The 60948-nt window shown below is 43.9% G+C and overlaps 1 protein-coding gene across 1 annotated transcript; it reads left to right on the top strand.

Annotated features, from left to right (window-relative positions):
• Positions 1 to 12233: 12233 nt before the first annotated feature.
• Positions 12234 to 32370, top strand: PCYOX1L (prenylcysteine oxidase 1 like). Its single transcript, XM_077265766.1, has 6 exons — positions 12234 to 12663; positions 17903 to 18109; positions 21016 to 21190; positions 23792 to 24003; positions 25169 to 25309; positions 31081 to 32370. Exons 1-6 carry the CDS (start codon positions 12390 to 12392, stop codon positions 31746 to 31748), a joined length of 1677 nt encoding a protein of 558 aa, XP_077121881.1. The 5' UTR covers positions 12234 to 12389; the 3' UTR covers positions 31749 to 32370.
• Positions 32371 to 60948: the final 28578 nt, after the last annotated feature.

Genomic DNA, 60948 nt, shown 5'->3' with positions numbered 1-60948 from the left:
GAGTAATCTCGCGGCAAAAGTTCAAAATATACAGGATTTTGTTGTTCACACTCCCATGTCTGAACCTAGAATTCTTATTCCAGAGTTCTTTTCTGGAGATAGATCTACCTTCCTGAATTTCAGGAACAATTGTAAATTGTTTCTTTCTTTAAAAACTCGCTCCTCTGGAGACCCTGCTCAACAGGTCAGGATTGTAATATCTTTCCTGCGGGGCGACCCTCAGAATTGGGCATTTGCATTGGCACCAGGGGATCCTGCATTGCTCAGTGTGGATGCGTTTTTTCTGGCATTGGGATTGCTCTATGAGGAACCTAACCTGGAGATTCAGGCTGAAAAGGCTTTGTTAGCCCTCTCTCAGGGGCATGATGAAGCGGAAATATATTGTCAAAAATTTCAGAAATGGTCGGTGCTTACTCAGTGGAATGAGTGTGCCCTGGCTGCAAACTTCAGAAATGGTCTTTCTGAGGCCATTAAGGATATTATGGTGGGGTTCCCTACGCCTACAGGTCTGAATGAGTCTATGGCTATGGCCATTCAGATTGATCGGCGTTTACGGGAGCGCAAACCCGTGCACCAGTTGGCGGTGTCTTCTGAACAGGCACCTGAGACTATGCAATGTGATAGAATTCAGTCCAGAAGTGAACGGCAAAATTATAGGCGGAAAAATGGATTGTGTTTTTATTGTGGTGATTCAGCTCATGTTATAAACGCACAAAAAGGGTTGATAAATCTTTTGCCATTGGTACTCTGCAGCCTAAGTTCATTTTGTCTGTGACTCTGATTTTTTCACTGTCTTCCATTTCCGTCGATGCCTATGTGGATTCGGGCGCTGCCCTGAGTCTTATGGATTGGTCATTTGCTAAACGCTGCGGTTTTAGTCTGGAGCCTCTGGAAGTTCCTATTCCTCTGAAGGGAATTGACTCTACACCATTGGCTATGAATAAACCGCAGTATTGGACACAAGTGACCATGCGCATGACTCCCGTTCATCAGGAGGTGATTCGCTTCCTTGTACTGTATAATTTACATGATGTAGTAGTGCTTGGTCTGCCATGGTTACAAACTCATAATCCTGTCCTGGATTGGAAAACAATGTCTGTGTTAAGCTGGGGATGTCAGGGGGTTCATGATCATGCACCTCCGATTTCAATCGCTTCATCTACTCCTTCTGAGATCCCTGCGTTTTTGTCTGACTATAGGGATGTTTTTGAGGAGCCTAAGCTCAATTCGCTCCCTCCTCATAGAGTGTGTGACTGTGCTATAGAATTGATTCCTGGCAGTAAGTTCCCTAAGGGTCGTTTATTTAATCTGTCACTGCCAGAGCATACTGCTATGCGGAATTATATTAAGGAGTCCTTGGAAAAGGGACATATTCGTCCATATTCGTCCCCTCTGGGAGCAGGTTTTTTTTTCGTGGCAAAAAAGGACGGTTCCCTGAGGCCTTGTATAGATTATCGCCTTCTGAATAAGATTACAGTTAAATATCAGTATCCATTGCCATTATTGACTGATTTGTTTGCTCGCATTAAGGGGGCTAGGTGGTTCACTAAGATAGATCTTCGCGGTGCGTATAATCTGGTGCGGATAAAACAGGGTGATGAGTGGAAAACCGCATTTAATACGCCTGAGGGCCATTTTGAGTATTTGGTAATGCCTTTTGGGCTCTCCAATGCTCCGTCAGTCTTTCAGTCCTTTATGCACAATATTTTCCGTGAATATCTGGATAAGTTTATGATTGTGTATTTGGATGATATTTTGGTGTTTTCTGATGACTGGGAGTCTCATGTTCTACAGGTCAGGAAGGTGTTTCAGGTTCTGCGGGCCAATTCTCTGTTTGTGAAGGGCTCAAAGTGTCTCTTCGGAGTCCAGAAGATTTCTTTTTTGGGGTACATTTTTTCTCCTTCTACTATTGAGATGGATCCCGTCAAGGTTCAGGCGATTTGTGACTGGACACAACCTACATCTGTTAAGAGCCTTCAGAAGTTCTTGGGGTTTGCTAATTTTTATCATCGGTTCATTGCTAATTTTTCCAGTATTGTTAAACCTTTGACTGATTTGACTAAAAGGGGTGCTGATGTTGCTAACTGGTCTCCTGCGGCCGTGGAGGCCTTTCAGGAACTTAAGCGCCGGTTTTCTTCTGCTCCTGTGTTGTGTCAACCAGATGTTTCACTTCCTTTTCAGGTTGAGGTTGATGCTTCCGAGATTGGAGCGGGGGCGGTTTTGTCACAGAGAAGTTCTAATGGCTCGGTGATGAAGCCATGTGCATTCTTCTCTAGAAAATTCTCGCCCGCCGAGCGCAATTATGATGTGGGTAATCGGGAGCTTTTGGCCATGAAGTGGGCATTTGAGGAGTGGCGTCATTGGCTTGAGGGTGCTCAACATCGTGTGGTGGTCTTGACTGATCACAAGAATCTCATTTACCTTGAGTCTGCCAGGCGTTTGAATCCTAGACAGGCTCGTTGGTCGTTGTTTTTTTCTCGTTTCAATTTCGTGGTTTCATACCTGCCAGGTTCAAAGAATGTGAAGGCAGATGCTCTTTCCAGGAGTTTTGTGCCTGACTCTCCTGGAGACTCTGGGCCTACTGGTATCCTTAGGGATGGGGTAATATTGTCCGCCGTATCCCCAGACTTGCGACGTGCATTGCAGGAGTTTCAGGTGGATAAACCGGATCGTTGTCCACCAGAAAGACTGTTTGTTCCGGATGATTGGACCAATAGAGTCATCTCCGAGGTCCATTCTTCTGTGTTGGCTGGTCATCCTGGAATATTTGGTACTAGAGACCTGGTGGCCAGGTCTTTTTGGTGGCCTTCCTTGTCTAGGGATGTGCGTACCTTTGTGCAGTCTTGTGAAGTGTGTGCTCGAGCTAAGCCTTGCTGTTCTCGGGCCAGTGGGTTGTTGTTATCCTTGCCCATCCCGAAGAGGCCTTGGACGCACATTTCCATGGATTTTATTTCTGATCTCCCGGTTTCACAGAAAATGTCCGTTATCTGGGTTGTGTGTGACCGCTTTTCTAAGATGGTTCATTTGGTGCCCTTGCCTAAGTTGCCTTCCTCCTCTGAGTTGGTCCATTTATTTTTTCAGAACGTAGTTCGTTTGCATGGGATTCCGGAGAATATCGTTTCTGACAGGGGATCCCAGTTTGTGTCTAGATTTTGGCGGACGTTTTGTGCCAAGATGGGCATTGATTTGTCTTTCTCGTCTGCATTCCATCCTCAGACGAATGGCCAGACGGAGCGAACTAATCAGACCTTGGAAACTTATTTGAGGTGTTTTGTTTCTGCTGATCAAGATGACTGGGTTGCTTTTTTGCCACTGGCCGAATTTGCTCTTAATAATCGGGCTAGTTCGGCCACGTTGGTCTCTCCTTTTTTTTGTAATTCGGGGTTTCATCCTCGTTTTTCCTCTGGTCAGGTGGAGCCTTCGGATTGTCCTGGAGTGGACGTGGTGGTGGACAGGCTACATCAGATTTGGAATCAGGTGGTGGACAATTTGAAGTTATCTCAGGAGAAGACTCAGCAGTTTGCTAATCGCCGTCGCCGCGTGGGTCCCCGACTTCTTGTTGGGGATTTGGTGTGGTTGTCTTCTCGTTTTGTCCCTATGAAGGTCTCTTCTCCTAAGTTCAAGCCTCGGTTCATCGGTCCTTATAGGATCTCGGAGATTCTTAACCCTGTATCTTTTCGTTTGGATCTCCCAGCATCGTTTGCTATTCATAATGTGTTCCATCGGTCGTTGTTGCGGAGGTATGAGGTGCCCGTTGTTCCTTCTGTTGAGCCTCCTGCTCCGGTGCTGGTGGAGGGAGAATTGGAGTATGTTGTTGAGAAGATCTTGGATTCTCGTGTTTCCAGACGCAAACTCCAGTATTTGGTTAAGTGGAAGGGTTATGGTCAGGAGGATAATTCTTGGGTGGTCGCCTCCGATGTTCATGCGACTGATTTGGTCCGCGCCTTCCATAGAGCTCACCCTGATCGCCCTGGGGGTTCTCGTGAGGGTTCGGTGACCCCTCCTCAAGGGGGGGGTACTGTTGTGGATTCTGTTTGTGGGCTCCCTCTGGTGGTTACTGCTGGTACTGGGTGACTTTGGTGGGTTGCGGCCTTTGGTTTCCACCTGTCCATCAGAGGCTGGGTGTTTCCTATTTTACCTGGCCTTTCTGTCATTCCCTTGCCGGCTATCAATGTATTCAGATGTGCTCTGTTTAGTTCCTGCATACCTGCTCCCAGATCTTTCAGGATAAGCTAAGTGCTGATTTTCAGTTGTTTGGTTTTTTAGTCCAGCTTGCTTATTATGTCTCTATGCTAGCTGGTAGCTCTAGTGGACTGAGGTTCTCCCCATGTGCCATGAGTTGGCACATGGGTTCTTGTAATCTCAGGATGGTTTTTGATTAGGGTTTTTTGCTGACCGCTCAGACCCCTTTTGTATCGTTCTGCTTTCTAGTTTACAGCGGGCCTCAATTTGCTAAACCTATATATATCATCTCTATGTGTGTGCCTTCCTCTCATTTCACCGTCAATACATGTGGGGGGCAACTATACCTTTTGGGGTTCATTCCTCTGGAGGCAAGTGAGGTCTTTATTTTCTCTGCAGTACTAGTTAGCTCTTAGGCTGGTGCGTGGCATCTAGAACCAACGTAGGCACGCTCCCTGGCTATCTCTAGTTGCGTTTGTCAGGCGTAGGGCAGCGGTCAGCCCAGGTTCCATCACCCTAGAGCTCGTCCGTTATTTATTTGTACCTTGCTTGTCCTGTGCTATCCCCTAGCCATTGGGATTCATGACAGTATAGCCGGCCCACAAAGTGTTAATTGTTTGGGCTGAAGCAGGAGAAAAAGAAGTGTTTAAGGGAAATTTTTTATTTTTTTTTTCCCTTCAGAGTTTTGCTGCCTAGCCCTTAATTGCTGTCTAGCTGCTTCTTACCTCCTCTTAACCCTTGAATGGCTCTGATCTTAGCTGTTTAACATGGATGTCCAGAGTTTGGCTTCCAGCCTGAGTAATCTCGCGGCAAAAGTTCAAAATATACAGGATTTTGTTGTTCACACTCCCATGTCTGAACCTAGAATTCTTATTCCAGAGTTCTTTTCTGGAGATAGATCTACCTTCCTGAATTTCAGGAACAATTGTAAATTGTTTCTTTCTTTAAAAGATTTCCATCACCCTAGAGCTCGTCCGTAATTTATTTGTACCTTGCTTGTCCTGTGCTATCCCCTAGCCATTGGGATTCATGACACTGTGCGCAGAAACAAGAGGGGTCTCCCTTTGTCACTAATTGAGCAGGCTCTCCCAAAGGGTGAGAGCCGAGCCCAATGTAGCGGCAACATGCTTGTGGTCAAGTTCAAAGACAAAAGGGACGTCTTTTTCTTGACCACAATCCATGGTCCCGGCACCACGGCCACCACCGTTCGAGGTACCACAGCACAGGTCCACAAACTGGACTGTGCGCTGGGGTACAACAAACACATGGGGGGAGTTGATCTTTCTGATCAAGTCCTCCAGACCTATAGTGCCATGCGGAAAACGAAGGTGTGGTATAAAAAACTGGCTGTGCACATCGTACAAATGGCACTGTATAACGCATACGTGCTATCACGATGTGCAGGTCAGAACAACAACACCTTCCTTCAGTTCCAGGAGGCGGTGATAAAGGCCCTGATGTTTGGAGACGAGGAAGGAGCGGGCCCCAGCACTGCTGGAACTCAAGGTTCCCGTATTGTACCAGGGCAACATTTTCCCGGTGAGGGGCGAAAAAGAAAAAGGTGCCGGGTATGTTATAAAAGGGGGATAAGAAAGGAAACTCGTTTCCAATGTGAAACGTGTCCCGACAAACCTGGACTGTGTTTGGATGAATGCTTCAGAATTCATCACACGTCCGTGGACTAGCCACATCCTGATATTCCACTACAGAACTCACCCACACCAGGCTGATATACACAACACCACACACACACACCAACCTGACGTACACTACACCACATACCAACCTGACGTACACTACACCACACACCCCAACCTGACCCTACGTCAGGTTGGTGTGTGTGGTGTAGTGTATGTCAGGTTGGTGTGTGGTGTAGTATACACCACACACACACACACACGTACCAACCTGATGTACACTACACCACATACCAACCTGACATACACTACACCACACACACCAGCCTGACCCTACGTCAGGTTGGTGTGTGTGGTGTGTTGTAGTGTATGTCAGGTTGGTGTGTGGTGTACGTCAGGTTGTTGTATGTGGTGTAGTATACACCACACACACACACACACGCACCAACCTGACGTACACTACACCACATGTACACTACACACCAACCTGATGTACACTACGCCACACTCACCAACCTGACACTACATCAGGTTGGTGTGTGGTGTAGTGTATGTCAGGTTGGTGTGTGGTGTGGTGTACGTCAGGTTGGTGTGTGGTGTAGTATACGCCACACACACCAACCTGACGTACACTACAACACACACACACCAACCTGATGTACACTATGTATGTCAAAAAGTCAAATGGCGCTCCTTCCCTTCCGAGCTCTGCCGTACGCCCAAACAGTGGTTTACCCCCACATATGAGGTATCAGTGTACTCAGGAGAAATTGCCCAACACATTTTAGGATCCATTTTATCCTGTTGCCCATGTGAAAATGAAAAAAATTGAGGCTAAATGAAAATTTTTGTGAAAAAAAATTACTTTTTCATTTTTACGGATCAATTTGTGAAGCACCTTGGGGTTCAAAGTGCTCACTATGCATCTAGATAAGTTCCTTGGGGGGGCTAGTTTCCAAAATGGGGTCACTTGTGGGGGTGCTCCAATGTATAGGCACACGGAGGCTCTCCAAACACGACATGGTGTCCACTAAAGATTGGAGCAAATTTTTCATTCAAAAAGTCAAATGGCGCTCCTTCCCTTCCGAGCCCTGCCATGCGCCAAAACAGTGGTTCCCTCCCACATGTGGGGTATCAGCGTACTCAGGACAAATTGGACAACAACTTTCATGGTACAGTTTCTCTTTTTACCCTTGGGAAAATAAAATAATTGGTGCTAAAAGATCATTTTTGTGACTAAAAAGTTAAATGTTCATTTTTTCCTTCTATGTTGCTTCTGCTGCTGTAAAGCACCTGAAGGGTTAATAAACTTCTTGAATGTGGTTTTGAGCACCTTGAGGGGTGCAGTTTTTAGAATGGTGTCACTTTTGGGTATTTTCAGCCATGTAGACCCCTCAATCTGACTTCAAATGTGAGGTGGTCCCTAAAAAAAATGGTTTTGTAAATTTTGTTTTAAAAATGAGAAATCGCTGGTCAACTTTTAACCCTTATAACTTCCTAGCAAAAAAAAATTTGTTTCCAAAATTGTGCTGATGTAAAATAGACATGTGGGAAATGTTATTTATTAACTATTTTGTGTCACATAACTCTCTGATTTAACAGAATAAAAATTCAAAATTTGAAAATTGCGAAATTTTCAAAATTTTTGCCAAATTTCCAATTTTTTCACAAATAAACGCAAAAATTATCGACCTAAATTTACCACTAACATGAAGCCCAATATGTCACGAGAAAACAATCTCAGAATCGCTAGGATCCGTTGAAGCGTTCCTAAGTTATTACCTCATAAAGGGACACTGGTCAGAATTGCAAAAAATGGCCAGGTCATTAAGGTCAAAATAGGCTGGGTCATGAAGGGGTTAACTAGTTAAATGCCGCTGTCAAACGCAGACAGCGGCATTTAACTACCGCATCCGGCCGGGCGGCCGGAAATCAGCGCATCGCCGACCCCCGTCACATGATCGGAGGTCGGCGATGCTTGTCCATTGTAACCATAGAGGTCCTTGAGACCTCTATGGTTACAGATCCCCGGCAGCTGTGAGCGCCACCCTGTGGTCGGCGCTCACAGCACACCTGATTTTCTGCTACATAACAGCGAACAGCAGATCGCTGCTATGTAGCAGAAGCGATCGTGCTGTGCCTGCTTCTAGCCTCCCATGGAGGCTATTGAAGCATGGCAAAAGTAAAAAAAAAAAAAATTTTTTAAAAATGTGAAAAAAATAAGAAAAACATAAAAGTTTAAATCACCCCCCTTTCGCCCCAATCAAAATAAATCAATAAAAAAAAAAATCAAACCTACACATATTTGGTATCGCCGTGTTCAGAATCGCCCGATCTATCAAAAAAAAAAAGCATTAACCTGATCGCTAAACGGCGTAGTGAGAAAAAAATTTGAAACGCCAGAATTACGGTTTTTTGGTCGCCGCGACATTGCATTAAAATGCAATAACGGGCAATCAAAAGAATGTATCTGCACCAAAATGCTATCATTAAAAACGTCAGCTCGGCACGCAAAAAATAAGCCCTCACCCGACCCCAGATCATGAAAAATGGAGACGCTACGAGTATCGGAAAATGGCGCAATTGTTTTTTTTAGCAAAGTTTGGAAATTTTTTTCACCACTTAGGTAAAAAATAACCTAGTCATGTTAGGTGTCTATGAACTCATAATGACCTGGAGAATCATAAAGGCAGGTCAGTTTTAGCATTTAGTGAAGCTACCAAAAAATCCAAACAAAAAACAAGTGTGGGACTGCACTTTTTTTGCAATTTCACCGCACTTGGAATTTTTTTCCCGCTTTCTAGTACACGACATGCTAAAACCAATGATGTCGTTCAAAAGTACAACTCGTCCCGCAAAAAATAAGCCCTCACATGGCCAAATTGACGGAAAAATAAAAAAGTTATGGCTCTGGGAAGGAGGGGAGTGAAAAACGAACACGGAAAAACGAAAAATCCCAAGGTCATGAAGGGGTTAATCACTCTCACACAGGGCACTGCGGGTTTGTATTTCTTTTTCCCTTAATAATAAAGACCTTTATTTAAAAACTGAATTTTGTGTTTACTTTTGTTATATTTGTCTAAGGCCAGCGTCACATTAGCATATGGCATCTGATGCGAGAGCATCGGATGTGATACGCTAATTATTATTATTATTTATTTATATAGCACCATTAATTCCATGGTGCTGTACATGAGAAAGGGGCTACATACAGGGTTATCGTTTACAGTACACAAATGTACAATGACAGACTGGTACAGAGGGGAGAGGACTCTGTCCTTGCGGACTTACTTTCCATGGGATAATGGGGGAAGAGACAGAAGGTCGGGGGTGCGGCAGCTCTGGTGGTGAGGCGGCAGCTTGGGTGGTGGTGAGGCGGCAGCTTGGGTGGTGGTGAGGCGGCAGCTCTGGAGGTGGTGAGGCGGCAGCTCGGTGGTTGTGAGGCGGCAGCTCGTGTGGTGGTGAGGCGGCAGAATGGTTATTGCAGGTTGTAGGCTTTCCTGAAGAGATGGGTTTTCAAGTTCAGTCTGAAGGATCTGAGGGTGGTGGATAATCGGAAGTGTTGAGGCGTGGAATTCCAAAGGATGGGGGATATTCAGGAGAAATCTTGGAGGCAGTTGGGTGAGGAGCGAATAAGTGTGGAGGAGAGTAGGAGGTCTTGGGAGGATTGGGGATTACGTGAGGGAAGATAGTGGGAGATTAGTTCAGAGATATAGGGAGGGGACATGTTGTGGATGGCTTTGTAGATCTGTGTTTGAACTGGATTCGTTGAAGCCGAGTGTCATGCGTCTGTGCTCCGAGCATCTCGCACAGAGAGGATCGGAGCACAGCTGTGGAGGAGGTGGAGAAATTAATTTCTCAATCTCCTCAATTGCCGGGGACAAAGTATATCGCACATCACTTTGATGATATCCGGGTGATGTGCATTGTCTCACTTGCACCCATAGGCTTATATGGCTGCGAGTGAGCCAAGACACGTCCAAGTGTCGGTGACAATCGCAGCATGCTGCAATTTCACACGCACGTATAATACAGCCGAGGAAAAAAACGGTGATGGGAGCTGCCCCATAGAGGAATACTGGTCCGAGTGCTATTAGATTTTTTAACTCTAGTGATTACCAGGTCCTACAGAAGCATTATTAGTGCCAATGCTGCTGTTGGCTACTGAGCATGATGTATCATAGAATGTTAGGGTACCGTTACACTAAACGATTTACCAACGATCACGACCAGCGATACGACCTGGCCGTGATCGTTGGTAAGTCGTTGTGTGGTCGCTGGAGAGCTGTCACACAGACAGCTCTCCAGCGACCAACGATGCAGAAGTCCCCGGGTAACCAGGGTAAACATCGGGTTACTAAGCGCAGGGCCGCGCTTAGTAACCCGATGTTTACCCTGGTTACCATTGTAAATGTAAAAAAAACAAAAACACTACATACTCACATTCCGGTGTCTGCCACGTCCCTCGCCGTCAGCTTCCCGCACTGACTGTGTCAGTGCCGGCCGTAAAGCACAGCACGGAGGTGACGTCACCGCTGTGCTCTGCTTTTACTTTACGGCCGGCACTCACAGTCAGTGCGGGAAGCTGGCGGCGAGGGACGTGACAGACATCAGAAGGTGAGTATGTAGTGTTTTTTTTTAGATTTACAATGGTAACCAGGGTAAACATCGGGTTACTAAGCGCGGCCCTGCGCTTAGTAACCCGATGTTTACCCTGGTTACAAGCGAACACATCGCTGGATCGGTGTCACACACACCGATCCAGCGATGACAGCGGGTGATCCAGCGACGAAATAAAGTTTCAAACGATCTGCTATGTACGATTCTCAGCGGGGTCCCTGATCGCTGCTGCGTGTCAGACACAGCGAGATCGTAAGTATATCGCTGGAACGTCACGGATCGTGCCGTCGTAGCGACCAAAGTGCCACTGTGAGACGGTACCTTTAGAGTTGGAAGGGACCTCCTGGGTCATCATGTCCAACCCCCTGCTCAATGTGGGATTAACTAAACCATCTCAGACACCAAAAGAGAAAAAGTAATACCCCCTGGGATCATGGGCTGTGTCTGACAGCCTGAGACTGGATCGGCTCCTGCTAGATTACAGGAGATTTATCTCCACAACGTGAAAATGACGTGAGGTTAAGCCCAGTGCGATGGGCTATAAATGCACAACACTTGGTCATTATCTGGTTAATGGTGTGTTACAGTTTGTTTTAAAAGGAGTCTGTAGACCCCCCGAAGCTCTTAATAAACCAATTATACAGGTTTGAAAGAGACTAAGGTACCTTCACACGAAGCGACGCTGCAGCGATAGCGACAACGATGCCGATCGCTGCAGCGTCGCTGTTTGATCGCTGGAGAGCGGTCACACAGACCGCTCTCCAGCGACCAACGATGCCGAGGTCCCCGGGTAACCAGGATAAACATCGGGTTGCTAAGCGCAGGGCCGCGCTTAGTAACCCGATGTTTACCCTGGTTACCAGCGTAAAAGTAAAAAAAAAAAACAGTACATACTCACCTGCGCGTCCCCCAGCGTCTGCTTCCTGACACTGACTGAGCTCCGGCCCTAACAGCAGAGCGGTGACGTCACCGCTGTGCTTTCACTTTCACTTTAGGGCCGGCGCTCAGTAATGTCACTGACGCTGGGGGACGCGCAGGTGAGTATGTACTGTTTGTTTTTTTTACTTTTACGCTGGTAACCAGGGTAAACATCGGGTTACTAAGCGCGGCCCTGCGCTTGGTAACCCGATGGTTACCCTGGTTACCAGTGTAAAACATCGCTGGTATCGTTGCTTTTGCTTTCAAACACAACGATACACGGCGATCGGACGACCAAATAAAGTTCTGGACTTTATTCAGCGACCAGCGACATCACAGCAGGATCCTGATCGCTGCTGCGTGTCAAACGAAACGATATCGCTAGCGAGGACGCTGCAACGTCACGGATCGCTAGCGATATCGTTACAAAGTCGTTTCGTGTGAAGGTACCTTTAGCCCCTGTAATAATCATACATGTAGTTTAGCTTTAGGCCACGTTCACATGTTCAGTATTTGGTCAGTTTTTTACCTCAGTATTTGTAAGCCAACACCAGGAGTGAGTGATAAACCCAGAAGTGGTGCATATGTTTCTATTATACTTTTCCTCTGATTGTCCCACTCCTGGTTTTGGCTTACACATACTGAGGTAAAATACTGACCGTGTGAATGTGGCTTAGCGGTTTAGTTTTACCCCCCAAAAAAATACGGTTTACAAATGAGGGCGCTTTGGTGCACTCTTGATGTGGCCAAGGGCTAACTGCACCATAACTTACCAATCTGCGTACTGAGCACTTTGTTATATATTGATTGACATAGCCGAAGAGGACACTGAAATTCCTGTCTGAGATATAAATAGGGCTGGCTGCAGTACCAGACACAGCCTGCAGACAAGCGTGGTGCTGACTGAGGATTTTTTTTAACCATTTACAAGTTCAATTGATGTCTGTCTGCTACACTAGAAGCTATTAATTTATTTTTCATTTGGGTTTAGATCGTTGCTAGGAAAAACAATGTGACGCCCTGGTTGGGAGCATGGAGCGCTGCACTGACTACAGGCGCGCCATTACTGCCTCAACCACATCTGCAATGTACAGCACTGTACTACTAGAGCTGCAGCCACACGCATGCGCTCTGGGGGACCGAGCTGTTTGCGTTCCAAGCCTCCTTCCAGTGGCCGCCCGGCTGGAGAACAGTGGGGTTCTCTTCTCACCTCGCATCTTCAGCATGGCTCTCCTCCTCCTGACGTCTGTGGTCACCCAGCTATGCGCCGGACAGCAGAGCCCCCCAGACCCGCCCAGCAGAATAGGTAATGGGCCCTGGCCAGTGGTGGCATGGTGCACACGGTGGAGCCTCGCACTGCCCCTGCAGGCACCATGTATACCTGTGTGCACCCTGTACTGCCGTCTGTCACCTCAGTGAGGATGTGCAAACAGCTACGTGACGTCACTGCAGATGTGGTAACTCAGCAACGGCACATAGTGTAACACCCATATATATGTGCTGGTGTGTGATAGCGGGGTATATAGATCACGTGCTCGTGTCTGTAATAGCGGGGTATATAGGTCACGTGCTCGTGTCTGTAATAGCGGGGTATATAGGTCACGTGCTCGTGTCTGTAATAGCGGGGTATATAGGTCACGTGCCGATGTGTGATAGCGGGGTATATAGATCACGTGCTCGTGTCTGTAATAGCGGGGTATATAGGTCACGTGCCGATGTGTGATAGCGGGGTATATAGATCACGTGCTCGTGTCTGTAATAGCGGGGTATATAGATCACGTGCTCGTGTCTGTAATAGCGGGGTATATAGATCACGTGCTCGTGTCTGTAATAGCGGGGTATATAGGTCACGTGCTCGTGTCTGTAATAGCGGGGTATATAGATCACGTGCTCGTGTCTGTAATAGCGGGGTATATAGGTCACGTGCCGATGTGTGATAGCGGGTATATAGATCACGTGCTCGTGTCTGTAATAGCGGGGTATATAGGTCACGTGCTCGTGTCTGTAATAGCGGGGTATATAGGTCACGTGCTCGTGTCTGTAATAGCGGGGTATATAGGTCACGTGCTCGTGTCTGTAATAGCGGGGTATATAGGTCACGTGCTCGTGTCTGTAATAGCGGGGTATATAGGTCACGTGCTCGTGTCTGTAATAGCGGGGTATATAGGTCACGTGCCGATGTGTGATAGCGGGGGTATATCGATCACGTGCCGATGTGTGATAGCGGGGTATATAGGTCACGTGCCGATGTGTGATAGCGGGGGTATATAGATCACGTGCTCGTGTCTGTAATAGCGGGGTATATAGGTCACGTGCTCGTGTCTGTAATAGCGGGGTATATAGGTCACGTGCTCGTGTCTGTAATAGCGGGGTATATAGGTCACGTGCCGATGTGTGATAGCGGGGGTATATAGATCACGTGCCGATGTGTGATAGCGGGAGTATATAGGTCACGTGCCGATGTGTGATAGCGGGGGTATATAGGTCACGTGCCGATGTGTGATAGCGGGGTATATAGGTCACGTGCTCGTGTCTGTAATAGCGGGGTATATAGGTCACGTGCCGATGTGTGATAGCGGGGGTATATAGGTCACGTGCCGATGTGTGATAGCGGGGGTATATAGATCACGTGCCGATGTGTGATAGCGGGGGTATATAGATCACGTGCCGATGTGTGATAGCGGGGGTATATAGATCACGTGCCGATGTGTGATAGCGGGGGTATATAGATCACGTGCCGATGTGTGATAGCGGGGTATATAGGTCACGTGCTCGTGTCTGTAATAGCGGGGTATATAGGTCACGTGCTCGTGTCTGTAATAGCGGGGTATATAGGTCACGTGCTGATGTGTGATAGCGGGGGTATATAGATCACGTGCCGATGTGTGATAGCGGGGGTATATAGGTCACGTGCCGATGTGTGATAGCGGGGGTATATAGATCACGTGCCGATGTGTGATAGCGGGGGTATATAGATCACGTGCCGATGTGTGATAGCGGGGGTATATAGGTCACGTGCCGATGTGTGATAGCGGGGGTATATAGATCACGTGCCGATGTGTGATAGCGGGGGTATATAGATCACGTGCCGATGTGTGATAGCGGGGTATATAGGTCACGTGCTCGTGTCTGTAATAGCGGGGTATATAGGTCACGTGCTCGTGTCTGTAATAGCGGGGTATATAGGTCACGTGCTGATGTGTGATAGCGGGGGTATATAGATCACGTGCCGATGTGTGATAGCGGGGGTATATAGGTCACGTGCCGATGTGTGATAGCGGGGGTATATAGATCACGTGCCGATGTGTGATAGCGGGGGTATATAGATCACGTGCCGATGTGTGATAGCGGGGGTATATAGGTCACGTGCCGATGTGTGATAGCGGGGGTATATAGATCACGTGCCGATGTGTGATAGCGGGGGTATATAGATCACGTGCCGATGTGTGATAGCGGGGGTATATAGATCATGTGCCGATGTGTGATAGCGGGGTATATAGGTCACTTGCCGATGTGTGATAGCGGGGGTATATAGATCACGTGCCGATGTGTGATAGCGGGGGTATATAGATCACGTGCCGATGTGTGATAGCGGGGGTATATAGATCACGTGCCGATGTGTGATAGCGGGGGTATATAGATCACGTGCCGATGTGTGATAGCGGGTATATAGGTCACGTGCCGATGTGTGATAGCGGGGGTGTATAGATCACGTGCCGATGTTTGATAGCGGGGGTATGTAGCTCACGTGCCGATGTGTGATAGCGGGGTGTACTGTATAGATCACATGCCGATGTGTGATAGCGGGGTATATAGATCATGTGCTGATGTGTGATAGCGAGGTATACTGTATAGATCACGTGCCGATGTGTGATAGCGGGGGTATGTAGCTCACGTGCCGATGTGTGATAGCGGGGTGTATAGATCACGTGCCGATGTGTGATAGCGGGGTGTATAGATCACGTGCCGATGTTTGATAGCGGGGGTGTATACAGGTGCTTCTCACAAAATTAGAATATCATCAAAAAGTTAAATTATTTCAGTTCTTCTATACAAAAAGTGAAACTCATATATTAGATATAGTCATTACAGAGTGATCTATTTCAAGTGTTTATTTCTGTTAATGTTGATGATTATGGCTTACAGCCAATGAAAACCCAAAAGTCATTATCTCAGTAATTTAGAATACTTTATAACACCAGCTTGAAAAATGATTTTAAAATCCAAATTGTTGGCCTAGTGAAATGTATGTTCAGTGAATGCACTCAATACTTGGTCTGGGCTCCTTTTGCATCGATGCAGCGTGGCATGGAGGCGATCAGCCTGAGGCACTGCTGAGGTGTTATGGAAGCCCAGGTTCCTTTGATAGCAGCCTTCAGCTCGTCTGCATTGTTGGGTCTGGTGTCTCTCATCTTCCTCTTGACAATACCCCATAGATTCTCTATGGGGTTAAGGTCAGGTGAGTTTTCTGGCCAATCAAGCACAGTGATACTGTTGTTTTTAAACCAGGTATTGGTACTTTTGACAGTGTGGACAGGTGCCAAGTCCTGCTGAGAATGAAATTTCCATCTCCAAAAATGTCGGCAGAGGGAAGTATGAAGTGCTCTAAAATTTCCTGGTAGACCGCTGCGCTGACACACTGTTAGCTGCAGCCGCTGGCTTCCCGCAGCTACTTCGCGATCATGTGTGCCCACTACTAAAGAGAATGAATATTCACTGCTCTCCATGCCCATAGTCCCTTCCGCCTCTCGGCGCCTGCTTCACTTCAGCTATGCTGCAACCCGCAGCATAAATTGACAGGTTGTACAAGTCAAATTCTCATCCACCTCACTCTCATTGTTACATTTGCCTATTTTGTTACATCACAAACTGTGTTGAAATATTTTTGTAATCCGATTTGTGTGTGATGCATCAGCACTAAATAGTCTAAATTGATGAAGTGAAGTTAGAAAAATATAGCTATAAATTAAATTTATGAGATCAAATAACTAAAAATTCTAATATTTATATGTGTTCACCCCTTTTGTTAAGAAGCCCCTAATAATTTCTGGTGCAAGCAATTAGTTTCATAAGTCACATGCTTAGTGAAATAAAGTCCTCTGTGTGCAATATAATTGTCACATGGACTGTCAGTATACACACCTTTTCTGAAAGGCCCCAGATGCTGTAACACCATTAAGCAAGAGGCACCACTAATCAAACAACACCGAGAAGACCAAGAAGATCTCCAAACAAGTCCAGGACAAAGTTGTTGAGAAGTACAAGTCAGGGTTGGGTTTTAAAAGAAAAAAAAATAATCCCAATCTCTGATGATCCCCCAGTGCACCATCAAATCCATTATCATCAATGGAAAGAAGACAATGCCCCAACAAACCTGCCAAGAGAGGGCCGCCCATCAAAACTCTCAGCCCAGGCAAGGAGGACATTAATCAGAGAGGCACCACAGAGGCCAAAGGAAACCCTTAAGGAACTGCAAAGTTTCCCAGCAGACACTGTAGTAATCTGTCCATACGACCACAAGAAGCCGTACACTCCATAGAGGTGGCCTTTTATGGAAGAGTGGGCAGAAAAAAAGCCTCCACTTACACACAAAAATTGTTAGGCTTGCTTTGAGTTTGCCATAAGACATGTGGGAAATTCCGCAAAGGTATGGAGGAAGGTGCTGTGGTCAGAAGAGACTAAAATTGAACATTTAGGCCACCAAGGTAAACGCTATGTCTGGTGCCAAACAAATACAGCTCATCACCCCAAAAACACCATCCCCACAGTGAAACATGGTGGTAGTAGCCTCATGCTGTGGGAATGTTTTTTGGCAGCAGGGACAGGGAAAATGGTTGAAGTCGAGGTGAAGGATGGTGTGAAATACAGGGATATTCTTGAGCAAAACCTGTTTGTCTGTCAGTGATTTGAGACTGGGATGGAGGTTCCCCTTCCAACAAGACAATGACCCAAAGCATGCTACTGAAGCAACACTTGAATGGTTTAAGGGGAATCATGTAAATGTTCTGAAGGTGCCTAGTCAAAGCCCAGACCTTAATCCAATTGAGAATCTATGATCAGACTTGAAGATTGCTGTTCACCAGAGGAAACCATTTAACTTGAAGGAGCTGGAGCAGTGTTGCCTTGTGGAATGGGCAAAAATCCCTGTGGCAAGATGTGGAAATCTCATAGAGACTTATCTAAAGTGATTTGCAGCTGTAATTGCTGCAAAAGGAGACTCTTCAAGGTACTCTATAAGGACTTTAGGGGTGAATAGTTCTGCACACTGAAGTTTTCAGTTATTTTGTCCTATTTGTTGTTTACTTCCCAAAAAAAGAAAACCAAATGTTCACAGGTGTAGGCATGTTCTTTACATAAACTGATGCATACCTACAAAAATATTGAAATTCCTGGTTGTATGGTAGCAAAACAAAAAATGCCAAAGTAGGTAAATACTTTCACAAGCCACTGTATATACAGTCGCAAAGAGGCATTGTTTCTTACTGTGATGCCTGCTTTGTTGTTGGGATACTTTTTACGTAATGTGCATTTTTTATGTTTTGCAGCTGTAATTGGTGCTGGGATTGGGGGTTCGGCTGTCACTTACTTTCTTCATCAGCACTTTGGACCCCATGTGCAGATTGACGTTTACGAGGCTGACCGTGTTGGTGGGAGATTGGCCACCCTAACTGTGAATAGCCAGCTGTATGAATGTGGCAGCCCATCAATTCACTCCTTAAACTTACACATGCAAGATTTTGTCAAGCTCTTGGGTGAGTCTTTGTATGCATACACTGAAGGCCACGTTCAGTATCTGTAAACTAAAACCAAGAGTGGGCGATAAATCCAGAAGTGGTGACGTGATTCTATTATACTTTTCCTCTGTTTGTTCCTCTCCTGGTTTTGGCTTACACATACTGATGTAAAAGACTGACCAAATACTGAGCGTGGCCTAAGCCTGATGTTTAGTGCACTTATAAATAAATTTGATGCTGTTTCTTTGTCAGCCATATTTAAATTGTATTTGGGCAATAAACGGTATCAAGGACTTTTCTTCTGCTGGAACAAAGGATTGGACATGTTGAAATATTACATGCCCAATCTCCCTTTCCCCTACATTAGCTTCCGTAAAGAAGCCAGAAGTCCCTCCTACACTTTTAATCATTCTGACAAAATAGAAGGTTGGACAACTTTATCTCCTCCCCTACTATTGTGCGCTGTGTCGTGTGCAGGATTCTGAAGTGGGCTCAGGAACTGTAAGGGTACCGTCACACAGTGGCATTTTTATCGCTACGACGGCACGATTCGTGACGTTCTAGCGATATCGTTACGATCTCGCAGTGTCTGACATGCTACTGCGATCAGGCACCCAGCTGAGAATCGTACGTCGTAGCACATCGTTTGAAACTTTCTTTCGTCGCTGGATCTCCCGCTGTCATCGCTGGATCGTTGTGTGTGACAGCGATCCAGCGATGCGTACGCTGGTAACCAGGGTAAACATCGAGTAACTAAGCGCAGGGCCGCGCTTAGTAACCCGATGTTTACCGTGGTTACCAGCGTAAAAGTAAAAAAAAACAAACCGTACATACTCACCATCTGATGTCCGTCAGGTCCCTTGCCGTCTGCTTCCTGCTCTGACTGAGATCCGGCCGTACAGTGAGAGCAGAGTGCAGCGGCGACGTCACCGCTGTGATCTGCTCTCACTTTCCGGCCGGCAGACAGTCAGAGCGGAAAGCAGACGGCAAGGGACCAGACGGACATCAGATGTGAGTATGTACGTTTTTTTTTTTTTACTTTTACGCTGGTAACCACGGTAAACATCGGGTTACTAAGCGCGGCCCTGCGCTTAGTTACCCGATGTTTACCCTGGTTACCCGGGGACTTCGGCATCGCTCCAGCGCCGTGATTGCAACGTGTAACCGCAGTCTACGACGCTGGAGCGATAATCATACGATGCTACGACGTCACGAATCGTGCCGTCGTAGCGATGTAAATGGTACTGTGTGACGGTACCCTTAGAGAAGCAACCGGAGCATGTTCCAGTCGCTACTGTTTAACCATCTAGCAGTCAAATGGCTTGATTGCCCACACCATCGGGCACTGCTGATAGTCCCTGTCACTTCTTCACTGCCTGAAGCTGGACTTCGCAATGTAGAATATTTCATTTTTGTTATACTATGTTCTGTAATACTTTAGCATATATATAAGTGGTCAAACAGTCTCAGGTTCAAATCCTCTAACAAAACAAAAAAATAAAGTATAAAATAAAATTAGAGCTTCAGTCACTCCTTTTCCTAATAAATAAAAATAGAGAAAAAATAACCATATTTGTCATCTCCGTGTCCGTAAATGTCCAATCTATCAAAATGTAAAATGAACTACCCCTTACGATAAATGTAAAGATAAAAATGTTAAAACTCTGACATTTCTATTTTTCAATTTCATCAAAGCAGTCAAAATGTAATCGTAACCCAAAGTATAGCCAATAAAATATCAACTTGCCACGCAAAAAACAAGACCTCACACAGGTTTATCCACTAAACAATAAAAAGTTATGGGTTCCAGAAAATAGCACTAAAACTGAAAAATATCTGTTTATAAAGATCTGAATATTTTTATATGAAAAATACTATTCATTGCCGTAACTATACAGCCCTGAAGAATCCTATTGCCAGGACTTCTACCACACAGTGAAAGGTGTAAAACAATAGTGGCTCAGGGCCATCACATTTCGCTGTATAAGGCCACTTTCACACGTTCAGTATTTGGTCAGTATTTGACCTCAGTATTTGTAAGCCAAAACCAGGAGGGGGTGATAATTCCGGAAGTGGTGACGTGTTTCTATTAGGCTGCCGTCACACGTTCAGTATTTGGTCAGTATTTTGCATCAGTATTTGTAAGCCAAAACCAGGAGGGGGTGATAATACAGAAGTGGTGCATATCTGTTACTTCTGATACTTTTCCTCTGATTGTTCCCCTCCTGGTTTTGGCTTACAAATACTGATGTAAAATACTGACCAAATACTGCTAGTGTGACGGCAGCCTAATACTTTTCCTCTGATTGTTCCCCTCCTGGTTTTGGCTTACACATACTGAGGTAAAACACTGACCAAATACTGCTAGTGTGACGGCAGCCTAATACTTTTCCTCTGATTGTTCCCCTCCTGGTTTTGGCTTACACATACTGAGGTAAAACACTGACCAAATACTGCTAGTGTGACGGCAGCCTAATACTTTTCCTCTGATTGTTCCCCTCCTGGTTTTGGCTTACACATACTGAGGTAAAACAGTGACCAAATACTGCTAGTGTGACGGCAGCCTAATACTTTTCCTCTGATTGTTCCCCTCCTGGTTTTGGCTTACACATACTGAGGTAAAACAGTGACCAAATACTGCTAGTGTGACGGCAGCCTAATACTTTTCCTCTGATTGTTCCCCTCCTGGTTTTGGCTTACACATACTGATGTAAAATACTGACCAAAGATTGACCGTGTGACCGTGGCCTTAATATACAATAAGTGCCATTTCTCAATCCAGATTGACACAAAAATACTGTTTTCTTGCTGCCTTCCTGCTGGCAGATACTTCTCTACAGAAAAGTCCTGATAATGGTAGCAGACGAATTCCACATTTTTCCATCGATGGCCAGCTGTAATGACAATTTTTATTCCATAATAAGGGTTAAAGCATCGTAAAGAGTTGGCCGGAAAGAGTGCTATTTTCAACGGAGAGCATTTGGTTCTGGAGGAGACAGACTGGTATCTCCTAAATCTTTTCCGTCTCTGGTGGCACTATGGAATCAGTTTCTTGAGACTGCAGATGTGGGTGGAGGAGGTCATGGAGAAATTTATGAGGTTAGTTTTTGGTAAAAATATTTTCATGTGTGTTTCTTATATCTGCTCCACTTTATGTGACCAACTTCTAAATCTTCATAAAGTGCAGTACGCTTGTCTCGGTACGATCATAAAAGGGCAATGTGAAGATGGAGAAAGCATCTGACATGAGTCAAGAGTCATGTGGGCGGTCCCGCTTACCTGAGGAGTCTGGGCCATAAACATTCTTGCTTCATTAATGTCAATATAACCATCATCCGGTGCATGTGTAGTTTCATCACAGTACAGAAATAAAAGTGACCCCTTTCTGCCAATTGTTGTAGGTCCCAATGGTAGGACCCCCACTTACCAATCCCATGGATAGATGATAACTTGTTTTCACTGAACAATCCCTTTAAGTGTGTTAAAGAGGTCTTTGCGGTTTAGTAAAAATAATTTTTACTCCATTAAGGTGTCATTGGTTAGCGACCATTTTGGTCTGGATATTCATTAATTCGTTGGAGTAGAGTAGTTACAAAAATTCTCTGTTTTGTAATGCATTTCTCGATCTGTGCATAAGGCCAGGGTTCACATCACATTTTACAGTCTGAAATGCGAGATCTGGCAGCGGGTGTCCATCTTTAAACTTACAGCCTTGTATATACAGTTGTGCTCAAAAGTTTACATACCCTGACAGAATTTTAGCTTTCTTGGCCTTTTCTCAGAGATTATGAATGATAACACCAAAACTTTTTCTCTACTCATGGTTAGTGGTTGGGTGAAGCCATTTATTGTCAAACTACTGTGTTTTCTCTTTTTAAATCATAATGACAACCCAGAACATCCAAATTACCTTGATCAAAAATGTACATACCCTGGTGATTTTGGCCTGATAACATGCACATAAGTTGATACAAATGGATTTGAATGGCTACTAAAGGTAACATCCTCACCTGTGACCTGTTTACTTTTAATTACTGTGTGTGTATAAAAGCTGTGTGAGTTTCTGGCATCCTGACAGACTCTTGCATCTTTCATCCAGCCACTGATGTTTATGGATTGTGAGTCATGGGGAAAGCATTGTCATCGGATCTACAGGAAAAGGTAGTTGAAATGTATAAAACAGGAAAAGGATACAAAAAGTTATCCAAGGAATTGATAATGCAAGTCAGCAGCAATCAAACTGTGATTAACAAATGGAAATCAGGGGCTGGAAAAAAAAAAACACGGTCAGGTAGACCAACAAAAATTTTGTCCACAACTCCCAGGAAAATTGTTCGGGATACAGCGAAAGCTCACAAATAACATCAGCTGAAATACAAGACTCTCTGAAAACTAGCGGTGTGACTGTTTCAAGATGCACAATAAGGAAGCACTTGAAGAAACATGGGCTGCATGGTCAAGTCACCAGAAGAAAGCCGTTACTACGCAAAAGATGCACAATAAGGAAGCACTTGAAGAAACATGGGCTGCATTGTCAAGTCACCAGAAGAAAGCCGTTACTACGCAAATGCCACAAAGTATCTCACCTACAATACGCAAAACAGCGCAGAGTCAAGTCTCAAAACTTCTGGAACAAGATAATATGGAGCGATGAGACCAAAATTGAACTTTTTGGGCACAACTATAACCGTTACATTTGAAGAAAAGTCAATAAGGCCTATGATGAAAGGAACACCATTCCTACTGTAAAGCACGCAGGTGGATCACTGATATTTTGGGTATGTGTGAGCTACAAAGGCACAGGAAACTTGGTCAAAGTTGAAGGAAAGATGAATGCAGCATGTTATTAGCAAATACTGGAGTCAAATTTGCACTCATCAGCCTGGAAGCTGCGCATGGGACGTACTTGGACATTCCAACATGACAACAATCCAAAACACAAGGCCAAGTTGACCTGTCATTGACTACAGCAGAACAAAGTGAAGGTTCTGGAGTGGCCATCTCAGTCTCCTGACCTCAATATTATTGAGCCAATCTGAGAAGATCTCAAGCATGCAGTTCATGCTAGACAGCCCAGAAATTTGCAGGAACTGGAGGATTTTTGCTAAGAAGAGTGGGCAGCTTCACCATCTGAGAAAATAAAGAACCTCATCCACAACTACCACAAAAGACTTTAATCTGTCATGGATGTTAGAGGGGGCAATACACGGTATTAAGAAACGGGATATGTGAACATTTGATCAGGGTCATTTGAATGTTTTGGGTTGTCATAATCATTTAAAAAGAGAAAACACAGTAGTTTGACAATAAAGGGCTTGACCCAACCACTAACCATGAGGGGAGAAAAAGTTTTGGTGTTATCATTCATATTCTCTGAAAAAAAGCCAAGAAAGCAAAAATTCTGCCGGGGTATGTAAACTTTTGAGCACAACTGTATCTATGGAGCTGTAATTTAACAGGAGACCTGCCGTCAGTCCAAGCCTTGTGGTCCATGTAGGAACCGTAAAATATGTATGAACATATATGAACCCGGCCCTACATGGACAGCTCTTTGATTTTAGAGCGCACCATGTAATGCTTCTTATACCCCAAGGTGGCACTTGCTGTCTCACACCACTGCAGATCGCATTGGATCTTTCTCCAGTGCATGGTCTTAGCATCAAAAAACATAATAAATCTGTTGTGTATTTTTTTTTACAGAGTGTATAAATATCAAGCTCATGAATACGCTTTCTCGACTATAGAAGGGCTCCTCCGCTCACTGGGAGGGGATCACTTTGTAAATATGACCCAGAAGTCGGTTGGGGAATCTCTGCAGGGTATTGGAGTGTCGCAACGGTTCATTGACGATGTGATCAGTGCTGTAGTGAAAGCCAGCTATGGACAATCCGTGGCAATTCCAGCATTAGTTGGTAAGTGGGGAAAAAATAATCTTATCAGCAATTTCCAAGGGAATTTTACTGCAATCGAGGCTGAAACTGTCTTGATTTTCAATACATATTAACAAAGCCCCTCCCTCTACGATTCCAACTACATCTCTTCTAACTATTGTGTCATAATCCACTGTGACCCCTCTAAGCACAAATGTGGGATTAAATACAGAGTGGTTGACTGGTTCAGCCGATGGTCTAATGTGTATGGGGATGGCGGCCAACTGATGGTCGAAGAGATGTCCATCGCGCTCGTCCAGTTTCGGACTACTGGATCACATTGTTCTCCAGGAGATATACCGCCATGTGAAATGTCAGATGGTCGCTCTCTTCTAGAGAACGCAGGAGGACAAGCACTCCTGTGTATGGGAGAGTGGGCTGAGAAGTCTGTCTGCTGAACAATCATCTGACAGCCATCTAAGGCCGGAGTCACATTAGCGGATCACATCCGATATGAGAGCATGGGATGCAATATACTAATGACCCTCATCCCCAGCTCTGCGCGCGTGATCTGAGTGTCAGTGCTCTGTGCTCAGATCTTCTCGCATGAGAGAGTAACAGCACAGCTGCGGAGGAGGTGGAGAAAGTAATTTCTCCATCTCCTCCATTGCCGGTGTCTGCGGGAATCGCACTGCGCTCGGGTGGTATCCAAGTGTAGTGCGATGTTTCACACGCAAACATAGATTTATTGGGTGTATGCGATCCAAATTTCGCATGCTGCATTTTTTTCCGTCCGATCAGAGCAGAACCGTAGGATGAAATTGGTAAGAGTGCAATCGGATTTTTAATCGGATTGCATTTGTTCATTTTAATCGCAAGTGGGAGCGAGCCCTAACTTGTCTGGCCAGCTTTGGAGAGCTCTTTTGGTCGAAATCGATCCCAACAGACTTCCCCAGAAACATGCATGCTGGAAACAAGCTTATGTCCTGTGGATACAGGGGGAAGTGACCCCCATACACATTACTTGGTTGGTCAATCGTTACCCTAGGTGCCCTGATTAATCGACGCTACTCCAGCTCATCTGCTTCTCAACGTATCGCACTCACCAAGGATTTGTCACAAACTACTGAAATGCTGTAAGATTTTTGCTCCGTTGTTGCTGAAAATGAAGTATTTTGTGATCACTATCACGTGTCCTCTCTCTTAGGTGCCATGTCTTTGGCTGGAGCTCAGGGAAATATGTGGTCTGTAGAAGGTGGTAATAAGCTGGTCTGTTCGGGTTTGCTGAAGCTGACAAAAGCTAATGTGATCCACGCAAGAGTGACTGCGGTGTCTCTACACAACACAGGTAAATGTTTGTCACCAGAGTGACCGTAAAGGTCTAGAGATGTGAGTCTTAGAGAGAACCTGTCACCTGAGTTTACTTTTTACGCTTATTTTCTCCTTCTGCTCCCCTGAGCATTTCTTTTTTTTTTTTTTTTTTTTACATTTGCCATTGGTTCCTGAAATATGTACCTTTTTATTTAGTGATAATTTATATGGACTTTACTAAGGTGGTGTGGCTCATGTGATTCTCTGGGGTGAGTTTTTAGGATCCTCAGCATAATTACCCTGTGAGCTACACCCCCATAGTAAAGACCATAAAAATTAGCACTAAATAAAAAGGTCCAAATCTCCGAAACCGTATGACGGACTTATAAGACCAAAATATGGCATTTTTTCACTTGGTGACTGGTCCTTTCCAATGTTTAATCCTCCTGGAAATGCATTTAATATCCCCTTGACAATAGGGTATTCCTCTGTCAATATCAGAACTGATCAGTGACAGGCGAATGGTATGACGCCCAGTTGTCATTTTATCACACATTTTTAATTTTATACTTTAATATTTTTTGCAGAAGAGGTGGGGCTTATTTATTTATTTTTTTATACAATTTTATACATTAATTGTTTTAACAAAAAAAATTTATATTCACAGTATATACTCAATTACTTGCATATAACAATACCAAATATATGCACTTTACCCAACATACCTAGCTTTTATGGCACCTGAGAATATATTGGTTCTATCATGTATGAGCGACAGATGTTTTCAGGCAGACATGTGAATCCAGGAAGGAAGCTTCCGGCATCCGCGACCCATTACTAAACTGAGTGGCCACGTGAAGCTATGTATTTGCCAATTTTCTCACTTCTATATTGACCCCCTCTAAGCACAAATGTGGGGCTATATATATAATATATATATTATTGCTTTCCAAGAGCCATATCGTTTAATTATTCTGTAAGTCAGGTTTGTATTTTTCAAAGAACCATTTTAGATTACGGTACATAAAATTATTTTGATTTGTTTTTATGTATTTCTTTTTTTAAATTATTTTAACATCAAAGAGAATAAATAATATCTTCTCTTTAATCTATAGGTTATTATGATTGTGGTGATACCAATTTACTTTGATACTATTTTAAATAAAATATATTCTCTTTTTAAAATAAAGTGTTATTTATTAATGTTTATTTTTTGTTTACATCCTTTTTTCACTAGGATCAACAAAGCTTGTATAATGCTTTGAAATACTTGGTATATCAAAACATTATCAGTGTAACATTGACGGACAATTTATTAGACACCCTTCCAGCACCTTGTAGTTAAGGCAGGGGACATTGATGAGCTGACAGAAGGAGCCCTCTCCCTCTGTCAATTTCTTTAGAGTATGAAGTGAATAGGAGCTGAGCTGCAGTAACTGGGAACAGCCACAAGAGCAGAGCAGTGTTGTTCTGGCTCCATGCACAGTTTACATCTGTTATTACCCAAACAGAGGGTCTAATATCATAAGCTCATCCATAAATACATAAATGTAATCCAAAAAAAAGAAATGGATCTCTGAGCAATAAAAATAGAAATTTTATTGATGATCATATAAAAACAATTTTATCATCATTTCAATAAATAAATACGTAAAAAAACCATAAAGAACAAGAGAACAGGGTTCAAGTGACACCTAGTGTCACGTCCAAAGGTGGTCAGATTAATCAAAAGGGCATAATAAAACTACATGCATATAAATATGTGCAAAATAGCAAAATAAGCAGCAAGACTAGTAATCATATTAAGTAATATTTAACAGGCCGTAAGCTGCAAAAAATATACATGTGCAACAAAGGCAAAGAATGAACAAGAAGGTTAATGGTTATAAATATATAAGGTAACACACGCAAAATTGCTGGCTACAAGAGATTCATAAGGGCCTCCAATCCAATATAACAATATAAACCAGCAAGTGCATGGTATATACAGGCACCCAAATGAAAATCATGCAATCATGCCCCCTGAGGAAGCATAGTAGTGAAACGCGCGTTGGGGTTGTTTTCCACGTCCGTTCTCAAGGTTGGTCTATTACTGGTATTTTGATCCTTTTATCATCTGCATGCATTTTCAGGGATTTTGATTACGATCTAATCCGTCATTATCAGGCCTCTTGGTAAACTATTATGGTTATGGTTTGGCATGATTGCATGATTTTCATTTGGGTGCCTGTATATACCATGCACTTGCTGGTTTATATTGTTATATTGGATTGGAGGCCCTTATGAATCTCTTGTAGCCAGCAATTTTGCGTGAGTTACCTTATATATTTATAACCATTAACCTTTTTGTTCATTCTTTGCCTTTTTTGCACATATATATTTTTTGTAGCTTACGGCCTGTTAAATATTACTTAATATGATTACTAGTCTTGCTGCTTATTTTGCTATTTTGCACATATTTATATGCATGTAGTTTTATTATGTCCTTTTGATTAATCTGACCACCTTTGGACGTGACACTAGGTGTCACTTGAACCCTGTTCTCTTGTTCTTTATGTTTTTTATGTATTTATTTATTGAAATGATGATAAAATTGTTTTTATATAATCATCAATAAAATGTCTATTTTTATTGTCTGAGATCCATTTTTTTTTTTGGTTACAGTTTACATCTGGCTGCCTCTGGAGCTGATCATAGAGCTGTCAGATGAGTCTCCCACCGCTCTGATATTTATAACCTATCTTAAGTCCATCTTCAGCTAATTTGAGATTTTCTAAAACTTTCTATCTTGATTTGGTCTTCAACTCATTGTGAGTTTTCCATCTATACGATGCTTTGCTTATAAAAAAAAAAAAAAATGGTGTAATGAAATCTATTTCACTGTGTGAGTAATCACTTGTCCATTTTTCCCCAAAAATTAAGCAATTACCGTATATACTCGAGTATAAGCCGACCCGAGTATAAGTCTACCCCCCTAATTTTGCCACAAAAAACTGGGAAAACTTAATGACTCGAGTATAAGCCTAGGGTGGAAAATGCAGCAGCTACTGGTAAATTTCAAAAATAAAAATAGATGCCAATAAAAGTAAAATTAATTGAGACATCAGTAGGTTAAGTGTTTTTGAATATCCATATTGGATCAGGAGCCCCATATAATGCTCCATACAGTTCATGATGGCCCCATAAGATGCTCCATACAAAATACACCCCATATAATGCTCCATACAGTTTATGATCGGCTCCATAAGATGCTCCATATTAAAATATGCCCCATATAATGCTGCACAAATGTTGATTATGGCCCCATAAGATGCTCCATACAGACATTTGCCGCATACAATGCTGCACAAATGCTGATTATGGCCCCATAAGATGCTCCATAGACAGATTTGCCCCGTATAATGCTCCACAAATTCGGATTATGGCCCCATAAGATGCTCCATAGAGATATTTGCCCCATATAATACTGCACAAATGCTGATTATGGCCCCATAAGATGCTCCAGAGATATTTGCCCCATATAATGCTGCACATGGCCCCATACAGATATTTGCCCCATATAATGCTGAAAAACACCAAAAAAGGAAAAATTCAAGAAAACGCACCAAAAACGGGCAGAGATGCTTACCTGTCTAAATGGGCCTCAATACAATTGCACAGACAGGGTGCAGCGGACCCAAATAAAATGGCAAATGCACAGGTGCAATACCTAAGGAAACAGCCAGCCTTCAATCAGGGATTGGCCGTGTGGTACACCAATTCACTAAGATACATACTCTGTATGTGGCGTGTTCACACAAGGAATGCAGAGCTTGGCTCCAGCCTATTAATAACGCCCTATGGCGGGCTACAATGTGCTACAATGCATCCTGTGCGAACAGAGGCCACAGTGTACAGAACCATTTGGGCCCAACTGCAACCTGCAAAAAAATACAACGTGCAAAACAAAACATGTAAATATATGTAAGGTATTGGTTGATATTCTGGCCATAATATGTAAGCCGGCAACCCGCGTCAAGGGTCCCTACTTTTGCCGGTCCTACACTAACATGAAAAACACAAAAAAAAGGAAAAATTCAAGAAAACACACCAAAAACAGGCAGAGATGCTTACCTGTCTAAATGGGCCTCAATACAATTGCAATTGTATTGAGGCCCATTTAGACAGGTAAGCATCTCTGCCTGTTTTTGGTGTGTTTTCCCATATAATGCTGCACATGGCCCTATAAGATGCTCCATAGAGATATTTGCCCCCATATAACGCTGCACATGGCCCCATATGATGCTCCATACAGATATTTGCCCCATATGCTGTTGCTACGATTAAAAAAATAAAAAATCACATACTCACCTCTCAGGCCCCCGACACTTGCTATATTCACCTGCTCCCGTTCCACCGCCGACCGCTGTGTCTTCCCCTTCCTCTGCACTGACTGTTCAGGCAGAGGGTGGCGCGCACTAATCACGTCATCGTGCCCTCTGACTTGAGCGTCAGTGCAGAGGACGGGGAAGACGCAGCGGCGCCGACGGTAGAACGTGGAGCAGGTGAATATCACGCACTGTGTTATACTCACCTGCTCCTGGCGCGGTCCCAGCACGTCTGTTCCTCGGCGCCGGCAGCTTCTTCCTGTAGTGAGCGGTCACATGGTACCGCTCATTACAGTAATGAATATGTGGTTCCACCCCTATGGGAGTCCATATTCATTACTGTAATGTGCTGTACCATGTGACCGCTCACTACAGCAAGAAGCTGCCAGCGCCCAGAAAACCAGGGACGGCAGGGACCGCGCCAGGAGCAGGTGAGTATTATTACACAGCTGCCGCTCCCCCTCCCCTGCCAACCCCTGGGTATGAGAATTTCAGCCGAGAATTTCAGCCCATTTTTTTAGGCTGAAATTGCCCCTCTCGGCTTATACTCAAGTATATACGGTATGTATAAATTTAGTGCTTTATGTAAAGAAAAAAATGTCAAAGAATATCTGGAGCACTTTAGAACGCCCGTTTCATGTGCAGTAAGCTCCAAATCATTCACAACCTCTATACGTCTCGTAACCTATCCTTCCTGGGCCTCACCGAAACATAGATGACACCCTCCGACACTGCCTTGTCCTGCGCTGTGTTACGGTGGCCATCACTCCACCCACACTCCTCGCCCTGGCAGTAGACATGGTGGAGGAGAGGGTCTTCTCCTTTCTAACAACTGCACCCAACCCAATCCCACCACTACCCTCTCTTGTCCTCCCTTCTTTTGAAATTCACTCTATCTGTATTCACTGTCCCTCCAAGTGGCCATCCAATAAATACTACTAATAATAATCGGTCAAAACCATTGCAGTCCAAAATCATGGAAAAAAAATTCTCAAATATCCAATTCAAATTAGGTTTTAATTTCTTCATTTAATCCTTAACAGGCATGCTAGTAAGAATTTGCTTTTATGTTTCATCTAATGAATGTGGATTGCTTTTGTTTAGCCTCTACGTTAGTCGTATGAAATGTCCTACATTCCCCACTAGAGGTAGCCACAGCCTTGCAATGTCCCGCTAGTTGCATTTCTTGATTGTCTTTAGAACTTTCTCCTATATAACTGACTGCTATATCCAGAGCAAACTTTTACTAAAAATGCAAAATACTAAGCAGGGATCCTAATCAGGAGTGTTCACCATTTTGGTAGGAAAAACAGGACATCATAACGTTTCACTGGTATAATATATGTATAGGGGGAAGTTGAGAAATGCACAGACGTTGTACGGTGATGTATTATTTTTGCACTGTTCATTGCTCCATTTATTCTATCTGATTCCTTTACAGAGAAGAAGCATCTGTACGAAGTCCAGTATGAGCAGGACGGTACTCTTGGTTCAGATTACTATGACTTGGTGATTGTAGCTGCCCCTCTGCACAAAGCCGGATACCCCATCTCCTTTCTGAACCTCCAGCCTTCTCTTCCTGACCCTATCGGTTCTTACCATAGGGTAGTCTCTTCCATTGTCCATGGCTACCTCAATTCCTCCTACTTTGGTTTTTCAGATCCCAAACTTTTTCCTTTTTCAAGTATTCTCTCTATGGACACACCAGATGCTGTATTCCATAGTCTGGAAAGTCTTTGCCCAGTGAATGTATCGGTGGGTTTTCGCCGGAAGCCTCCACAGGAAGCCGCGGTGTATCGCGTGCTGTCTCAAAGGCCTCTAGACAGAAAAGAACTGAAGACCCTGTTTAAGTCTTACTACTCTGTTCAAGTAATCGAGTGGCAAGCTTTTCCCAGCTATGCCACTGCTGGGTCCTCTAGGCCGTTGCCTCCCATTATTCTTCATGATGGTCTCTATTACCTCAATGGTGCAGAGTGGGCTGCTAGCTCTGTGGAGATGAGCGCAGTTGCGGCCAAAAATGTGGCACTTTTGGCTTTCAATCGCTGGTTTGAACTCAATGAGAAAATAGACCAGCAAGATCTAATGCACAAACTGAAGACCGAGCTATAGGGCAATTATCACACAGCCCAATTATGTGACTCTTTATCATGGCATTATTCATTTAACACTGGACTTCATGGCACCGTCTATTCCCAGCTGGATCTCCCGGGCTTGGCAGCTTTTTTACCAGATCTGGAGTTGGGTTATGATATCATCATGTATACATTTGCTTCAAATCACTGGAAGTTTTTATTTTTATTTTATTATTAAGGATTGAATGAACAAACTTTGTGATGTGTGCCCCATTTTTTCACCGTAACTATTTTTACTGTATCAGCTTTGGACTTGAATCACTTCATTGTAAACTGAATGCACAAGCAATGTACCTGCTAATAGTGGGGCGACAGAAGCCACATAACTCTACATAATCACAAATGGACAGTCCATGGGGCATCCATAGTGTAATTTACCTTCTAACTTATGATGACGCTATTAATGTATGGTTTTTTGGGGCCTTGACTTACAGAAATGCCAGTAGCCAATTTCAAGAGAACTTTTGTCTATGATTGTAGGTTTTAAACTGAACGGCCTGATTCAAGTTCAACACTTACACTTCCTATTTTGGGAAAGCTGTGCATCAGAAAAAAAATTACATGCTTTCTAGTGGCAACAAATAAAAAATGAAAACCAAGTTTAATTTATGTTATATTTACTATTATTGCCTTATATTTGTAGACCTGAGCTTCCCTGATTTCAGCCCTTTAATGCCCAGCCTTAGGTTAGGTCATCAATATCGGATCAGTGGTGGTCCGACACATGGCATTCCCACTGATCAGCTGGTTATATCAGCTCCAGCAATGTACACTGATAGTGGCCCTCCCGGTATGGCAGATCAGCTTCTATTCACATGAACACAATGTACAATGTAACTTTCATTTAAGATGCAGCATTAGCAGCATTATTTTTTTGAGGAAAATCATTGTGAACTTGAGTTATTGTTGCGTTATAATATTAAGTACCATTCATTTTTGTGGTTGAATGATTCTGCATCTTAAAAATATCGCACAACTTGCTGTTTGAAAACCAAAAAATAACTCTTTCACCCTTCTATTAAAGTCTTTCACTTTTGTATGGTACTGACTGGGAAGTGCACTAGAGAAGAAGTCAATATAGCTATCTCCAGTTGTATAACATACAGTATCACCTGAAAGTTTTTAGGCAGGCGTGAAAAAATTGCTGCAAGGCAAGAATAGTCTAAAAAATAGAAGTATTTATTATTTGCAAAATGGAAAGTGAATGAGCAAAAGAGATATTTAAAGGGAACCTGTCACCCCCAAAATCTATGGAGAGGTAAGCTCACCGTCATCAGGGGCTTATCTACAGCATTCTGTAATGCTGTAGATAAGCCCCCGATGTTTCCTGAAAGAGGAGAAAAAGAGGTTAGATTATACTCACCCAGGGGCGGTCCCGCTGCGGTCCGGTCCGATGGGTGTCTCAGGTCCGCTCCGGTGCCTCCCATCTTCATTCCATGACGTCCTCTTCTGGTCTTCACGCCGAGGCTCTGGCACAGGCGTACTTTGTCTGCCCTGTTGAGGGCAGATTAAAGTACTGCAGTGCGCAGGCATCGGGCCTCTGTGACCTTTCTGGCGCCTGCGCACTGCAGTACTTTGCTCTACCCTCAACAGGGCAGACAAAGTACGCCTGCGCCGGAGTTGCTGCGTGAAGACCAGAAGAGGACATCATCGTAAGAAGATGGGAGGCGCTGTACCGGACCTGAGACGCCCATTGGAGCGGGACCACCCCTGGGTGATTATAATCTAACGTCTTTTTCTCCTCTTTCAGGTAACATCGGCGGCTTATCTACAGCATTACAGAATGCTGTAGATAAGCCCCTGATGTCGGTGAGCTTACCTCACCATCGATTTTGGGGGTGACAGGTTCCCTTTAAATCAAATTGTTACACACCTATCCTGGGCTCTGCTTCCTTCACCTGGGTCCGCTGCCCTCTGCTCCGCGTCAGGTTTTCAAGTTGCCCAGTGTAGACCATGACATAATCTCCCTAGACATATTTAAGCCCCATTAAGACACACACCTGTATCTTGGGATTGAGAATCTAGTCCTATGGTGTGTTCCACCATCTGTGCTTTGTGTTTGTGCTTGCATTTATACCTGCTGGGTTCTACTTCATCCGTCCTGGTGCTTATGAGACTCCTCTGTGTGCCAAGTCCTCATTGCCCACATGCCTTCCAGCTTGATTCATCAACCCCTGGGGTCCATGTGCCCACCTGGACCTGGGGCTTAGAGGATCTTCCTCACTTGGTGAGCTGTTATGAATTGTATTTCTTGGCTCCCTCCTGTGATCACTAGCGGTATTACACTTAGATTGCCTTTCTCCAGGGTTGTACCCACCTGGGTCGTTAGGCCTTGGGTGTTCCTATTTAGACTTCCTGGAAACTCAGTCTAGTGCCTGGAATCGATGTAATCAGTCTATGTCTTTTGGCTCCTGTCTCCTGGTCTCCTGCTTTTTGCAAGATAAAGCTAAGTCCTGCTTCCTTATTTTTGTTAATCCGCATTACTGCTATTTTGTTCCAGCTTGTTACAATGTGATTCTTGATTTTTGCTGGAAGCTCTAGGGGGCTGATATTCTCCCCCCACACCGTTAGTCGGTGCGGGGGTTCTTGGATATTCAGCGTGGATATTTTGGTAGGGTTTTTGCTGACCGTATAAGTCCTCTTTCTATTTTCTGCTATTAATTAGTGGGCCTCACTTTGCTATATCAGGTTCATACTTACGTTTGTCTTTTCTTCTTACCTCACCGTTATTATTTGTTGGGGGCTTGTATCATACCTTTTGGGGTCCCTTCTCTAGAGGCAAGTGAGGTCTTATTTTCTCTGAAAGGGTTAGTTAGTTCTCCGGCTGGTGCGAGACGTCTAGAATCAACGTAGGTACGTTCCCCGGCTACTGTTAGTTGTTGTGTTAGGATCAGATATTCGGTCAGCCTTGTTACCACATCCCTATGAGCTAGATTTTGTGTTTGCGGACTTATCAGGAACTTCAGAGATCCTCTACCACTAGGATCACAACAGTGAGCCTAACAGCAATCAATATTGGGTGTGACCACCCTTTCACTTCATAACAGCATCAATTCTTCCTGGAACACTTGCACACAGGTTTTAAAGGAATTCGGCAGGGAAGTTGGTCCTAACTAGAGTTGAGCGAATCTGTTCGGGTTCCCTCTTACTTGGCAAGCTGTAGCACTTACCGAATAAGCTGCAGGGGGAACCCAGCTTCTTAGATCGTGCCCGCTGATCGGTGCCGCAGCTGCTTTATCACGTCTGTGTCACAGCACATGCATGGAGAGCCTGTTTGTTGGGCTCTCCATGCATGTGCTGTGACTGTAACACAGCCGCGACATATGCAGCTACTACTCCGATCAGCTGATCAGCCAGCACGATCCAGGAAGCCGGGTTCCCTCTGCAGCTTATTCGGTAAGTGCTATAGCTTGCCAAGTAAGAGGGAACCCGAACAAATTTGCTCAACTCTAGTCCTAACCTCTAGGAGTTCTGACCACATATCTCCTGTGGATGTAGGCTTGCACAAGTCCTTCTGTTTCATCGTGTAATCCCAAACAAACTTAACCCCTTTCTGACCTCGGACGGGATAGTACCTCCGAGGTCAGATACCGCGCTTTGATGCAGGGCTCCGGCCATGAACCCGCATCAAAGCCGGGACATGTCATCTGTTTTGAACAGCTGACATGTGCCCGCAATAGCGGCGGGTGAAATTGCGATTCACCCGCCGCTATTAACTAGTTAAATGCCGCTGTCAAACACTGACAGCAGCATTTAACTGGCGCTTCCGGCCGGGTGGCCAGAAATGAGCGCATCGCCGACCCCCGTCACATGATCGGGGGTCAGCGATGCTTCTGTATAGTAACCATAGAGGTCCTTGAGACCTCTATGGTTACTGATCCCCGGTAGCTGTGAGCGCCACCCTGTGGTCGGCGCTCATAGCACACCTGCATTTCTGCTGCATAGCAGCGATCTGATGATCGCTGCTATGTAGCAGAGCCGATCGCATTGTGCCAGCTTCTAGCCTCCTATGGAGGATATTGAAGCATGGCAAAAGTAAAAAAAAAAAAAAAGTGAAAAAAATATAAAAGTTTAAATCACCCCCCTTTGGCCCCATTCAAAATAAATCAATAAAAAAAAAAAAAATCAAACCTACACTTATTTGGTATCGCCGCGTTCAGAATCGCCCGATGTATCAATAAAAAAAAGCATTAACCTGATCGCTAAACAGTGTAATGAGAAAAAAATTTGAAACGCCAGAATTACTTTTTTTTTTTGGTCACCGCAACATTGCATTAAAATGCAATAACGAGCGATCAAAAGAACGTATCTGCACCGAAACAGTATAATTAAAAACGCCAGCTCGGCACGCAAAAAATAAGCCGAAACCTCACCCCAGGTCATGAAAAATGGAGACGCTACGGGTATTGGAAATGGCGCAATTTTTTTTTTTTTAAGCAAAGTTTGGAATTTTTTTTCACCACTTAGATAAAAGAGAACCTAGACATGTTTGGTGTCTATGAACTTGTAGTGACCTGGAGAATCATAATGGCAGGTCAGTTTTAGCATTTAGTGACCTAGCAAAAAAGCCAAACAAAAAACAAGTGTGGGACTGCACTTTTTTTGCAATTTCACCACACTTGGAATTTTTTTCCCGCTTTCTAGTACGCGACATGCTAAAACCAATGATGTCGTTCAAAAGTACAACTCGTCCCGCAAAAAATAAGCCCTCACATGGCTTTATGTTTAGGGTTGTTGTTTTGCTGCAAAATAATTTGCCACCAAATTCCTCCTTGATGATATTGCATAATGGATAAGTATCTGTCTGTATTTCTCAGCATTGAGGCTACTGTTAATCCTCATCAAAATCCCAGCTCCATTTGCTGAAATATTTGCTCCAAAATTGCATCATGCATCAGTGTTGCTTGCCGACATTCATTAAACAGGTATGCAAAATTTGGGTTTATGAAAATTGTTTCAAATCCAAGGACTGATTCTGATGTTTTCTTATGCCCTTATTTAAAAAATACTTCAATTTTTAACCTTCACGTATGGATTTTGAACAAAACGAGCGTGAAATTACGTACAAGCAAGACGAACGAGAAAAATCTTTATTGTAGGCAAAAATGTACACATATATAAATTTTATTGAACATTCGTGTTGCCACTGTATTGGAAATTAATTCTTGCGCTTTTCTCTTCAAAGCTTTTCTTGATACCTTTTCTCTTATAGAAGGCCTGTGGATCTTCTCTGTGAAGCATTCAGCAGTAGTCCTTCATAATTTTCACATTCCATCTCTTTGATATCCTGATGAAATCTTTCTCCTTTCTCTTCACTAACAGCACCAAGGTTTTCAGGAAAGTACTCCAAATGGGAATGTAAAAAATATAACTTCAAATTCAGCAGACAACCCAAGGCTTTGAAATGTTTCATCATGTTCTCTATGATGGACTATTTTGGATCTTTGATGTTACCTAGAAATTTTTTCACAACTTCTTTAAAAGAATCCCAAGCCCTTTTCTCCAAAGTTTCTATTTTTGTTTCGGACACGTTGTCGCAGGTGGCAGGGAACTTTAGTGGGATCAACTAAACTTACTGCAACTATGTTCTTGAATCCAGTTTGTAAAGATGTTATTGTTGGCCACCTTTTTAGCTCCAGTGACGATTCCTATCCCGGCTCTCCCATTCCCACAAAAAGCATGGGTACTTCGTGTATCCTCCTTGCTGCCGAAGAAGTTTCAGATCACCACATATTGACCATCTTTAATCCTGATAGGTAAGTTTAAGAATAAAGTCTAAATTCTCATAGCTTTCCTTCAAGTGCACAGAATGCCCTACAGGCAATGAAGCATACTTGCTGCCATTGTGTAGTAGCACAGCTTTCAGACTTTTGTTAATGAATCAAAAGTTTCTATTCGCACTCTCACAGCAGCCAATGTCATCACAGTGTCCATTAATTTCTAACCAATCTATTGACACCAAGATCAACCACCAAAGGTGATGAAAATGGGTCAAAATTTAGTGCAAGAAAAAGCCTATGGAGTCAGTGTTTGTGAAAAAAACCTGTACATGATGGATTTTTTTTCGATATTTTACTGAGTTCAGCTATTGAAAGTTTATAAAAAAATCACCTCTTTTCCAACAATTTTACACTTGCAGACCTATGTTATTATACCACTTTCCAGTCCTTCTGCGAACAGCCTTCTGTTACAGCCAAATATTTCACATGTTGACTCATCTGTCCAGATCACCAATGCATTTTTTGCACCCCGGTTTATTTATTTTTAATGAATTCCATGGTGCTGTACATGTGTAGAGACTTTACATATAAATACAGTATTTTTCGGACTATAAGACTCACTGGAGAGTAGGGTTTAGAGGAGGAAAAAAATTGAAGCAAAAAATGTGGAAAAATATTTAAAGGGAACCTGTCACTCCCAAAATCGAAGGTGAGCTAAGCCCACCGGCATCAGGGGCTTATCTACAGCATTCTGTAATGCTGTAGATAAGCCCCCGATGAGAAAAAGAGGTTAGATTATACTCGCCCTGGGGCGGTCCCGCTGCGGTCCGGTTCAATGGGCGTCGCGGTCCTGTCCGGGGCCTCCTATCTTCTTACGATGACTTCCTCTTCTTGTATTCACACTGCGGCTCCGGCTTACTTTGTCTGCCCTGTTGAGGGCAGAGCAAAGTACTGCAGTGCGCAGGCGCCGGGAAAGGTAAGAGAGGCCCGGCGCCTGCGCACGTCAGTACTTTGCCCTCAACAAGGCAGACAAAGTACGCCTGAGCCGCAGCGTGAAGACAAGAAGAGGACGTCATCCTATGAAGATGGGAGGCCGGACCGCGACGCCCATCGGATCGGACCGCCCACCCAGGTGAGTATAATCTAACCTCTTTTTCTCATCTTTCAGGTTACATCGGGGGCTTATCTACAGCATTACAGAATGCTGTAGATAAGCCCCTGATGCTGGTGGGCTTAGCTCACCTTCGATTTTAGGGGTGACAGGTTCCCTTTAATATGTCTGTTGACACTGCTATGTGGAAGATCTTCTGGAGGGCCTTGTATGGGGACAACAGTTTTGCACAACCTGAGTGGCTCTGCAACTCTTGCCAATCTACAGCTCCTATCATCCCAATCTGTCCAAGCATGAAGGAGGTTGTAGTTTTGTAACAACTGCAGGACCACATTGACAAGTGGCCGTGTAGTGGAATTTAAAAAAAAGGATGCTCATACAAATCATGGTGACAGATTCTGTCATCATGATTTGTATGAGCCTCCTTTTTTAAACTTTGCACTAGCAATGCCCTTGTCGTGGACGGCACTTGCACACATTCATGACCCGGCATTCTACAGCAAAATGGTGCCAGGATGGCATATGTGCAGAATTGGATGTCGGCTCAATGACAAGCCAAGATCTTGATCTGCACATGTGCTGCCAGCTGCTCCACTGTGTTGGAGACCGCCGCCGGCTTCCTGCAACAGCGACCCTGCTCCTGCCTCCTAGGACCGTGCTCCGCCACCGCTTCTCAACCCCCCCAACAGTGAGCCAGGTATATTCGGACCATAAGAAGCACCCCTATAAAAAGTGCATCTTATAGTTCGAAAAATATGATAATACAAGTACAATACACAAACTAACAATGATAGAATTGTTCAAAGGGCACAGGCTTACAATCTGCAAGGTATTGGGGAAAGTCAGTAGGTTTCAAACTGCTCTGATGGTAATGAGATGGCAGGGGGTTATTGCAGGCTGTAGGCTCTCCTGAAGAGATTAATTTTTATGTTGCATCTTAAGGTTTCAATTGTAGGAGACATTCGGAGGTACCGAATTCCAGAGGAATGCTTGTGAAAAATCTTGCAAGCGGTTGGAATGATGATTGGGAAATATCTTGGAAACAGTTGGGTGGGGAACTTATGAGGAAAGTAGGAGATTTTGTGAGGACCAAAGATCACACGTGGATGGGTATTGGGATATTGGTTCAGAGATGTATGAGGAGACCTGAGTATGGATAGCCTTATAAGTCATTGTTAAATTAAACTGGATTCACTGGGATTGGCATAGGCAGAAAAGTAGCAAGGAGAGTAGTTGGGCAGCAGAGCTAAGGTTAGACTGGCAGAGTGCGAGGGTGTTAAGGCCCCGTCACACATAGCGAAATCGCTAGCGAGATCGCTGCTGAGTCACAAGTTTTGTGACGCAACAGCGACCTCAGTAGCGATCTCGCTATGTGTGACACGTACCTGCGACCCGGCCCCTGCTGCGAGATCGCTGGTCGTGTCGGAATGGCCTGGACCTTTTTTTGGTCGTTGAGGTCCCGCTGACATCGCTGAATCGGTGTGTGTGACACCGATCCAGCGATGTCTTCACTGGTAACCAGGGTAAACATCGGGTTACTAAGCGCAGGGCCGCGCTTAGTAACCCGATGTTTACCCTGGTTACCAGCGTAAATGTAAAAAAAACAAACAGTACATACTCACCATCTGATGTCCGTCAGGTCCCTTGCCGTCTGCTTCCTTTCTCTGACTGAGTGCCGCCGTACAGTGAGAGCAGAGCGCAGCAGTGACGTCACCGCTGTGCTGTACTTTCACTTTCACTTTGCAGCGCTCAGTCAGTGTGGGAAGCAGACGGCAAGGGACCTGACGGACATCAGATGGTGAGTATGTACTGTTTGTTTTTTTTGGTAACCAGGGTAAATATCGGGTTACTAAGCGCGGCCCTGCGCTTAGTAACCCGATGTTTACCCTGGTTACCCGGGTGCTGCAGGGGGACTTCGGCATCGTTGAAGACAGTTTCAACGATGCCGAAGTCGTTCCCCTGATCGTTGGTCGCTGGAGAGAGCTGTCTGTGTGACAGCTCCCCAGCGACCACACAGCGACTTACCAACGATCACGGCCAGGTCGTATCGCTGGTCGTGATCGTTGGTAAATCGCTATGTGTGACGGGGCCTTTAGTTGAGAGACCACAAAGAAAGGTATTGCAGTAGTTGAGGCAGGAGATGATGAGGGCATGTGCTAACATAGTTATACGAAGTAAAAGCTGGACATAAATGTTGGCTCAAGGGATGGCTTCTTTAGGATGGGTGTGATAGTTGCTTATTTGAAAGGAAAGGAAGATAAGAAACTGATAAGTTCAAAAGGTGGCTTACAGCTGGGATAAGCATGTTGGGGAGGATATAGGATGGGATAGAGTCAAGCATGCAAGTGGCGAGGTGTGACATGGAGAGAAAAATAGCAAGCTTTTAATCAGTTACTTTGGATTAGAAGCTTATGGGGAAAAAGGGTATGTTTATGATTTCATGCATAGTTGAGTCACTTGGCCTTGTTAGCATTTCGAAGGTATGGTTTTTGGCCACAATTCTTGCATGAAGACCACTTCTGGCTAGACATTTCTGAACAGTAGATGGGTGTAGCTGGGTCCAACAGGTTGCTTCCAGTGCTTCTTTGATGGCATTGCTGGACATCTGATTTATAATAGAAGTATGATGGATCTGTCACCTATTGCAGTAAGTTTCCTTAGTCAACCACTGCCAATGTCTTGGTGTCCTCAATGCTGAGAAATACATGCCAATACATATTCATCATGCAGTACCATCATAGAGATGTGATTGCAGTTTTTAGTCTCCTTATCTCGGCATGCTTAGCATGTCAATCTCCGCAAGGAGAAACAATACTTCTTGGATATCCGTCAGACGCCTCTCACTCAGCCAAACCAGATCTCCACTTTGCACTGACGAGGGGCAGTACCCCGAAACACAGTGCCTGCAAATTGATTCTGATTTGGCTTTTGTCCTAAGTCATGTGACAAGGCTCGTTAAAGGGTTGGCATTGACTTTTAGGATTGCTGCTTCCAATAGGTGACACTAGCGTTCTAGTCCTCTTCCTCTCTGAAGAGAGAATTTGCATGAACAGCTACCAAATTTATATTCAACAACTGAGACCCTTATGCAACTTCCAGACTGTATATCTCCTTAATAGGTCTGAAATAATGGGGTAACAAGACCATGAAGTGACTGAGTATTCAAATGTCCCATTACTTTTAAGCCTGTGAAGTTGGAGGGACTATGGAAGAAACTGCTTCATTTCCAATTGTAGTGATTGTGTAGCAACCTACATCCTGACAACTTCCACTTGCACTTTATCTTAAATGGATTTAGAGATGAACTCTAAAGTCGTATTTTCCAGAGGCCAGTAATTTGTGAGTAATTTTTATAAATTTACTCACATCATTTTTTTTAAGGTTTTAAACCTTCTCTGCTACCTCTAAAGCAAGGAATCCTGTCCAGATGACTATTTTAAATCCAGTCTGTCTCTGTGGATTGTCAGCAGGTTCTCTTTCCTGTGCATGCCTTTATATACACACCGGAACAATCACATGAATAACATGAATACTTAAACCTAGTGCCAGACCCACTTTTTCACAGTGAGAGTCGAGATTAATTAATGGGAAGCTTTGGTCCTCTGCAGATTGCTCATACTTACTCTGATGGTTGAAGGAATGTTTTGCTGAATGAGTATAATTTGATGTAGAATTGTATGTCAATTGAAACAGAAACAGTCTCTTATATCTCTAGTACAGGAAAGATATATATCTTGGTACCGTGTTAGCCAGTAGATAGAAAAATATTTAGAATTGAGAGTCTTCAGTGGTTGATACCTTTTAATGGCTAACTGAAAAGATGGTAACAAATTGCAAGCTTTGGAGACTACACAGGTCTCTTCATCAGGCAAAGACTAGTCCATCTGAATGGCTACCTACGATACTATATTCCCAGGGAACATTATGTATAGCCTGCACCTCCTCACAGCCATAACAACTGAATTTCACAGGTATCAGGAGTGGAACCAGTGGAAATCAGCTTATCACCATGCTGTTGTCTTAAAAAAAATTGTTGTCTTCATATTACAGCAATGTAGGCCTTAAATGGGTTGTTCACTACTCTGGCAACCCCTTCGCAATTAGCAAATTTGCCCACAGTAAAATAACTAGTACTCTCCTATGGTGCCAGTGCTGTTCCAGCGGTGTTGGTACTCGCGTCATATTGTGTCACGTGATCCCTGCACCCAATCAGCGCTAACTTCACTCCACGCCTTTGGACAAATCATCTAGAGGAAGTGATAGGCCAGCACCTCTCGCTTCCTCTTGATGTCTTAGGGTACCGTCACACTCTGCAACTTTCCAACGATCACGACCAGCGATACGACCTGGCCGTGATCGTTGGAAAGTCGTTGTGTGGTCGCTGGGGAGCTGTCACACAGACAGCTCTCCAGCGACCAACGATGCCGAAGGCCCCGGGTAACCAGGGTAAACATCGGGTTACTAAGTGCAGGGCCGCGCTTAGTAACCCGATGTTTACCGTGGTTACCAGCGTAAAAGTAAAAAAAAAAAAAAAACGTACATACTCACATTCCGGTGTCCTTCAGGTCCCTTGCCATCTGCTTCCCGCACTGACTGAGTGCCGCCGTAAAGTGAAAGCCGATCACAGCGGTGACGTCGCCGCTGTGATCTGCTCTCACTTTCCGGCCGGCAGTCAGTCAGTGCGGGAAGCAGACGGCAAGGGACCTGAAGGACACCGGAATGTGAGTATGTACGTTTTTTTTTTTTTTTTACTTTTACGCTGGTAACCACGGTAAACATCGGGTTACTAAGCGCGGCCCTGCGCTTAGTAACCCGATGTTTACCCTGGTTACAAGCGAACGCATCGCTGGATCGCTGTCACACACAACGATCCAGGGATGACAGCGGGAGATCCAGCGACGAAAGAAAGTTCCAAACGATCTGCTACGACGTACGATTCTCAGCGGGGTCCCTGATCGCTGCTGCGTGTCAGACACTGCGATATCGTATGGATATCGCTGGAACGTCACGGATCGTACCGTCGTAGCGACCAAAGTGCCACTGTGTGACAGTACCCTTATTCGTATTGTTATTTACTGAGAGCAAATATGCTAATTGAGAAGGAGTTGTCTGAGTAGTGGACAAGCTCGTTAAATTGACAAAAGCACACAAAGTATGCCTGACAGGTTCCCTTTAACCCTGATGCAGGACCTCTTTTGATTATTTTGGAGTATCACTGTAAATACCTAGAGGGGAGGACCAGCAGGGAAATCCTTTGAAGGCGTAAGGCCCCTGGGAACATTAGACAAATTGATTCCCAATATCAACAGGTTTGGCCGACAGTCTAAGGCCATGTTCACACTTTGCGGGTGACCTCTGCGGGTTCTCCCGCAGCGGATTTGATAAATCTGCAGGGCAAAACCGCTGCGGTTATCCCTGCAGATTTATCGCGGTTTGTTCCGCAGTTTCCGCCTATACTATTGATGCTGCATATGCAGCAATATGCAGCATCAATAGTAATGTTAAAATAAAAAAAAAAGTTTATATACTCACCCTCTGACGTCCCGATCTCCTCGGCGCTGCACCCGGCAGTCCGGTTCCAAAGATGATGTGCGAGAAGGACCCTTCGTGACGTCACGGTCATGTGACCGCGACGTCACCGCAGGTCCTGTTCGCACAGCAACTCTGACCGGCCGGCTGCGTACAGCGCTGAGAGGTGAGTATAACATGATTTTTTATTTTAATTCTTTTTTTTACACACAAATATGGTTCCCAGGGCCTGGAGGAGAGTCTCCTCTCCTCCACCCCGGGTACCACCTGCACATTATCCGCTTATTTCCCGCAACGTGGGCACAGCCCCATGCGGGAAGTAAGCGGTTCAATGCATTCCTATGGGTGCAGAATCGCAGCGATTCTGCACAAAGAAGTGACATGCTGCGGATTGTAAACCGCTGCGTTTCTGCGCGGTTTTTCCCGCAGCATGTGCACAGCGGTTTGCGGTTTCCATAGGGTTTACATGTAAATGTAAACGCAATGGAAACTGCTGCAGACCCGCAGCTGCAAAATCGCGGCGGTTCCGCGGTAAAAACCGCAAAGTGTGAACATGGCCTAAATGTACCGTCACACTCAGCAACTTTGCAAAGAGAACGACAACAATCCGTGACGTTGCAGCTTCCTGGATAGCGATCTCGTTGTGTTTGACACGCAGCAGCGATCTGGATCCCGCTGTGCCATCGCTGGTCGGAGCTAGAAGTCCAGAACTTTATTTCGTCGCCAGGTCGGCGTGTATCGTCATGTTTGACATCAAAAGCAAGGACGCCAGCAACGAGCATAGGGGGCGTCGCAGCGTCTCCTTCTAGCCAGTCGGTACACTCCGGCTGTTTGACATGGAGCTAACAACCAGCGAGAACGAGAAGTGAGTCGCCGTTACGTCACTGGATCGCTCCTGCATCGTTCTGGAGTTGCTGTGTTTGATGTCTCTACAGCGACCTAAACAGCGATGCTCCAGCGATCTAGTTTAGGTCGGCTCGTTGTCTATATCGCCGCAGCGTCACTGAGTGTGACGGTACCTTAATGTGTATGGGGTTTCCTGGCAGATGGTCTGGGAAAATGAGGATCAGGCATGTTGAAATCGGACTGCCAATGTTTTTGTTCTCTAAGTAAGACATAAGCCGCCATCATAGATGTCTGCTGCTGCTGAACACGGGAGTGCTCAACAAACACTTCTGTGTATGGTTGAGATGGGTGACTTGGCTTCAGGGTGAGTGATAACCGCTATCTAAAGTGTATGGGGAGCTTTAGGTGGATCTGGTGCTACTATGTTTGTGTTTGTCCCACTTATCTACATGCAATTTTCAAAAATCTATGTACTTTCTTCCAAAAGAAACCTCATTCAAACCAATAAAGCTGATTTTCAGCCCTGTGAAAACTTCCCCTTCCATTGCTTCCAATTTTCATTTTTGCACTTTAATTTTTGTACTCCCCCTTTTCCAAGAGCCTTATCTTTATTACTTCTCCGTCATCATAGCCATATGAGGACTTGCTTTTTTGTTGAAAAAGTTGTCATTTTGAATGGCACTGTTCATTTTACCATATAAAATACTTAAAAATCAATGGGGAATATCCAAGTGCATTGATATGGTGAAAACAGCTCAATATACTCCATTGTTTTGTTTTTTTATGGCATTTGGTTATGTGGTAAAAATGCATTGGAAAGTGCTATAAAATTTCCTGGTAGATAGCTGCGCTGACTTTGGTCTTGATAGCTCCCCAAACCATCACTGATTGTGGAAACTTCACACTTGACCTCAAGCAGCTTGGATTGTGTGCCTCTCCACTTTTGCTCCAGACTCTGGGACCTTGATTTCCAAGGTCTACTGTGAAGTTTCCACAATCAGTGATGGTTTCGGGAGCCATGTCATCTCCTGGTTTAGGTCCACTGTGTTTTATCAAGACCAAATTCAGCGCAGCCATCTACCAGGAAATTTTAGAGCACTTCATGCTTCCCTCTGCCGACAAGCTTTTTGGAGCTGGAAATTTCATTCTCCAGCAGGACTTGGCACCTGTCCACACTGCAATAAGTACCAATACCTGGTGTAAAAACAACAGTATCACTGTGCTTGGTTGGCCAGCAAACTCATTTGACCTTAACCACATAGAGAATCTATGGGATATTATCAAGAGGAAGATGAGCCAGAAATAAACACTTGAAATAGATCACTCTGTTTGTAATGACTGTATTTAAAATATGAGTTTCACTTTTTGTATTGAAGATCTGAAATAAATTAACTTTTTGATGATATTCTAATTTTGTGGGTGCTGTAACTGCCGAAATAATCAGTTTTGTAATTTTTCCAAAATACCTCTCTTCAGTCCTGGAGGCAGGCCTTTCCCCCCCTGCTGCAGACGCCACACAACCTCCACTCAAATCTTCTTGGCGCCGGGCGCCGCCTCCTCAGCACTGTTTTGAAATGAGCCGGCGCCTGCGCCCTATTCTCCTGCCTTGGGCAGGCGCAGTGAGCGCTGCCCGTCCTCATATGCAGTCTAGCTGACTGCTCCTGTGCGTACGTACGCCCTGCCTGTGAATCCCAGCCCCGCAGTGTCTTCTGATTTATTCACATTGCGGGGCTGGGATTCACAAGCAGGGCGGCCACACAGGAGCAGTCAGCTAGACTGCATATGAGGACAGAGGACGGGCAGCGCTCAAGGCAGGAGAAAAGAGCGCAGGCGCCGGCTCATTTCAAAACAGCGCTGAGGAGGCGGCGCCAAGAAGATTTGAGTGATGGCTGTGTGGCGTCTGCAGCAGGGGGGAAACGCCTGCCTCCAGGACTGAAGAAAAGGTATTTAGGACAAACTACAAAACTAATTATTTCGGCAGTTACAGCGCCCAGAACTAAAAGAGCCACCTTGTCAGAATGCAGCATTACTGCTGCACAAGGTTGCTCTTTTAGTTACAAACGCCTGGGGGGGTGACAGGTTCCCTTTATGGGGTTAAACAGCAGCAACTGGAGCTAGCTCTGATCCATGCTGTTAACAGCAAGTACTGGTTATATAACATAGCTAGTACTGGTTATCTAACATAGCCGGCACTGGCTGTGTATGAAGCAGGCTCAGCTCCTGAGCCATACAGTTATGGTGGTTGTTGGGAAGGTGTTAGTCTAGTGAGTCTAATGCAAATTTAATAAAAAATAAATCAATTGCAGTTTCTCTAAAGCTATAAGATTACATAAAATCTTACGCCTTTTGCAGAATTCTGACTTACATTGCTTCCTTCTATGATAGGGAATATTGGTGTGTATTTACACCTGACAGATTTGCTGCAGAAATTCATCTGAATATGGTATAATGCAACAAAAATAACCATGTTTAGATGTATGTAATGGATTTTATAGTCCCCGAAATGTCTGAAATCTGTGCATTTAGCTATGGAATTCACATGGCAACTTTCACAGAACTCTCATGTGACTTTGTCTCACATATTGATCTATTTGCATAGCTGATTCTGAGTGAAAAGTCGTATTAATTAATGACTGCTGTTTTTCCTTTACAGTTCCTGTAATGTTTGCCTTTGTGACATAGAACAATACATCAGAGTTTCTGAAAGTAGTGCTATCAGAGGAGGTGACTATCTGCTACACCTTGTAAGCGTGAGAGTAATATTGCTGATATCTAGATCCGGATAAAAGACTCATTATATTTGCCATATCAACTGATTAGGTTTGTATGCACGCAGATTGTAGACTCGTATATAAGCTTTCCACAACAATCACATTTTCTAGGGATGTACTGTTTCAATTGCATTTCTCCACTGCCCGCAGTTTACCATAAACAAACTGCACTGTACTCACCTTCCCCGCGTTTATCAGCTATTCCCAGGGTTATGAGTTGGCTGTGGTGCTGACGTCACATAGACAAGGTTTTCGAAGAGAAAATGGCCTAGAGCACCACACTTCTACCAGATTACCTTGTGCCTATGTAAGAGTGATGAGGATGACGTTCCACTCCTCTGACACACCTTGGTGGTTACATGTATGAAAATGTGTTTTACTGTATTGTATTTAACCCCTTTACACCCCCAAGCCTGTTTTCACCTTCATGACCAGGCCAAATTTTACAATTCTGACCACCGTCGCTTTACGTGGTAATAACGCTGAAACGTTTCAATGGATCCCACTGATTCTGAGACTGTTTTTTCGTGACATATCGTACTTCATGATAGTGGTAAAATTTGTTCGATATAGCTTGCGTTTATTTGTATAAAAAATCATAAATTTGGCAAAATTTGGAAGATGTTGATAAATGAAATGGAGAGTAAAGCTGAACTAGTTTTCATGGACTGTTGTGGTTTCCTGTTCGTGGGATCACTGGGAATCACTGGCAAACGGGCCAGAGGAGTTGGGAAGTGTCCACGGTAAAAACAGCAACACACACTGGAAGCAGACCCCTGTTTTCTATAACGTACAGGACACATGACACTCGTCTACGGCTACCGTCTTGGCCATGTTTACATTTACACTGAATCCTGGCACAACTTCTTCTACAGGTAGTAAACCATATTATGTGAGACACTAATCAGGGGCAGTATTATTGTGGGAGATACAAGAAGGGGTGGCGGACGCTCTACTATGACGTGGTGCTTGGGCATTATTAATGTGTGGGTCCAATAAATGTGGCAATATTATGTATAGCACAAAGAAGGGCACTTTTCCTGTGTGGAAATGAACCAAAAGCCTGAGATGCCTTATAAGCTGGTATTCGTGCAAAGTGTAAGAGCACATTCACACTGGCCTTTTCACAGACAAAACCAAAAGAAAAAACAAACAAACCACAAAATGAGCATAAACTCTACAACAAGTAAATGAGTAAATAGTAATAGCACATGTAACTAATATGGGGTACTTAGTTAATGCTATTTTGATTGAAAAAGGCATAAAGGCCATCCCACCATGTCAGTGTACCCATGGGAAGGTCCTAACAAGTCTAGTATTAAAACCTTATTATGTGTAATACAACATCAATGTGAATAAGTGCCGAGCAGGATAGAACCCCGAATAAGACACATATCCATAGGAAGCTATGCAGATGGAATAGTGAGCTCAGAAAGTGGGGCCACACTCCGTGTTTGAACAGACTACTCATTTATGTGTTGTAGAGTCTATGCTCATTTTAATTTAATTTTTTCTTGTTTTTTTTTCTGTGAAATGGCCACACTGTGAATGTGCTCTTACGCTTTGCACCTTCACCAACTTATAGTCCATCTCCATTTTTTGGATTTCCTGTAATTTTTTTTATACTCTGTACAAACACGGGGCATGGCCCCCCTTTCTGAGCTTCCATCTGCTTAGCTTCCCATGGATGGGTGTCTCATTCGGGGCTCTATCCTGGTCTGCCCTTATTCACATCAATGTTTTTTATTTTTTTATTTTTTACTCCCCATCTTTCAAGAGCCATAATTTTTTTTATTTTTCCGTCAATATAGCCGGATGAGGGTTTGTTTTTTTGCGGGACAAGTTGTATTTTTGAATGACACCATTCATTCTACCGCATAGTGTACTGGAAGACGGGAAAAAAATTCTAAGTGCATTGAAATTGCAAAAAAAAGTGCAATTCCACTTTTTTTTTTTATTTACCATGTTCACTATATGGTAAAATTGACCCGGTAATATGATTTTTCAGGTCAATATGAATATGCAGATACCAAACATGTAGAGATTTTGTTTATTTCAGTGGTGACATTTTTTGGGGAAATTTGTAAAAAAAAAATAAATAAATAAATAAATGTTGTGGCCATTTCCTGAGACTCGTTACATTTTCATTTTTCGGTATTTGGAGATGTGTGAGACCTGATTTTTTTTTTTTCCTCCCTGATCTGACATTTTTACTGATATGATGTTTTGATTGTCGTTTTTTTTTTGCATTTTATTGCAATTTTGCGACTGCCAAAAAAAGTAATTTTAGCGTTTTGATTTTTTTCTCATTATGCCATTTACTAATTGGATTAATTTACTTAATATTTTGATAGATTGGACATTTCTGAATGCAGAGATACCAAATATGTGTTTATTTTTCATGTTTTATTTTTCCTGGGGCAAAACAGGGGTGATATGAACTTTTTTTTTTATTTTCTTCATAATTTTTCTCCACTTTTTACTATATTTAACAGTTCCCTCTAGGGGACTTGAAGATGCGATCATCTGATTATTTGAGCTAGACATAGCAGTGCATGGTCACTGCTACAGTTGTGCTCAAAAGTTTACATACCCCGGCAGAATTCTTGCTTTCTTGGCCATTTTTTTCAGGGAAAAATGATAACACCAAAACTATTTCTCCACTCATGGTTAGAGGTTGGGTGAAGCTATTTATTGTCAAACTACTGTGTTTTCTCTTTTTAAATCATAATGACAACCCAAAATATCCAAATAACCTTGATCAAAAGTTCACATACCCTGGTGATTTTGGCCTGATAACATGCACAGAAGTTGACACACATGGGTTTGAATGGCTACTAAAGGTAACATCCTCACCTGTGACCTGTTTGCTTGTAATCAGTGTGTGTGCATAAAAGCTGAGTGAGTTTCTGGGATCCAGACAGACTCTTGCATCTTTCATTCCACCACTGATATTTCTGGATTGTGAGTCATGGGGAAAGCAAAAAAAATTATCAACGGATCTACGGGAATAGGTAGTTGAACTGTATATGGGTATGTGCACACTTCCGGATTTCTTGCAGAAATTTCCTGAAGAAAACCGGAAATTTTCTGCAAGAAATCCGCATTTTTTTTTTGCGTTTTTTTCCCGTTTTTTTCGCGGGTTTTTTTAGCATTCTGCAAGCGTAATTAGCTTGCAGAATGCTAAAGTTTTCCAAGCGATCTGTAGCATCACTTGGAAAACTGACTGACAGGTTGGTCACACTTGTCAAACATAGTGTTTGACAAGTGTGACCAACTTTTTACTATAGATGCTGCCTATGCAGCATCTATAGTAAAAGATAGAATGTTTAAAAATAATTAAAAAAATTTTAAAAAATGGTTATACTCACCTGCAGACAGCGGATCTCCTCAGCGGCGTCCGTTCCTATAGATGCCGGTGTGGTTCAGGACCTTCCATGACGTCGCGGTCACGTGAGCGGTCACATGACCGGTCTCGCGACCAATCACAAGACCGCGACGTCATCGCAGGTCCTTCACCGCACACCAGCTATAGAAACCGAAGCAGCAGCATGCACCGGAGAGGCGGGAAGACTGCGGGGGGCATCGAAGGTGAGTATATCACTATTTTTTATTTTAAATCTTTTTTTTTTGACCAATTATATGGTGCCCACTCTGTGGAGGAGAGTCTCCTCTCCTCCACCCAGGGTACCAACCGCACATAATCTGCTTACTTCCCGCATGGTGTGCACAGCCCCGTGCAGGAAGTAAGCAGATCAATGCACTCCTAGGTGTGCGGAATCCCCGCAATTCCGCATTTTAATGAACATGTTGCTTTTTTTTCCGCGATGCGATTTTTTTCGCGGAAAAAAAGGCTACATTTGCACAAAAAATGCGGAATACACTGTAAATAGTGGGAGGCATATGTTAGCGTTTTTTTCGCGTTTTTATCACGTTTTTATAGCGAAAAAACGCGAAAAAAACACGAAAAATACTGAACGTGTGCATATGGCCTAAAATGGGAAAGAGGTACAAAAAGATAGCCAAAGGAATTGATAATGCCAGTTAGCAGTGTTCAAACTGTGATTAACAAATGGAAAATCAGGGGCTCTGTATAAACAAATCCACGGTGAGGTAGACCAACAAAAGTTTTGTCCACAACTGCCAGGAAAATTGTTCGGGATGCAAAGAAAAGCCCACAAATAACATCAACTGAAATACTGGACTCTCTGAAAACTAGTGGCGTGGGTGTTTCAAGATGCACAATAAGGAGGCACTTGAAGAAAAATGGGCTACACGGTCGAGTCACCAGAAGAAAGCCATTACTGCGTAAATGCCACAAAGTATCTTGCCTACAATACGTAAAATAGCAGTGACAAGCCTCAAAACTCCTTGAACAAGGTAATTTGGAGTGATGAGACGAAAATTGATCTTTTTGGCCACAACCATAAACATTACATTTGGAGTGAGGTCAACAAGGCCTAAGATGAAAGGAACACCATTCCTACTGTAAAGCATGGAGGTGGATCAATTATGTTTTGGGGATGTGTGAGCTACAAAAGCACAGGAAACTTGGTCAAATGTGAAGGAAAGATGTATGCAGCACATTATTAGCAAATACTGGAGGCAAATTTGCAATCATCAGCCCAGAAGCTGCGCATGGGTTACTTGAACGTTCCAACATGACAACGATCCAAAACACAAGGCGAAGTCGAATTGTCATTGGCTACAGAAGAACAAAGTGAAGGTTCTGGAGTGGCCATCTCAGTCTCTTGATCTCCGTATCATTGAGCTATTCTGAGATCTCAAGCACGCAGGTTATGCTAAACAGCCCAGGAACTTACAGGAACTGGAGGCTTTTTGCCATGAAGAGTGGGCAGCTTTACCATCTTAGAAAATAAAGAACCTTATCCACAACTACCACAAAAGACTTCAAGCTGTCATTGATGTTAGAGGGGGCAACACACGGTATTAAGAAATGAAATATGTGAACTTTTGATCAGGGTCTTTTGGATGTATTGGGTTGTCATTATGATTTAAAAAGAGAAAACACAGTAGTTTGACAATAAATGGCTTCACCCAACCATTAACCATGAGTGGAGAAAAAGTTTTGGTGTCATCATTCATATTCTCTGAAAAAAGGCCAAGAAAGCAAAAATTCTGCCGGGGTATGTAAACTTTTGAGCACAACTGTATGTATAGTGAAAATCATGATCTCCTGTGAACAACCTTAATCCGATTGAGATGCTGTGTCATGACCTTAAAAAGGTGGTTCATACTCGGAAACCCTCCAATGTGGCTGAATTACAACAATTCTGCAAAGATGAGTGGGCCAAAATTCCTCCAGAGCATTGTAAAAGATTCATTGCCAGTTATCGCAAATGCTTGATTGCAGTTATTAGGTTTAGGAGGCAATCACTTTTTCACACAGGGCCCTGTAGGTTTGGATTTATTTTTCCCTTAATAATAAAGACCATTTAAAACGGCATTTTGTGATTACTTGTGTTATATTTGCATAATATTTAAATCTGTTTGGTGATCTGAAACATTTAAGTGTGACAAACATGCAAAAGAATAAGAAATCGGGAAGGGACAAACACTTTTTCACAACTGTAAGTGTTGCATTTTTATTTTTATACCTATTTTAGAACTTCAAATGCATTAACCATTTGAGTAGGTCAAATATATCTGTCCAGTTTCTTATTCTACCCATTACGTCACATTATGCTACACTCTTTCTATCAGCAATGCAGATGGACTAAGAACCTGGATCACTTTCACAAGTGCTGTTGCAAGTCCAGACTCTTTTTTTGGGGGGGGACTTGACATCTACCTGACAAGTCATATGCCAGCAAGGATGGTAGGACTACTATGGGAATGTTGCAACATGGGTGGTTTTGCAGCCTGCTTTCCTACCATCTCCCACTCTGCTCCCACTTCTTCTGTTATTATAAATAGCTGTTTTAAATTTCAGGGAATTAAAAAAAATTCTAAAGGTTTGACATAAACAGAGAGAAGTAACTCTCTATGATCTGCTGCATCTTACTGAGTTGGGCAAAACTTGAGAATTTTGGAAAAGAACGTAGAAAATGCTTTCAGAATGTACGTACAAAGTCTACATGTGGCATCAACTGAATTTTGAGTTGGAAGTGAGTCAGACAAACTGAGTGGCTTATCTAAAATGCACAGAATCCACATGGTTTCCTGTCCTTTCATGTCAGTATAGGATTGCTACTTCCAATAGCTGGCACTAGAGTTCAAGTCCTCTTCCTCTCTGAAGAGACAATTTGTACAGGGTGGGTCATTTAATGGATACACCTAAATAAAATGGGAATGGTTGGTGATATCAACTTCCTGTTTGTGGCACATTAGTATATGGGAGGGGGAAAACTTTTCAAGATGGATGGTGACTAGTGATGAACGAACGTGCTTGCCACTACTTGCCCGAGTATCACTATGCTTGGTGTACTCGGCGAGCACCGAGCATTTCCGGGATTATTCGGCGGTAACTGGTGTCTCCACCCAGCAGTTTAGACTTTAGAGACCCAATCACGCTGCAGGGATTGTCTGCCAAGCCATGAAACGCCGCAGCCATCTTTGTTGTGGTTGTGCAGTGATTGGCTTGGCAACACAGCATCATCCCGAGTATAAGAGACCTGGCGCTGCCTTGCTCGCCGCATTCAGCTCCGGATTCAGCGAGAGCAGGGAGAGCTGCTGCAGAGATAGGGTCAGAATCGTGGTTGTTAGAGTTAGTGTAGGTCTTCAACTGTTAATTCCACAACTCCTTAGAAACCAGCAGTCCTTTTTAGGGCTAATTCGTGGGTCCCGAGATTGCAGCGCTAGGTAGCCAGGGCGCAGCATATCCACATCAGTGCAAGGCCTGCAGGTACTGTATTTGCATACATAGCTCCCACTGCATCCTTCCCAAAGCTCCATAACTGTATTCTGCTGCTGCTTAATTACTATATACCTAGTTGCAGTTTTCATTTTTTTTTTCTTTTTTCCAAAAATTCACCCCTTCCCCCCCCCAAAAAAAAACAGTCTGTTATGTCAGACTGAGTCCTGGCGCATCTGTAGAAAAATCATAGTTTGTCAGGCATACGTAGCATAGTTGTGTGTGCTAGCCTTGTTCTACTATTTTTTTTTTTTTTTTTATAAATTCACCCAAAAGCCAAAAAAATAAATAAATACAGTCCGTTATGTCAGGCGGAGTCCTGGTGTTGTTGTTTTTTTTTTTAAATCGTATTTCCACAGTAGTATAGTTCTGTGTGGTAGCCTTGTGCCAAAAACAAAAAAGGCCTCATATATCGTCGTGCTCCAAGTTTGGGCATTTTAGGCCGGTTTTCCACTGTTTTTGCTGTCTGTTACTCCACTTATATACAGCACTATTTTGCATTTTAAAAAATACAGGCCACATATTTGGCAGTGTGGTATTTCTGTGACAGGCATCATATATCTCCGTGCTCCAAGTTGGGCATTTTAGGCCGGTTTTCCACTGTTTTTGCTGTCTGTTACTCCACTTATATACAGCACTATTTTGCATTTAAAAAAATACAGGCCACATATTTGGCAGTGTGGTATTTCTGTGACAGGCATCATATATCTCCGTGCTCCAAGTTTGGGCATTTTAGGCCGGTTTTCCACTGTTTTTGCTGTCTCTTACTCTAGTTATATACAGCACTATTTTGCAGACCCCCAAAAAAGTACAGGCCACATATTGGACAGTGTGTTATTTCCGTGACAGTCCTCATATCTGCGTGCTCCATGTTTGGGCATTTTAGGCAGGTTTTCCACTCTTTTTGCTGTCTGTTACTCTACTTATATACAGCACTATTTTGCGTAAAAAAAAATACAGGCCACATATTTGGCAGTTTAGTATTTCTGTGACAGGCCTCATATATCTGCGTGCTCCAAGTTTGGGCATTGTAGGCCGGTTTCCCCCTTTTTTTTGCTGTTTGTTACTCTACTTATATACAGCACTATTTAGCATTTAAAAAAATACAGGCCACATATTTGGCAGTTTAGTATTTCCGTGACAGGCGTCATATATCTGCGTGCTCCAAGTTTGGGCATTTTAGGCCGGTTTTCCACTGTTTTTGCTGTCTCTTACTCTAGTTATATACAGCACTATTTTGCAGACCCCCAAAAAGTACAGGCCACATATTTGGCAGTGTGGTATTTCCGTGACAGGCCTCATATATCTGCATGCTCCAAATTTGGGCATTTTAGGCCGGTCTTCCACTGTTTTGGTGTCTGTTACTCTACTTATATACAGCACTATTTTGCATTTAAAAAAATTCTACAAACCCAAAAAATTTAAGACAGTCTGTTATATCAGACTGAGGCCTGTTGTATCTGTGGTTAAAAAATCGTGGCTTGACAGGCGTAAGTTTCATAGTTCTGTCTGCTAGCCTTGTTCTTTTTTTTTTTTTAATTATACAAAACCCTAAAAAGAAGTTAATACAGTCTGTTATGTCAGGCTGAGTTCTGTTGTATCTGGTTTAGAAAAATTGTATTTCAGCAGGCATACGTAGCATAGTTTTGTGTGCTAGCCTTGTGCCACTCTTTTTGGGGGGGGTTTAAATTCAGCAAAAAAAACCCAAAGATTTAATACAGTCTGTTATGTGAGGCTGAGGCCTGGTGTTTTTGCATTTAAAAAAATTCTACAAACCCCAAAAATTTAAGACAGTCTGTTATATCAGACTGAGGCCTGTTGTATCTGTGGTTAAAAAATCGTGGCTTGACAGGCGTAAGTTTCATAGTTCTGTCTGATAGCCTTGTTCTTTTTTTAAAAAATTATACAAAACCCTAAAAAGAAGTTAATACAGTCTGTTATGTCAGGCTGAGTTCTGTTGTATCTGGTTTAGAAAAATTGTATTTCAGCAGGCATACGTAGCATAGTTCTGTGTGCTAGCCTTGTGCCACTCTTTTTTGGGGGGGTTTTAAATTCAGCAAAAAGCCCCCAAAAATTTAATACAGTCTGTTTTGTGAGGCTGAGGCCTGGTGTTTGTGTTTTAAACAGCTTTGCAGGCATACTGAGCAGATATAATTTAGCTCCAAATAAATACATTTGCGTTGAGCTTTTGAAATAGTGCAGTAGTCCATTTAAAATGGGCAAGGCAAGGGACGGGGAAGTGGACGTGATGCTGATGGTTCATGCAGAGGACGGGGCCATGGCCAAGGTGAAAGTGGACCACAACAAAGACCCACATCTTCTCGCTCGACCTTCCTGTACCAGTTTCTAGGGGACCGCAGCACACCATTACTGAAGCCAGAGCAGTGTGAAACTGTTGGTTGGATAGCGGATAATGCTTCCAGTCACTTGGCCACCACCAACGCCATGCCTTCCACACGGTCAAGTCTGAGTAGCCGAGTGTGAGTGTGGCCCGGATATTCCGCACCCTGATCCTCCTTCCTCCCACCATGCCGAGTGCCCTGAGACAACTGATCCCACACTTGGACACTCTGAAGAGCTATTCAGTTTTCCATTTCAAGATTCCGGACTTTCGGCTGGTCAACTTGAAGTGGGGATGGATGAGATCGCATGTAGAGCTGCTCAAAGCTTTGATCAGCCCCGGTCATGATGCGATGGTGGGAAAGTGTCACAAGAGGTGGACGATGATGAGACACAATTGCCAGAAAGTCAGGAGGAGAAGCAGGGTGCGGATGTGGAAGACGAGGTGGTGGATGACATAGTGACTGACTCAACCTGGCAGAAGGACATGCATAGCGAGGACAGCAGCACAAAAGGGGAAGGAGGCATATCCCCCCAACAGGCAGGAAGAAGCAGTGTGGTGGCCACAAAAGGCGTGCATCCATTCCCCGTAACACCAACATGAGTGAAGTTGCCATTCCAACTGTTAGATCTTCCCGAGTATGGTTATTTTTTAAAGACTCTGCTAATAACCCCAAACAGGCCATTTGCAGCACCTGCCATGCCCGCATCAGCAGGGGTATCAAAACATCCAGCCTGACCACCACCAGCATGATCAGGCACATGGCAGCAAAGCACCAGACTTTGTGGGCCAAACCCCAGGCTTCAGGAACACTGTCTGCAGGTGAGACCACTGCTTCTTCCACTGTTTTGCATAGAAGGCGAAGCCAATCCCCAGTCCACCGTGCATGTGAAGATGCCTCTAGCTCTGCATCTGTTGTTGCCCACAGTCAAGCAGCACCATCATCAAGCCCATCCACGTCCTTGTCCCAGCACAGCCTTCAGTTGTCTATACCCCAGTCTTTGGAATGCAAGCGGAAATACCAAGCCAATGCCCCACAGGCCACAGTGTTGTGAATTCTGCTCTTGGGCTCCCTCCGGTGGTTGTAAGTGGTAGCGCTGCTGTCTCTGAATCGCAGCATTTATCAGGTGTGTTCACTTTTTGCAATTCTGACTGGGCTATTTAGTCTTGCTTGACCCTTTAGTCAGTGCCAGTTGTCCATTGTTCCTGGAGGATTCACATCCCTGCCTGGTCTCTCCTGCTTTGCTGTTCATTTCAACAAAGATAAGTTCTGGCCTTGATTTTTGCTGTCCACATGCTGTGGCCTTATTGTTCAGTTCTTTTCCATGTTTTTGTCTTGTCCAGCTTGGTCTGTTTAAGGATTTGTTTAGCCAAGCTGGTATCTATGGAGATGCAGATATACCCTCCATATCTTTAGTTAGCTGTGGAGATTTTGTATTTTCTGTGGTGGATATTTTCTAGTGTTTTAATACTGACCGCATAGTACTCTGTCCTATCCTTTCTATTTAGCTAGAAGTGGCCTCCTTTGCTAAATTCTGATTTCAGTCTGTGTATGTGTTTTCCCTCTCCTCTCACAGTCAATATTTGTGGGGGGCTGTCTATCCTTTGGGGATTTTCTCTGAGGCAAGATAGTTTTCCCTTTTCTATCTCTAGGGGTAATTAGTCCTCCGGCTGTGTCGAGATGTCTAGGGAGTGATAGGTACATTCCACGGCTACTTCTAGTTGCGGTGTTAAGTTCAGGGTCTGGGGTCAGTACAGGTACCACCTTCTCCAGAGTACGTCTCATGCTGCTCTTAGGCCACCAGATCATAACAGTACAACTGGCCAACAATGAGTTAACCGCATCTCAGAAGAAGGGAAGGAAAGTGCTGAGCCATTTTTTTTTCTGTAGTCTGTTGTGTTTTTTTTTTTTCCCTCTTTACATCAGGGTGGCTCAGGAGTTCGGCGCTGGTATGGATGTTCAGGGATTGGCTTCTTGTGTGGATCAACTTGCTGCTAGAGTACAGGGTATTTCCGATTATATCGTTCAGACTCCGGTTTTAGAGCCTAGAATTCCAACTCCTGATTTGTTTTTTGGGGACAGGTCCAAATTTTTGAGCTTTAAAAATAACTGTAAACTGTTTTTTGCTCTGAAACCCCGTTCCTCTGGTGATCCCATCCAGCAGGTTAAAATTGTTATATCTCTGCTGCGTGGTGACCCCCAGGATTGGGCATTTGCCCTGGAACCTGGGAATCCGGCGTTGCTTAATGTAGACACCTTTTTTTCAGGCTCTTGGGTTATTGTATGATGAACCTAATTCAGTGGATCATGCTGAGAAGACCTTGTTGGCCCTGTGTCAGGGTCAAGAAGCAGCAGAATCATATTGCCAGAATTTTAGAAAATGGTCTGTACTGACTAAATGGAATGAGGATGCCTTGGCGGCAATTTTCAGAAAGGGTCTTTCTGAATCCGTTAAAGATGTTATGGTGTGGTTCCCCACGCCTGCTGGTCTGAGTGATTCTATGTCTCTGGCCATTCAGATTGATCGGCGCTTGCGCGAGCGCAGAGTTGTGCACACTATGGCGGTGTCTTCCGAGCGGAGTCCTGAGTCTATGCAGTGTGATAGGATTGTGTCTAGAGCTGAACGACAAGGATTCAGACCTCAGAATATGTTGTGTTTTTACTGCGGTGATTCTGCTCATGTTATTTCTGATTGCCCTAAGCGTACCAAGAGAATCGCTAGTTCTGTTACCATCAGTAGTGTACAACCTAAATTTCTGTTATCTGTGACCCTGATCTACTCATTGTCGTCATTTTCTGTCATGGCATTTGTGGATTCAGGCGCCGCTCTAAACTTAATGGACTTAGAATTTGCCAGACGTTGTGGTTTCCCCTTGCAGCCTTTGCAGAGTCCTATTCCTTTGAGGGGCATTGATGCTACACTGTTGGCTAAAAATAAACCTCAGTTTGGACACAGCTGACCATGTGCATGGCGCCAGCCCATCAGGAAGATTGTCGTTTTCTGGTGTTGCATAATTTGCATGATGCTATTGTGCTGGGTTTCCCATGGTTACAGGTGCATAATCCGGTATTAGATTGGAAATCTATGTCTGTGACTAGTTGGGGTTGTCAGGGGGTTCATGGTGACGTTCCTTTGATGTCAATTGCCTCCTCCCCCTCTTCTGAAATTCCTGAGTTTTTGTCGGATTTCCAGGATGTATTCGATGAGCCCAGGTCCAGTTCCCTTCCACCGCATAGGGACTGTGATTGTGCTATTGACTTGATTCCAGGCTGTGTTCCCTAAGGGCCGACTTTTCAACCTGTCTGTGCCAGAACATACCGCCATGCGGAGCTATGTTAAGGAGTCCTTGGAGAAGGGGCATATTCGGCCATCTTCTTCACCATTGGGAGCAGGTTTTTTTTTTGTTGCCAAAAAAGATGGCTCCTTGAGACCCTGTATTGATTATCGCCTCTTGAATAAGATCACGGTCAAATTCCAATACCCTTTGCCTTTGCTTTCTGATCTGTTTGCTAGGATTAAGGGGGCTAGTTGGTTTTCTAAGATTGACCTTCGAGGGGCATATAATCTTGTTCGTATTAAGCAGGGTGACGAATGGAAAACTGCGTTTAATACGCCCGAAGGCCATTTTGAATACCTTGTGATGCCATTCGGACTCTCTAATGCTCCATCTGTGTTTCAGTCCTTCATGCATTATATATTTCGGAATTATCTTGATAAATTCATGATTGTATATTTGGATGATATTTTGATTTTTTCAGATGATTGGGAGTCTCATGTGAAACAAGTCAGGATGGTATTTCAGATCCTTCGTGATAATGCCTTGTTTGTGAAGGGGTCTAAGTGCCTCTTTGGAGTACAGAAGATTTCTTTTTTGGGCTTCATTTTTTCTCCCTCATCTATAGAAATGGATCCGGTTAAGGTTCAGGCCATTCATGATTGGATCCAGCCCACATCCGTGAAGAGCCTTCAGAAATTTTTGGGCT

This window comes from Ranitomeya variabilis, chromosome 5, assembly GCF_051348905.1.
Source record: "Ranitomeya variabilis isolate aRanVar5 chromosome 5, aRanVar5.hap1, whole genome shotgun sequence".
Lineage (NCBI taxonomy): Eukaryota > Metazoa > Chordata > Amphibia > Anura > Dendrobatidae > Ranitomeya > Ranitomeya variabilis.
Note: the sequence above shows the minus strand (reverse complement) of the source record. Positions and strands in the feature narration are given on the sequence as shown.

Excerpts from the sequence above, each read along its gene's own strand:
- PCYOX1L (XM_077265766.1), top strand. The coding sequence starts at position 12,390 with ATGGAGCGCTGCACTGACTACAGGCGCGCCATTACTGCCTCAACCACA. Across the intron at positions 12,664-17,902 it reads AGACCCGCCCAGCAGAATAG|CTGTAATTGGTGCTGGGATT; the intron begins GTAATGGGCCCT and ends TATGTTTTGCAG. Across the intron at positions 18,110-21,015 it reads AGATTTTGTCAAGCTCTTGG|GGTTAAAGCATCGTAAAGAG; the intron begins GTGAGTCTTTGT and ends TTCCATAATAAG.